The sequence below is a fragment of the Hemiscyllium ocellatum genome, chromosome 7, assembly GCF_020745735.1.
Source record: "Hemiscyllium ocellatum isolate sHemOce1 chromosome 7, sHemOce1.pat.X.cur, whole genome shotgun sequence".
Taxonomy (NCBI): Eukaryota; Metazoa; Chordata; class Chondrichthyes; order Orectolobiformes; family Hemiscylliidae; genus Hemiscyllium; species Hemiscyllium ocellatum.
The window spans coordinates 118232830-118304918 of record NC_083407.1 but is presented as its reverse complement, the minus strand read 5'-3'; the positions used below and the strand labels follow the sequence as shown (position 1 = coordinate 118304918).

General features: G+C 43.0%; 2 non-coding genes across 2 annotated transcripts; both read right to left on the bottom strand.

The window, feature by feature from the left end:
• Positions 1–31904: 31904 nt before the first annotated feature.
• trnar-ucu (transfer RNA arginine (anticodon UCU)) lies at positions 31905–31996 on the bottom strand. Its single transcript is given in 2 exon segments — positions 31905–31940; positions 31960–31996. It is a non-coding gene; the product is annotated as a tRNA-Arg (tRNA).
• Positions 31997–48218: 16222 nt separating this feature from the next.
• Positions 48219–48291, bottom strand: trnar-acg (transfer RNA arginine (anticodon ACG)). Its single transcript has one exon. It is a non-coding gene; the product is annotated as a tRNA-Arg (tRNA).
• Positions 48292–72089: the final 23798 nt, after the last annotated feature.

Below are 72089 nucleotides of genomic sequence, written 5' to 3'. Positions count from 1 at the left end.
GCAGAGAATGGGAGCATTCCAAATAGTGGGATTGTAGGAACTGGAAGTCCTGAGATGGATAAGGAGGAAGAAAAGTACCAATTTAGCACACGCACCCATTGTAATTATAGAGATTTAAGGAAGGAAACTGTGCTGTCATTGATTACAATTATATGGAGAGGTACAGAAGCTGAAGGGACTACAAATTTAAAAAGGGAATGATTTTCGTGATCAGAATTTAAGCAAGATTAAATAAATTTTAGTGTTCTCTAGCACAGATGGGAATGGAGGAGGTGAGATATTGTGAGGAACTATAAGAGTTATAAGTCGGGGAGGATGTCAGATACAAAAGGGAGAGCTGCATTGTCTGTGTGCAGTTACAGACATGAGGAGTGTTGTAGCGCCTGCTGAAGAGGACACACATAACAACAGTTCCAACAGCTGGTGCAGTGGCTCAGGAAGGCAGCTCACTACCACCTTCTCAGGGACAACTCCAAATAAACAATAAATGTTGGCTCAGCCATCAATGCTCATGTTCACGAATGAATGTGTAAAAGATCTACAAGTAGCACTGAGGTCACTCAGGAAGGCACTTTCAACAGCCCTTCACAAACCCGGAACCACTATACACTGGAAGAACAGGAGCTCCCGGTGCACGAGAACACCAGCATTTTCAATGTGCCCTCCAAGACACGCTCCATTCTCCCAGCACTGTGTCTGTCCCTACACGCAAAAGACTGCAGTGGGTCAGGAAGGCAGCTTCCCCAGGGAATTACAGACGGGAGGGTAATGGAAAAACTCTGCTGGTTACAGCCAGACAGAAAAATAAATGCAGCAGTGTGTGTGAAATGAAATTTCCATTTCAGAGCAACATGCTGAACATGGATAGAGGATTTGTCTGATTGGCACAAGACAGAGAGCGTGAAGAAAGGGTTCTTTTTCACGATGGGAAACTGGTGATGAGGGGAGCTCCGCAGGGGTCAGTATTGGGATGACACTCTACATGTTATACATTAAGCGTCTGGACAAAGGATGTGAAGGGGTACGAGAAATGGGTTTCCAAGAAAGATCCCAGGGATGAAATTCGTGTCATATCAGGAGCAGGTGATGTCTCTGGGTCTGCGCTTGATGAAGTTTCAGAGGCGGTGGCAGAATCTCGTTCAAACCTACAGAATACTGAGGGGCCTGGATTGTGTGGACGTGGGCAAGATGTTTCCACGAGCAGGATAGACTAGGGGCCAAGGGCCCAGCTTCAGAGTGAAGGGATGACCGTTTAGAATGGAAATGTGGAGGAATTTATTCAGCCAGAGGGTGATGGATCTGTGGAACTTACTGCCTCGGGGGGATGTGGAGGCGAGTAATTCAGTGCATTTAACTCAGAGATAGACAGGTTCTTGGTGAGTAAGGAGATCAAAGGTTACAGGGAGTAGGCGAGAGAATGAGGTTGAGAGACAATTCAGCAAGAATCGAATGGTGTCGCAGACTCGCTGGACCGAATGGCCTAATTCCACCCTATATATGATGGTGTTATGGACGGTTCTCATTCCATGGGTTTCTAAGCGTGCAGTTATCATTTCTGGCTTATCGTTTACCATACATTCAATCACTTTCATGATTATTACTGTCACCTCTTGGTTTCAGAATGACTGCAGAAAGCTACACCACAGAGTAACTTGGGAATCCATGTGCATAAATCTCATAAAGGTGTTATACAAGGCCAGCAGGACATAGAGAAGGCAAGTGGAATGCTGGGATTGACTCCAAAGGGAATGGAGAATTAAAAAAGGGAAGGTTTGTAACAACTACAGAGGACTCCAGTAAACCCACACTGAGAATACTGTGAACAGGTTTGGTACCCTATCTAGGGGGAAAATGTTTTTGCATTGGAGGCAGCCCTGGTAAGATTTAACATACTGATCCTCAGAATTGAGGGATATTGATGGGAAAAGATTGAGAAGGTTGAACGTGATCTCATTAGCATTTAGAAAATGAGGCAAATTTATTGATAACCGAGATGCCTCTGCTCTTGCAGGTTTGCTTTCTGATATGTTGGTTCCCCTGACCGAGGATCTGTAACCGGAGAGAAAGGGAAATGCAGGCACGAGGTAACCTTAAGGAAAAAACTGGGTTGTAGAGGCTGGAGGATGTTACAGAGTTCGGTGATTCGAAATCACTGTTGGTGGCTAGAGATCAAATAGGTTGTCGGGCTGAAATATGTCACTGAGACGTACAGGAAAATCAGTCCAGAAGGAGTTACATTGATACGGAGGAATGTAGGTTCTAGAGATGACACAGATAAGGGCGGCAGTTGGAGCTAAGCGAGATACAGAAACTGGGAGGGATGTGGGGACAGGAAATTACATAGATTGGGGTGGTAGTTGGATCTGCAGGATTTTGAAGAGAAAGGGAGGATTAGACGGACTAGAGATTACACAGATTGGAGTGGTAGTTGGAGCTACAGGAGTTTATAGAGAGAGGGAGGATTGGAGGGATTGGAGATTACAGAGATTGGAGTGGTAGTTGGAACTGCAAGATATTACAGAGAAGGGAGGATTGCACTGACGGGAGATAACACAGATATGGATGGTAGTTGGAGCTGTAGGATTTACAGAAATGGGGACAGTTGTAGGGACTGGAGAGGACACGGGTAGAGATGGTAGTTGGAGCTGCCAGAGTTTATAGAGATGGCAGGACTGTTGGTACTGGGGACTACATTGACATGGACAGTAGTTGGAGCTGCAGGAGTGAGTGAGATAGGGAGGGCTGAAGGGGCTGGATAAGTTCACACAGCAAGAGAGAATTGTCGCGATTGGAGGGGCCAGAGATGATGATGGTTATAGGGCCGCAGGAGTTAAGAGAACTAGTGAGCACTGTGAAGGTAGGTTTGAAGCATTCCCATCAGTTTCACAGAGATGTTGAGTGCTGTTCAGGAGTTGATTACAGAAATCGAGAGATTTGCAGATACTGGAAGATATGACAAAGACAGTAAGCTGTAGTATTTGAAGAGGTTACAGCATCAGGATGCATTGAGGAGTTGGAGGCTGCTCCAGGTGTTAAACATGCAGCAGGGGATCAATAACCTTATATTGATTAGGATGATTGGAAGCTGTGGAGATAAAGAACGAAAATTGCAGGTACTGAAGAATAACACAGATGAGGAGGAACATATGTACTAGAGGTGTTAGAACATGAGATGCGCTGTATTCAATGGAGGCATGGAAGATACATGGAGATCTGAAGGATAACAGGTGATATAAAGGATAGTAAGGCTCCTCAGTGTCGGATGGGTGCATTTTTCACAGACAGGGAGATTTTTTTTGGGATGGTGTTATTTGCAGAGATTAAGAGTGCTGTATAGAATTGAGGAACGAACAGAGATATAGAAGGCTGTAGTTAATGAAGACATTTGTTGTTGTCGGATGCTGAGATTCTGGAAATTATGTGGACCAGAAAGCTGGACAATCTGCCAGAGTTTACAGAGACAGAAACAGCAATAGAGCCGGAGACACTAACACAGAAAGGGAGTATTGCACACATTGGAGGAGGTTTCCGCTTTAGGGATGGTTGTAGGGGAGTGTAACATTTACACAGATAGGGGTGTAAGAGCTGGAGAATATTATGGAGATGATAAAATGGATCGATAGACTAGAGGAACTTACATTGACAGAATGGGTGATCGCAACAGTAGGATGTTACAGAGATAGTGAGTCTTGTAGGAACTGGATTGGGAGAGTCACAGGCATTGGAGTGGGTTCTGCAGGGAATGCTACAGGGACCTGAGAGGATTACGCAGATAGGGATGATTGAAAGATCTCCACATTATCATCGGCTTTCAGGAGTGGAAGAAGTTACACAGATAAGGAGGGCTATTGGAGCTGTGGGAGTTCCCAGGGAATCGAATGTTTGGAGGGTTTGGGTCTGTTTATAGATAAAGCGATTATTTTTAGGGACACAAATATAGAACACAGAGGGAGAGTTTAGATTAGAGGCCCCACAGCATGGAAACAAGCACTTCGGCCGAACAAGTCCACACAGACCGTCCGGAGAGTAACCCACCCAGACCCATCTCCCTCTGATCAATGCAACTAACACTACGGGCAATTTAGAATGGCCAATTCACCTGACCTGCATATCTTTGGACTGTGGGAGGAAACCGGAGTATCCGGAGGAAACCAACGCAGACATGGAGAGAATGTGCAAACTCCACACAGACAGTCACACAACGCTGGAATCGAACCTGGATCACTGGCACTGTGAGGCATCATTGCTCACCACTGAGCCACCGTGCTGCCCCAAATTGCAGAATTACACAAAGAGAGGATGTTTGAGGTGCTGGGAGAAATGTAGGGAGTGGAGGAGCAAACAGAGATGTGGAGTGCTGTTGCGGCTGGAAAAGTGTCTGGAGGTGTTTATATAGATAAGGAGGTCGGTAGGCATTGGAGATAGTTACTGAGGTTGTGTGGTGGTATAGGCTAGGTGGCAAGAATGTGATCTGCCTGCAGAAGGTTATAGTAATATCATGTTCTCTTGGGACTTGAGGAAGGGACACAGGTGGATATTTTGGTCTAGCCTGGAGGATTTTACAGAGATGGGGTGGATTGTAAGTATTGTGCAAAACTACAGAAATAGGGATCATTGTACTGAGTGCACGATGAGATTATTGAGATTTGGCATGTTGAGACTGGACCAATTTACAAATAGGGAGAGATGTCAACATTGGAGTAGGTTGCAAATATACAGCAGGATTATGGGAGGAGTGGATGATACAGTAATAGGAAATTTTCTGGAATTACAAGCATTAAAAATGCTGGCGTAGATGAGTTGGGTCAAAAGGTATGTTACCTTGCTGTTTGACACTATCATATGACAAGAGACAGTGTGAGAGAGGGAGGAGAGAACAGAAAGATCCCAGTTTTCAATACAAAATCCTTGAGCGAGGCCTGCTTCCCCTCTGTTGTCCTGATGCTCACTATGACAGCACAGGCATGGATGAATAAATGTGAACTCCCGATGCTGTTTCAGGAAGGCTCAGTACAGTAGATCTGAAAGTCATCCTCTCACAAGAGGGTGGGGATTGAGCCTGGGACCATCATGCTCTGTATTCACCCTTCAAAACAGTACCTATGTCATGTTATCTGAACCAAAGTTCCATCCCTTAAATGTTCTCTGCTCTGTTCACTATGAGTGATCCTACCTTGCTGCAGGATTTATTGAAGGCTCCAGATCTCACTCTCCATCGCTCTGGCTGACCAACCATCTTCAATATGCTGATAGACGAGACAGGCGTTGGGAATTCTGCTGAGTCAGGAATATCCTGAGTACCTACATGAGGCAGAGAAATAGACAGAATGGTAAATCAGACTGATGCAGTGAGGGTAACACATGGAGAATGACACTGAGTCCCACAGAGATCTGGAATATCCCAGTTTCCATCCCTGGCCTGTGCTGCTGCTTCTCTCTGGAGTGGAGAATTCTGTTGGCTCAGGATCTGGAGTAGCTGCAAAAGGTGAAGTCACCGGCAGCAATTAGACCCTCACAGTGACAGATACCACTTGGAGAGATACTGAGTGATAGCACCAGAGTGCACGAAGGTATCGGGATCAAACCACGGTCAAGATGAAGGGGTTTGATTCATGCTGCAATGGGATCAATACTCAGGGATGAGTGAGCGATCAGTGGGCCAGGCGATGGTCTAGTTTTACTCTCACTAGCCTGTTCATCCAGAATTTAATGGTGGTGTCAGGGATACCCATCTGACTGCCTAATATCGTATAAAGAAGGAAATCTGTCATAAGCAGACGGTCTGGCCTACATATGAATCCAGACCTAGAGCAATGGGATTGGCTCTCAACTGCCCTCTGAAATGGTCTGGCAAGCCACTCAGCTCTCGGGCAACTGGAAGTGGGCATGAAATGCTGACCAGTCAGAGACAGCAAAATCCTATGAGTGCATTAAAAACAGCACTGCTGAAACCAGTGTCCTGGTTAATCCTGTCGGTAAGTTTATGGACAGGGCTTTAAACTGGCAGAGAGGATGCAGGAACAGGGTTCAGGTGAAATGAGCTTTCCAAATGCAAAGAGAAAATGTTAAGCCTTGGAGCAGCAATGGGAACGTGGCTGAAGACAAGCAGAAAGGTACAGGAAGGGACAGAGTTTAACTAAAACTGTACATCAGCAAATCGGTTTGTGACAGGACATTATGGGAAAGAGTAAATAATAATGTTTTTATTTGGAATTGCCAAAATATCTGCAATAAGGTAATAGACTTGTGACACAGAGATAAATGAGATTTGGTCAGCAGAGAGACGTGATTACAGGGTGAACAAAGGTGGAGCATAAATATTCAACGGTAAACAACCTTACAGGATCTCAGGAAGAATGGAAAAGCAAGATGGGAACCCTGACAGTAATGGCAACAAAGGCATTACAGAGAAAGCATTTGGCATCAGATTATGCAGCTGAATCATCCTGAATGCAAATTCTGGGTACTACTACGTGTCAAAAAAAAATAGGCAGGATAACAGTTTTTATACTGCCGACAGTATTGCTCATCCCTGATTTAAACAGGAATTCTGTTGAATTTGTAACAAAGGTGGTGTGATAATTTTGGGAGACCTCAACCTTTGCATAATCTGGGACAGACACATTGACAAGAGTGATATTATCCGAGATCCGCCTTGAATGTTTTTGTCAGAGTTTCTTTGAATAACATATTGTGCAACTTGCTAGGGATGTAACTATCTCAGATCAAGAGTTGGTTGATGAAATTGAGTGAAGGAAAATATCACATCGAGATTCTCCAGGAAATTATCCTGGAATTCAAAGAGACTATGACATTTTAAAGTGAGCATAAAGCATATCCGAACATCAGTAACAAAGCCAATTACATGATTTTGAGAGAGAACTGACCAAGGTAAACAGGGGAAACAGACTGAAATGCCAGGCTGTAAATGAACAGTGGAAAACATTTAGAGCTAGAGTGTCCTAGAGACATACAGCACAAAAATAGACCCTTCAGTCCAACTCGTCCACGCCGACCAGCTATCCTTTCCTAATCTTGTCCCATCTGCCAGCACTTGGCCTATATCCCACTAAACCCTTTTTATTCATGTACCAATCCAGATGCCTTTTGAAAGCTGCAATTGTACCAGCCTCCACCACTTCCTCTGGCAGTACATTCCATACATACACCACACTGCATGAAAATGTTGCCCTTAGGTCCCTTTTAAATCTTTCATCTCTCACCCTAAACCTATGCCCTCTAGCTTTGGTCTCCACCACCTCAGGGAAAAGACCTTATCTGTTTATCCTGTCCATGCCGCTCATGATTTTATAAACCTCAAGAATGTCACACCTTAGCATCTGACGCTCCAGGGAAAACAGTCCCAGTCCTTTCAGCCTCTCCCTATAGATCATATCCTCCAACCCTGGCAACATCCTTGTAGATCTTTTCTGAACACTTTCAAGTTTCACAACATCTTTCCGATAGGAAGGAGACCAGAATTGCACGCAACATTCCAACAGTGGCCTAAAGAATGACCTGTACAGCTGCAAAATGACCTCCAAACTCTGATACTCAATGATCTGACAAACAAAGGAAAGCATACCTAACACCTTCTTCACTATCCTATCTACCTGTGACTCCACATTCAAGCAGCAACGAACCTACACTCCAAGGTTTCTTTGTTCATCAACATTCCCTCGGACTTTGCCAGTAAGTGTATAAATCCTGCTAAGATTTGCTTTCACAAAATGCAGCACCTCCGCATTTATCTGAATTAAACTCCATTTGTCACTCCTCAGCCCATTCGCCCATCTGATCAATATCCCATTGTACTCTGAGGTAACCTTATTCACTGTCCACTATATCTCAAATTTTAGTGTCATCTGCAAACTTATTAAAAGTACCACCTACGTTCATTTATATAATGATGAAAAGTAGTGGATCCAGCACCGAAATTTGTGGCACACCATCGGCCTCCAATGTGAAAAGCAACCCTCCTCAACCAACTTGTATCTTCTACCTTGGAGCCAGTTCTGTATCCAAATGGCTAGGTCGCCCTGTATTCCATGAGATCTAACCTTGCTAACCGATCTTCCATGAGGAACCTTTTCAACACCTCACTGAAGTCCATGTAGATCACGTCTAATGATCTGCCCTCATCAATCCTTTTTGTTACTTCTTCAAAAAACGCAATCAATTTCTTGAGACATGATTTCCCACACACAAAGCCATGCTGTCTACCCCTAGTCACTCATTGCCTTTCTAAATACATGTAACTCCTATCTCGCAGGATTTCCTTCAACAATTTACCCACTAATGATGTCAGGCTCACAGGTCTATAGTTCCCTAGCTTTCCCTGACAACCTTTCTTAAATGGTTTGCTAACCTCCAAACTTCCAGCACTTCACCTGTGATGATCGATGATACAAATTTCTCAGCAAGGGCCCCATCGATCAGTTCCCTATCTTCTCACAGAGTTCCAATGTACACCTGATCAGATCCTGGGGATTTATCTGCTTTTTATGCGTTTCAAGACATCCAGCAGCTCCTCCTCTTTAATATGGACGTTTTTCAAGATGTCACTGTCTATTTCCCCACATTCTATACCTTCCATTTCCTTCGGGACTGTAAACACTGATGTAAAACAGTCATTTAGTATTGCCCCTACTCCTGCGGCTGCACACAAAGCCTGCCCTGCTAATCTTTGAGGGGCCCTATTTTCTCCCTAGTTACCCTCTTGTCCTTTATGTATTTATAAAAAAAACATTGGATTCTTCTTAACCCTATTTGCCAAAGCTATCTCATGTCCCCTTTTTATCGTCCTGATTTCCCTTTAAGTATACTCCTCCTTGCTTTATAGTCTGAGAATTCACTTGACTTGTCGCGTCTATGCCTGACAAATGCTTCCTTCTCTTTCTTAACCAAAACCTTTGTTCTCTAGTCATCCACAATTCCCTACACCCATCAGCATTTCCTTCCATCCTAACTGGAATATTATATACTGTTTCTGGAAATCCGTTATCTCATTTTTGCAGGCTTCCCATCTTCCAATGATAAAGATTTAATTCCCTCAAAATGCAAACTCCCCAATTTCTGCATCTCACAAAACAGTCTCTTGAAAATAATGAAAAAACAGAGAACATTCTAAACGAAGGCTTCGATGAGGTGAGCTCCGATCTGTCCTGTAGATCTGGAGATCACCACCTGCACGGTGAGTGCTTTCTCCCAGAGCAGCACCAGGTCACTGTCAGGCCCACAGACAGAATGGGCAAATACATTCCCATCTGAACTCACATCTCCCAGCCTGGAAATCCGAAATTGTGCACGGATATTCTGGTAAACATCTCCAAAATTGTTCAATAAGATCGGCCTAATCATCTAATCAAAAACAAATCAGCCACTCACACTAAAACATCCTTCATGTCCCACACCCATTCTCGATCCCATCCTGCAGGTTATACGAATCCCACTACCGCTAACGTCCTGAAGGATCTTCATCTCCTCCTCCATTTGTACCATCCTCCATTTACTGCAGCCCTTCCTACCTCCGTAATATGGCCCAGACTCAACAAGTCTTCCTTCCTATGCAATATTCCCCAGATGGGCACTGGAGAATGGTGGTGTTTACAGAGTTAGGGAGGGATATCAGGACAGGAGGACTTTGCATTTATTAGTAATATTGAATTGACTAAAATTGGCTTCGGTAATTTTCAGTACTCATGCCAATAAAGGAGGTTACAGAGCTAAAGAGGATTGTAGGGATTGGAAGATGTTTCGAAGTTTATGAGTTTTGTGGGGACTGGGGTAAGGTACCAAAATAGGGAGGGTTTAAGATTGAAGGAATCTGCTGAAAACTTCTACTGAGTTAAAGGCAGGATTCTTGATAGTGTGGAGTAACACAAGAATCTTGGGGTCCACGTTCATAGATCCTTCAAAGATGTCAGCCAAGTTGATAGAGTGGGAAGAAGGCGTGTAATGTGTTAGCTTTCCTTAGCAGGGGGATTGACTTGACGACCATTGAGGTTGTGCTGCAGCTCCGCACATCCCTGGCTCGTCCACTCTTGGAATATTGTGTTATGTTCTGGTCACCTCATTATAGGAAAAATATGGAGACCGTGCAGAAAAGATTTATCAGGAAGATTTCTGGATTTGAGGACAGGTCTGATGAAGAAATGTTGGGGAAGCCAGGGCTTCTCTCATTGGAATTGAAAAGGATGAGACCTGACTTGATAGATTTGTACGAGCTGATGAGAGGCATACATAGAGTGGGTGGCCCGAGAATGTTCCTCTTGTGAAAATGGCTATAATGGTGGGGCATAATTTTAAGGTACTTGGAGGAAGGTTTATGGGAGATGTCAGAGGTAGGTACGTTACACGGAGAGTGGTGGGTGTGTGGAATGCACCACCAGCGTTGGTGGTAGAGAGAGTTACATTAGGGACATTTAATTAATTTTTGGAAACGCAGATGGATTATAGGAAAATGAATTTCTCAAAATGGAGACCTGTGACCTGTGGAGTTCCACGAGGATCCGTGCTGGGTGCCCTGTTGTTTGTGATGTACATAAATGATTTGGAGGAAGGTATCAATTGCCTGATTAGCAAGTTTGCAGATGACACGAAAATTGGTGGAGCAGTAGATAGTGATGGGGACAGTCAGAGAATACTGCAGTGTATAGATCGATTGGAGAGATGGGCAGAGAAATGGTAGATGGGGAGTTCACTCCAGGCAAATGCGAGGTGATGCATTTCAGAATATTCAATTCAATAGCAAGCTCAGTGGAAAATTCCTGGGGAAAATTGACATACATAGAGATCTGGGTATTCAGGTCCATTGTTCCTTGAACGTGGCAACCTAGCTCAGTAAAGTGGTTAAGGCTGCATACAGCATGCTTTCCTTAATTGGACGGGCTATAGAATAAAAGAGTTGGTAGGTCATGTTACAGTTGTTACAGATTTTGTTACAGATTTTGATTCGGCCACATTTGGAATGATACATGCAGTTCTGATCACCACATTACCAAAAGGATGTAGATGCTTTGGAGAGTTTCAAGAGGAAGTTCACCCAGACGTTGTCTGGTATGGAAGGGACCAGCTATAAAGAGAGGTTGAATAGATTCGGATTAATTTTTTTAGAAAGACAAAGGTTGACTGAGGACGTGATTGATGTCTACAAATTCATGAGATGTATAGACATGGTGGATAGCAAGAAGTGTTTTTTTCCCCACAGTGTGGAACGCAGTTACTGGGGTAAAAAACTCAAAGTGAGAGGGGAAAGGTTTAGGGCAGATAACCGTTGGACGGTCTTTATGCTGAGGGTGGTAGAGGCCTGGAACATGTGGCCAGCGGAGGTGGTAGAGGCGGAAACAATGAGCTCCTTTAAGATTCATGAATGGGCAGGAAGCAAAAGGATACAAATCCTTAGAAAATAGGCAACAGGTTTAGCCAGAGGATCTGGATCAGCACAGGCGTGGAGGGCCTAAGGGCCTGTTCTTGTGCTGGGATTTTCTTTGTTCTTTTCTCTTTTGAGTTGTCTGCATGTTGGTTTGATCTTAGAGTATGATAAAAGATCAGCACATTATCAAGGGCCGAAGGGCCTGAGCTGTGCTGTACTGTTCTGTGTTCTAAATAGGGAGGGTCACAATGGCAGGATGGTGTTTCGGGTGGCTTGAAAGGATGGGATCTGAATGGTGGATACAACTGGGAAGGTTTGCTAAATGTGCCAGAGGTAACAGAAACACCAATTACCTGATCTGGAGCAGATGACGCAGACTGGGAGGGTAGTGGGGACTGGAGGTGTTTCACAGGGAGTGAGGACCATAGAGCCACGCGGTGTTCCAGAAATGTGGAGAGATGTAGGGCCTACAGGAGTTCATGGAGATGGCGAGGTTGGGAGGGATGGAACAGTATACACAGATAAGAATGTTGGTAGGATAGAGTGGTTTACACAGACAGGAGTGTTTTAGGTGAATGGAGACGTTTAGAGAGAAAGTGGGTTGTGTCGACTGGAGGACCAAACAGATATATGGATGGTAGTCATGGATGATGTTTATAGACAAAGGAAAGTTTAGGTTCTGCAGATTCGTTAGATATGGAGGGTGGGGAGTCTGACAGATTTTCCAGAGGGCAGTAATTTTGGTTGGAGACAGGTTCACAGATAAGGGAGCATTAGTAACCTCCTCCGGAATGGTAAAAGTGGGAAGGGTTGTTGGGGAGGGTGACGTTTACACAGATAGAGTTGTAAGTGCTGGAGAAGGTTATGCAGATGAGTAGTGGATAGAGAGGCTTGAGGGAGATGACATTAATATTGGGGTGCTACTGATGGGAGGATGTTACACAGATAATGAGTCTTATAGCAACTGAAAGTCACATGATTTGGGATTGGTTCTGCAGCTTGGGAGTTCTGCAGGGACCTGAGAGGCCTTTTGGATCTCCCCAGATTGATTGTGTCTTTCGGACTGTAAGAGGCTACATAGATACGGAAATATTAAAGACAATGTGTGCCTTCCTCTTTTTCCTGAACAGAGTGACGACTCCTCTCATCGGCTAGGGATTCCTAAACCTGCCAGCCTTTCCCTTCACCCGAATAGGGACATACTGGATTCTTGAGATCACACTCCCATTTGCCAGTCATTCCTTTTCATTCAAACAGACTGACCAAATCGTGTTTAGTTCTGATTTGGACATGCTAGTATTGGACTGAGGTGGGCAAATTTAATAATCACACAAAACCAGGTTATAGGCCAGCAGGTTTATTTGCAAGCACTAGCTTTCGGAGCAGTGCTTCTTCATCAGGTGGATGTGGAGCACAATCCTAAGGCACCGAATTTATAGCAACAGGACGGCAGTGTCATGCAATGAAATATTAAACAAGCTTAGATTAAGTCTTTCATCTTTTAGAGTGACCACTAGCGCTTCCAAATCTAGCACTTTCAAATACAGAGGGAGCTCCATTATCCAAATATCAATTAGCCTAATATCAGATTATCCAAAGGCGATCTCGAGGTCCCGATAGAAACATTACATCAAAGAGCTGTTTCAAACCTGATTTTTTTTTGTTCACACTGATTAAAATAGACCTCAGCTGACTGAAATGGTGCCGAGAACAGTCCTGGACATCGAGCCCAGACACCATCTCCAAATGAATGACCTCGCATCCTCTCTCCCTCGAGCCACAATTGCCCTGGAGTTCTATGTAGGGGTGAATCCTAAAGCCCCCTTCCACATATATTCTCTAGGACAGTGTCCTGTACAGGGCGGAAATGTTGCAGTAAAAAGTTGTGTGTGGCTGTCTGAGCGTTTGTGTGCATGTGCGTGTGTGCTATTTGAAGACGTACCCCACCAAAGGCAGTAGATATCTCAATATTGGTTTCCACTCCAGCTGCCCAGAAGGGGGGGGGATGAACGGAGGCAGGGGGCCGGGGACACGGGGTGGACATGGATTGGACGGTGGGTGTGGTGGGCAGGGTGTGGTGTTGGACGGGTTTGTGGACAGGCTGAGGATGATGTCGAAGGTGTTTAGGAAGTGGGGGCAGGCGGCGGGTGGAGGGTGGTGTCAGAAGATTTTGGGGGCAGGGGTCACTGTTGGGTGGGTTTGGGGCAGTTGGGTTGGCGACATTAAGGGGCAGGTGAGGGCGGTGTTGGATGTGTTTGGAGGCGAGCGGGTTTGTTTGGGGGTCTGGTAGGGCGTTGAGCCTCGCTCATAGCTTGCTGTTGCCTCGTCACCTGAACAGGGTGCAGACTGGACTGAAAACTCTGAGCCCCAAAAGGAAAGGCATTTAATCGATTAACCGGATAATCAATTATCCGAACAAAACATCGCCCGCCCATCACGTTCAGATAATCGAGGTTCCTCTGTAGACCATCTGAACTAAAACCTGGTGTTGTATGATTTTTACCACCACCCAATCAACCCCTGCTCGTTCTTGCTGGATGGCCCCAATTTGACCCAGTTCCAGTTTAAGACCAAAATCTGTCAACTTGTCTGATCTTTTCCATTAGTATGTTAAAACAAAGGCAGTTGTGGTCACTGGATGCAAGGTGCTCTCCGAATGATACTTAAGTCACTTGCCTGACCTCGGTTCCTGAGGGGACGTCCAGTGTTGCATCCGCCTGAGTAGAACCCTCTACGTCTTAGTTTAGGAAACTTCCTTAGGCATTTTTGACAAATTCCACTCATTACGGGCCTTTTACATTCTAGGTGACCCAATCAATCCAGGGAAGTTAAAATCTCCAACCAATACTACTTTATTATTTTTATAGGTACCTGCAGTCTCACTACACACTTGCCCCTCTCATACCCGTTGGATATTTGACGGTCTATACCACAATCCCAGCAGACTGATCACCCCCGTTTTGTTTCTAACTTTTAAGTATATGGACTCATTGATGACTGCTTAACAGTATTGTCCCGAAGCACTGTTGTTATGCCCTTCCTTATCAAAATGACAACTACCCCTCCTCACTTACTTGTCCTTCTGTCACACCTGTAGCTTCTGTATCCTGGAACACTGAGCTGCCAGTCCTGCCCTTCTCTCAGCCAGGTTTCTGTTATGGCTGTAATATCCCAGTTCCCAGAGCCAATCCATGAACTGAGCTCGTCTGCCTTACCAGTCAGGCCTCGTGTGTTGAAATAAATGCCTTTTAAACCAGAAGTCTGTTCCCTAAATTCTCTGTGCCCCTGGATATCCTGAATAGGTAACCTGATCTTGATGGCTGATGAATTTCCTCTGACTTTCCGATGGTCCCTCTCTTACTGAGAGTCACAATTCCCTGCCAAAGTAATTGAAATCCTCCTGGGTAACACGAGGAAATCTCCTCCTTGGGATACTGGTGCCCCTCTGATTCAAGTGTAAACGATCCCTTTGTACAGGTCATCTCTACACCAGAAGAGACTCCAATGATACAAGACTGAAAATCTTGCCCGCTACACCAGCTCCTCAAGCCACACATCCATCCGGCCTCTCTTTCTATTTCTATCGTTACTGGTATGTGGCAATGGGAATAATCTGGAAATCATTAATGTCAATATCCTGCTTTTTGAACTTCTCACCTAACTCCCTGTACTCCTTTCTCAGGACCCCATCCCTTTGTCTACCCCAGTCATGTGGATTGATATGCACAATGACCTCTTGCTGTTCGTCCTCCCCTTCAGAATGTTCAGTAACCGCTCAGAGATATCCTTGACCTGGCACCCAAGAGGCAGCACACCATCCTGGGGTCCCTTCTGCAGCCACACAACCTCCTGCCTGTCCCCCACACACCTGGGTCTCCCATCAGTGTTGCGATCATTAGAGAGGATCTGGCAAACATATACTTGGAGAACTATCTACGGTTGGGTCCATATTAGGAAAGGGGAGTATTTTAAAGTGATGCACTGAGAATGCAGGAAATGTGTGCTCCTTGAAGAGTGAATAGTAAAGGCATCAAGTCCAACGAATATTCATCAAGTGATATCGTGAGTTTGACAAAGAAAATACAGTGCAATAAAATCAGGTGAAGCCCTTCACAAGTATAGAGAGTGCGACTGGGTTTGCGGAAAATGATGGACAAACAATGGTCAAGAAATATGTTTGGCAGATACGATTGCGGGAAAACCACAGGTATTTTATGAGCATCGTGAGAGTAAGTGGATTCCCAGCAAAAGAGGGAGGCCTGTGAGAAACCTAGGGACAATCTGTGCATGGAGCCAGAGGAAGTAGGTGAGGTCTTCAAATGAATACTTCCCATTGGTATTCACACAGGAGAGAGGCATTGTGGCCGGGGATTTCAGTAGGGACGGTAAGTTTCCAGAACATGTTAAGATCAATAAGGAGGAGGTATTAAATATTTTCACAGGCATAAAGGTGGAGAACTCCCCAGTGCTCAATGAAATGTATCCCAGGCTGCTATGGGAGGTAATGGAGGAGATTGCAGGGGCCCTGATGGATATATTTAATACTTTGCTGGCCACAGGTGAAGTTGCGAATAACTGGAGGATAGCTAATGTGGTTCCTTTGTTCAAGAAAGGCAGTAGGTATAGGCCAGGTAATTACAGAGCAGATAGTCTGACTGCAGTGGGGGGGGGGGGGGGGCGTGGTGTCGAGGAATTGGGAACAATTCTGAGGGACAGGATGGATCGATAAGTGATAGTCTGCATGGATTTGTAAGAGTAAGATAATGTCTGATGAAATCAGCTGAGATTTCTTTGAAATCTCGATTGAGGATATTGATGAGGGCCGCACAGATGTTATGGTTTACATGGAATTCATTAAGGCCTTTGACAAGTTCCCACACGGAAGGCTAGTCCAGAAGGGAAGAGATCATGGTATCAAAGGCTAGTTGGCAAATTTGATCCAAAATTGTGGGAGGGTTAGTTTTGTGATTGAAAGCCTTTGCCCAGTGGGTGTAACAAAGGGATGTGTGCAGAAGCCATTGCTGTTCATTATGGGCATTAATAACTCTGATGTGAAAGCAGAAGGTATCATTATTAGGTTTGCAGATGACATGAAAAGTGAGGGTATTGTCCACAGTGACGGGGATGGTCTCAGGCTACAATCTGAAGGTTGAGGCTGGGACAGAATTTCAACAGAGTAATTTCAATTGATAAACAGGCAAGAGCACAGCAGGCAACGAGGGAATACGCATAAATTAAACTGCATTTACTTTCATGTGAAATGCCTGACAGGTAAGGCAGATGAACAGACGGCATGGATGGGAACATGGGACTGGGAAATCACAGCAATTACAGAAATACAGCTAAGGGAGGGACAGGACTCGCAGATCATTGTTCCAGAGGACAGATTCAACATGAAGGATAGAAGGGGAGGCAAGAGAGTAGGGGGAGTGGAGGTTTTGATTAGGGAAAACATCTCTGAAGCACTGAGAGAGGATATTCCTGGGGATCACCCAGTGAAGCTGTATTAGTAGAACTGAGAATATGAATGAATAATCAGTTTGATGTGACTGTAGTACAGGCCCGCAGTAGTCAGCGGGAAATTGAGCAGCAAATACGTCGGAGATCTCAGATATCTGTAAGAATAATAGGGTTGTAATTGTCGGGGATTTTAACTTTCTAAACCTAGACTAGGACTGCCATAATGTTCACAGCTTGGATGGGAGGGATTTGTTCAGTGTGTCCAAGAAAACTGTCTCAGTCAGTACGTAACTGGTCCGACTGGAGAAAGGGATGAAACCTGACCTCCCTTCGGGAAACAAGGTCGAGAAAGGGGCTGAAGTGTTTATGGGGAGCACTTTGGCAAAGTCACCACAATTCTATTAGTTTGAAAATAGCGATGGAAAAGGACAGGCCTGGTCCACAAGTTAAAGAGCAAAAATGGCCTTGCCCCAGTCCAAAAGGTATTAGGCAAGACTGTCAAAAAGTTGATTCATGGAGGCAATTTTGAAGTAAAGGGACGTCGGGCAAGTGGGATTCTTTCAAAAGAGAGATAAATTAAGATTTCAGGGGCAGCATATTCCTGTTAGTGTGAAGGACAATGCTGACACAAGTGGGAAAAATTGGATGACTGGGGATATTGAGGTTCTGGTCAAGACAAAAGGGGGCTCATTTCATATACAGCCAGCTGGATTATGTCAATCCCTTGAAGAATATTGTGGGTGTAGTAATATTCTTCAGAGGGAAATCATGAGGGCCCAAGGGGAACTGACAGAGCTTTGGCAGATAAGGTTCAGGAAAATCCAAAAAGATTCTACCAGTATATTAACAACAGAAGATTAACTCGAGACAGAATGTGACCCCTTAAAGATCAATGAAGCCGTCCATGTGTAAACCCACAGGAAATGGGTGAGATCCAAAACAAAAATTTCAAGTCAGTACTTACAGTGGAAAAAAACACTGGGGAAGCCGGGAAATAAACAGTGATGTATTCAAAGAGTCCACGTTGGAGAACAGGAGGTGCTGAAGATTTTAAAACGCATTAAAATTAGACAACTCCCTGGGAACTAATCAAGTACATCCCAGGACATTGGGGTAAGGTAGGGAAGAAACTTACAAAGATATTTCTTTCACTAAAAACCACAGGTGGTGAGCTGGGAGCGGGAGGGTGGCTAATGTTGTGCCAGTATTTAGGAAAGGCTGCGAGGTAAAGCCACGGACATAAACACCAATTAGCTTGATGTCAGTAGTGCCAATGTTGTTGGAAGCGATTGGAAAGGCAATGATTGATTAGAGATAGTCAGCACCACTTTGTGCGTACAGAGGAGTGTCTCTCAAACTTGATAGAGTTTGTTGAAGAGGTGACCAAGGAGATGGATGAAGGCAGAGTAGTACACGTTGTCTATACTGACTTCAGCAAGACCTTTGACAGAATTTATCGTGGTGCACTGGTTAGTAAGTTTAGATTACATGTGACCAAGGAGAGCGAGACAAACGAACACAAAATTGGCTTAACAGTAGGAGACAGAGGATGGTGGGAGAGGGTTGTTGTGCAGACTGGGGGCCTCTGAGCAGTGGCGTGCCATAAGGATCAGTGCAGGTCCCACACATGTACATTATTGACGTAAACGAGAATATATGAATTATTGTTTGCAAGTTTGTGGATAGTAAAATACTTGTTATAGTTAGCAGTGACTACAGTTATCAAAGGTGATCTTAATCAAATGAGCCAGTGGGTCAAGAAATGAAAGATGGGAGTTGAATTCAGTTGTTGGATTTTGTTAAGATAAACCAAGGAGGACTAACACAGTTAATGGCAGTGCTCTAGGCAGTGTTGTCGAATGGAGAGAGACCAAGGGGTGCAGTTGCATTGTTCCGTGGAAGTGTCGTCACTGGTAGACAGGGCGGGGATTAGGCACACTTGCCCTCATTGGTCAGAGCATTGAGTACCTGAGTTGGTACATCATGATACGGCTGTACAAGACATTGCTGTGTCTCCAGTTGGAGTATTGTGTAGAATTCTGATCCTCCTGCTTCAGGAAGCATTTGCGAAACTGTAAAAGGAGCAAAGGTTGACAGAGATGTTTCTGACACTGGAGGGTTTGACAGAAACAGAAAGGCTGGAGAAGCTAGAAAGCAAAACTGGGCGATGAGATAGCTTTCTTCAGTGTCTACATCATGCTTTTTCTCTATAGTCTCCTCCACCAATAACTAGAGACAGGGGCATGCAGCATGGAAACGGTTCCATCCGTCCAACTAGTCCATGCTGATCACTGGTCATGAGCGAGTCGTATTTGCATGTGTTTGGTCCACATCCGGTCAAACTTTCTCTTCTCCATGTATCTGCCCAAATGTCTTTTCCATGTTGGAATTTTACTTTTCTCTACCCCTTCCCCAGACACTCATTCTATACGTGCACCATCCTTTGTGTGGAAATGTTCTCCTCTGGTCGCTTTTAAGTATTTCCCCTCTCACCTCATATTTCTGCCCTCTAGTTATGGCTTCCCCTAACCTGAAGTAGAGACCTTCACTATTCGCCCGACGTCTACTCCTCTTGGTTTTATAAACATTTATAAAAGGGGTAGAGAAAAGTAAAATTCCAACATGGAAAAGACATTTGGGCAGATACATGGAGAAGAGAAAGTTTGACGGGATGTGGACCAAACACATGCAAATGCGACTCGCTCATGACCAGTGATCAGCATGGACTAGTTGGACGGATGGAACCGTTTCCATGCTGCATGCCCCTGTCTCTAGTTATTGGTGGAGGAGACTATAGAGAAAAAGCATGATGTAGACACTGAAGAAAGTTAGAGAGATAGGGATAATAGTTTGAAATGCAGTACATTTCAAATATGGGGAGGGACCATAGGGAAATGGAGGTTACAGACACAGGAACTGTTATAGGAGTTACAAATTATTGAAGACACTGGTCCACGAGACATGGTATATGTCCAGTGTTGTTGGGGGGAAGGGGGGGGGAACACATAACAGAAAGATCCCAGGCAGCATTACCACTCACTCATGGGAAGTCTGCTTTCCCCTCTGTTATGCTGATGCTCACTAAGACAGCACAGGCCTGGATTGATAACTGTGACACTCCCGATACTGTCTCAGAACAACACAACTTACAGTAGACGTGGTGATTGAACCTGGTGTGTGTCTGTACACTGCTCCGCCTCCAGCACTGTTAGCTGATGTTTGGAGCCCTCTCGCTGCTCTCTGCTCTCTGTTCTATCATGGTGAGTGATCTTACCTCACTGCAGGATTTATTGAAGGCTCCAGATCTCTCTGCCCTTTGCCTCTCTGGCTGACCAACCATCTTCAATGTGGTGATGGATAAGACACCCAACGGCTGGGAAATCTATTGAGTCAGGAAATTTCTGAGTACCTACAGGAGACAGAGAAATAGACAGAATGGGAATTTAGACTGATGAAGTGAGGGTCACACATGGAGAATAGTACCGTGTCCCACAGAGATCTGGAAAATCCCAGTCTCCATCCCTGGCCTGTGCGTCTCTCTGGAGTGGAGAATTCTGTTGGCTCAGGATCTGGAGTAGCTGCAAGAGTGAGAGAGTCTGACAGGAGCAGCAATTAGACCCATACAGTGAGGCATACCACATGGAGAGAGACTGAGTGATATCATCAGAGTGCAGGAAGTAATCAGGATCAATCATGAAGGAAAAACAGGTTTAGCTTCATGATACATTGGTATCAGTGTTCAGGGATAAATAGCCTGTGAGCAGACAAAGTAATGTCCGAGTGATATTGTTGCAAGAGAATGTATCCCAAACCTCAGCAAATGTTCTGGAGAGGCAGGTTTGAACCACACCGTCTGAAATGGTGGAATTTGAAATAAATTATGTTCAAAATAGTAATTGAAAATCTAGAAATACCATTACTGATGTACAATAAATCCAAGCACTTGTCATTCAGAGAAGGACGTTTGCCCATTCTCACGTGGTCTGCACGACATAGTCACAGCAAAGTGATTGCCTCTCAATTACCCTCTGAAATGGCCGAGCAAGTTACTCAGCGTAAGGGCAGCTAGGGCTGGGCAAGAAAAGCTGGTCAGCCAGAGACACCACATCCCATACCTGATTTTAAAATAAAATTTATTAAGATGGGGTCCCACCGGAACTGAGCTGGGAACAGTGTCCTGGCCAATCATGTCGGTAGGTTTATGGACAGGGCTTGAAACTGACAGAGGGTTCAGATGAAAGGATCTTTCCAAATCCAAATAGAAAAGATGACGCATATGAACAGCATGGGGATGTGGCTGAAGAAAAGAAGATAGGAACAGGAAGGGACAAATTTTAACGAAAACTGTACATCAGCGAATCGATTTGTGACAGGAAATTGTGGGAAAGAGTAAATTTATTTTTTTGGAATGGAAAAACTCTCTGCACAAGGTGGGCTGATTTGTCCCACGGACATAAAAGAGATTTAGACACCAGGTAGACATGATTTCAGGGCGAACAAAAGGCGGATATAAATATTTAATGGTTCACAACCTTGCAGAAACTCAGGCAAAATGGGTAACTCTCACAACAATGGGTATCAAAGGCATAACAGAGAAAGTATTTGGTCTCAGACCATGAAGTCGAGTCAGTCTGAATGTAAATTCTGGCTACTACTTGCCAAGGACACAAGCATCAGAACAGTTTTAGGCCACTTGACAACATTTCATTGCTCATCATTGCATTAAAGAGGAACTCATCAAAATTTTTAATAAAGACTGTAATAATTTAGTGAAACTTCAATGTTCATATAATCTTGACAATCACATCGACAAGAGTGATATTCAAATAGGAGATTGTAGAATTTTTTTCAGTGTTTTTTTGAATAACATATTGTGCAACTGGCAAGGGACGTAACTACCTCAGAGCCACCGTTGTGCCATGAAAGTTAGTGAGTAATGTCACCTGGGGAGATCTTCTGGGAAAATGTGTAAAGTGCAGTTTTAAAGTAATATAAAATTTTAAATTGAATCACAGAAAGGATAATCTACATCTAGAAACTAAAACAGTCAATTACCTGAGTTTGAGAGGAGAACTGACCAAGGTAACAGGCTGAACATGTGTCTGTAAATGAACAGTGGAAAACATTTGAATGAACAGTGTAAAACACTCAACAAAAGGACATTCCATTGAAGCAGACAAAACCTCAACAAGGAATTCCTACCCATCCCTCACTCAGGACAAAATGGATCATATCATATTATGAGGCTTAGACGATTACCACAAAGTACTTAAAATCCTGAAATGAGAGAGAGTTTAAGCAGTCAGTGTTAAAGGGATTGCAATGCGTCTGCTAGCAGGGGGGAGGACAGTGGGAAGAGGAATATTTGTCAGGGTTTTATGACACAATAGGAACAGGGAAAGGTGAAGGTGCTGGAGGTGGTGAGAGTGTTACAGCGAGTGATCCGGGCCTGAACAATGTTCCAAAGCCAAGTACAGATTGCTGTAGCTGGAGTGGTTTGCAGAGGTAGGAAGAGACATATGCATCTTTATTTATTCATTCGTGGGATGAGGGTGACACTGATTGGACAGCATTCTTTGTCCCACTGCTAATTACCCAGAGGGCAGATCAGGGTCAGCCTTATTGCTGTGGATCTGGATTCACATGTAGGCCAGACCAGGTTGGAATGTCAGATGCCCTTCCCTAAAGGATATAAGTGAACAACTGATCAACAATGCTTTTATGGAGGCCGTACCAATGTCTTGTACAGCCACAACATGACATCCCAACTCCTACTGTCAATACTTTGCTCTATGAAGGTAACCATCACAAACAGCTACTTCACCAGTCTGTCTACCAGTGTCGCCACTCGCAAGGAATTGTGTACCTGCATCACTGGGTCACTGACTGACAACACTACCCAGGGCCCGAACATTAACTGCACAAGTCCCACCCTGGTCTGTTTCACCAAAATGGAACACATCACATTTATCTAATTAAACCCCATCTGCTATTCTTCAGCCCACTATCCCAGCAGTACTGTCCATCCTGTTGTTTCATAGATAACCTTCTTCGCTATCCAATTTACCACCAATTTTATGTCACCCAAAAAACTTACTTACCAGGAAACCAATATTCCCATCCAAACCATTTATCCAAATGACAAACAACAGTGGACCCACTACACCGCTGGTCACATGTCTCCAGACAGAAAAACAGCATGTCTCCCATCACCCTCTGTTTCCTACCATCAAGCCAATTTTGTATCCAGTTCCCTCGCTCCTCCTGAATGCCATATCCATTTACAATTATCTAGGTTTATTACCCAGTTTACCGCATGGAACATAGAACACAGAACAAGACCCTTCGGCCATGATGCCATGCCAACCTTTTATCTGCCTGTGAGATCAAATTAACCTACATACTCTTCATTTTACTGACATCCATATGCCTATCCAAGAGTCCATTAAATATCCCTCATGTATCTGTCTCTCCTACCACCGCTGCCAGTGCATTCCAACGACGCAACACTCTTTGTGTAAAGAACCTATCTCTGAAATTTCTCCTTATCCATCCACCAATCACCTTAAAATTATTTATGCCCACTGACAATAGCCATCTATGCCATGGTACAACGAAGTCTCTCACTATTCACTCTATCTATGTCTCACATCATCTTGTTCACCTCTATCAAGTCGCCCATCACCCTTCTTCACTTCAATGACAAAAGACTTACCTCCCTGAACCTTTCATCATAAGACATGCTCTCCAGTACAGACAGCATTCTAGTAAATCTCCAATTTACCCTACCTAAAGCTGCCTCCCTGTAATGAGGGGATCAGAAGTGAACACAATATTCCAAGTGGATTCTAACCATGGCTCTATAGAGCTGAAGCATAACCTCATGGCTTGAAAACCCAATCCCCCAGCAATTGAAACGCAACACAACATATTCCTTCTAAACAAACCTATCAGCTTGGGTGGCAATTTTGAGGGATCGATGGACGTGGAACCCAAGATCTCTCTGTTCCACAACACGACCAAGTATTCTGCCTTTAACCATGTATTCTGCATTCAAGTGCGACCTTCCAAAATGAATCATTTCACACTTTTCCCGATTAAACTCCATCTGCCACTTCTTAGCCCAGCTCTGCATCCTGACAATATCCTGCTGCAACCAACAACAGACCTCTACACTATCCACCACTCCAGCAACCTCCATGTCATTGGAAAAATTACTAACCCATTTTTCCACAACTACAGCCAAGTAGTTATAAAAAAAATCACAAAGAGCAGAGTTCCTGCAATCGATCCCTGCGGAACACCACTGGTCACCGAGCTCCATACTGAATGCTTCCCATCTATCATCACCCTCTGTCTTCTATGAGCCAGGAATTCCATATCCAGACAGATAGGTTTCCTGTATCCTATGCCTCTGTTTCTTTTCTGAATGAACCATAAAGGTGTTTTGTCACATTCTCGAAGTATTCAATAAGATTTGTGAGGCTTGGCCTGTCACTTATACAGCCCAGCTGACTATCTCTAATCAAACTATGCTTTTCTACGGAGGTATAAATCCGCGCTCTCAGCGTCCTCTCCAATAATTTGCATATCACAGATATAAGGAAGTGAGGTCTGTAATTCCCAGGATTATCCCTATTCCCTTTCTTGAAAAATGGAGTGACATTTCCCATTATCCAATCATCTGGTGCGACTCCGGTGGTCTGTGAGGGTGCAAAAGTCATTTCCAAAGGCGCAGCAATCCCTTCCCTCGCTTCCTGTAGTAACTTTGGGCATATCTCGTCTGGTCCAACAGACGTATCTATCTTTATGTTTTACACAATTCTCAGCACATCCTCCTTCTTAACTCCTACCTGTTCACATATATCAGTCCTTTTCACGCTGTCCTCACAAATGACAAGGTCCTTCTCAGTAGTGAATACTAAAGCATAGTATTCATTAAGGACCTCCTCTACCTCCTGTGACTCCACGCACATGTTCCCTCCACTATCCCTGACCGACCCTACCCTCATGCTGACCATCCTCTTGTTCCTCACATAAGTGGAGATTGCCTTATCGTTTCCCATAATCCTTCCTAACAAAGTTTTTCATGTCCCATTCTAGCTGTTCTAACTCCATTCTTCAGTTCCTTCCTGGCTATCTTCAGTGAGTCCCCAGAGTGGGGAAATAGGCCATTTGGCCCAACAACACCATACGGACCCTCTGAATGACATCCTGCCGAAAAACATTCACCTAATCTGCACATGTTTGCACGGTGGTTGGAAACTGGAGCACCTGAGGACCCCACGCAGACATGGGGAGAACGTGTAAACTCCACACAGACTGTCGCCCAGGACTGGAATCGAAATCGGTTCCCCAGTGCTGTAAGGCAGCCGGTCTAACCACTGAGGCATCGTGCCACCCCCATATGACCCTATAGAGGTCTAATGATCCTTACGTAAGCGTCGTTTTTCCACTTAACTAGATGTTCAATAACCCTTGGAACCTTGTCAAATGCTTTGCTGACGTCCATTTGGACAGCGCTGACTGCTCTGCCTTAACCTATCTCTTGGTCACCTCCACGAAGAGTCAATCCAGTTTGTGAAACACAGTTTTCCACTCATAAAGCCATGCTGACCATCTCTAATCAGTCCTTGCCTTTCCAAATATACGTAACTCTTTACTCTCAGAATCTCCTCCAACAACCTCCCCATCAATGGGCTCAAGGGGCTGTAATTTCCTGGCTTTCCCTGCAACCCTTAAGTGCTGGAACAGCATTCGCCAACCTCCAGTCTTCCAACAACTCTCTGTGGCTGTTGATAATATAAGTATCTCTGTAAGGGACACTGCAATCTCTTCCCGAGCTTCCCACAATATTCTCCGATCGACCTAATGAGCTCCTGAGGATTGATCTATCTTTACTTGTTTTAATATTCCACCACTTTCTCTTCTCTGTTGAGGATTTTTTCCAAGACATGGCAATTTATTTCCCAACGTTTCCGAGTTTCCATGTCTTTCTCCAGAGTAAATACTGACAAGACTTTTTTTTTGTTTATGATCTCACCCATCTCCTCTAGTTTCACACATAGGCGACCTTATTGATCTTTAAGGGGCCCTATTCTCTATCAAGTTTTTTTTAGCCCTTATTGAAACTCACACAAAGGCTTCTGAAATAAACCATATCCACCGTACCAACACCCACCCCCACCACACCCTTATCTATTCTGTCATTTATATTCACACATACAAATAAAGTCCAACAGGCTCAAAAACAAATTCTCTTCTATAAAATTTGTTTCTAAGAGTCCAGTTACTTTTTATTGATATGTTGTTTCTCACTCATTGCAACATGCTCCTGACTTTCTGTCAGGCTAACAGTACTTGTTTTTAGACTGGAAACATAAAGGTTTGTGCGAGTTCTTGTTTATCAATCAGAAAAAAAAGTAGCTTACAGGGTCTTCAAGTAATAGAGAAGGCAAATCAACTGCTGCCATTTTTATAGAGTGAATGGAGGCTAAATATAGGGAGGTCTTACTAAAACGATGCAAGGTACAAGTCAGACTACACTTAGAATATTATGAACAGCATGTGTGCCCGAAGGAAAGGTATTGTTGTATCAGAGGCAGGCCAGATAATTTTCACTCGGATGATATTGGTAATGGATGGATTTTATAATAAGAAGTGGAGTAGATTGAGAATGAACCAATTAAAGTTAAGAAAAAATGAGAGAAAAACTGAATGAAACATGCAAGATTCTGAAGTGCTTTGATCGGTTAAATGCGGGGAAGTTAGAAAATAGAACGGTGCAGCATAGCAATAGGCCCTTCGGCCCACCACAATGCTATTCTCAACTCATCCCATCTGAATGTACATGGTCCATATCACTCTATTCCCTGCCTGTTCATGTTTCTGTCTAAATGCCACTTCAAAACTTCACTCACGTTTCTGTTTCAAGACCTCGCTTGGCAACTTCCACTCTCTGAAAAAAAAAATCTTGCCTCACACACATCATTTAAACTTTCTCTTTCTCACCTAAAACCTCTGCGCTCTAGTATTTGAAACTTACACATTGGAAAAGAGATTCTGACTATCGACATTATCTATCCTGACCTCGCGTTATATTCCTGTACCTGGTCGCCTGTCAGCCTCTGATACTCTCACAAAGCAATCCATCTTTGTTTAATTTCCTCTTACACCTAACACACCTTTAAAAACACAATACAGGTAACGTGCTGATAAACCCTTTTTGTACCCTCTCCAAATCCTTCACATCCTCCCTATTTTGAGATGAGAACTGCACACAGTACTCCAAATGTGGCCAAACAGAAGTTTTATACAATTACAACATCAGATGCAAACCACGATACCCAACGTTGTTACCGATGAAGGCCAGTGCTCCATTTGCTTTCTTTCCCATCTGAAACACTTCTGTTGCCATTTTCAGGATGTGACTGGCTAGCACCAAAATCATAATAGAAACGTCAAAGATTTTACTCTGCCGGGAGGTTAAACAAACGTTGATCCCTGTTCCATTATGAGAACTTGGGAAGCTGACAAAGTGTGACATCAAACAAGCGATCAAAGAAATGGGTTTCAAGGCGCATTTTGTCACATAAAACGAAGTTTGTATCACAAACCGATTTGAACGAATTTGTTCTGCTCAAGGTCATCATCTTTTGTCAGACTCAAAACGACTCAGAATTTAGTTCTTCTATAACTCAGTGGTTCGAGGCTGGTTTTGTAAACCAGGGGTTTTAACCTCCATTCTCACGGCAGCCTTGCTGAATTTCCTTACAACTTTGCAACAAGAATCCGAAGGTGCGTTGTATGTGTTGTTAGGACTTATTTTTGAAGGAAAAGCTGAAAGTCATTTTTTACGCAGACCAGGCCTCATCTGTTTCAGTTTGGAAGTCCACATCCGTGTTTTTCCTCTGAGGACAATGTGGATGACAAGCTTCTGAGGAGAAGAATGCCTTCGTTTGGCAGGAAGAAAAACGTGACTCATCAGAAGCAGTAAACTAACGGTGAAACAGTGCGGGACGAAAATTTACAGGGATGCGGCTATGTGCTTTTGTTCCTTATGTAGAGATGGGAATGCGCTGGAATCCAAATTAAACCGGTCAGAGGCTGGAAGAGCACAGCTAGCCAGTCTGCCTCACAGGTGGAGACATCGACGGTTTGCAGATACCAAATATTCACGATTGGGGCAGTCTTCGAAGGACAGCCTCCTGCCAGTTTACCCCTCTGCTTATGTCAACAGAATTGGGTTTTAAATCTAGTAATGAAGAAGGAAGATGTGTCTGTATAGTTCCATCTATGGGTCAAAATGTGGTTCAGTTCTCTCTCAGGTCATGAACAAACGTGACGGTATCTGATTTCAGTCTCTATCGCTGGTTCATTTGAAATTAAAACTTTGCATGGAAAGTCTAATTGAGATGAACACTTCAGACGTCAGGCTAGATTAGATTACTTACAGTGTGGAAACAGGCCCTTTGGCCCAACAAGTCCACACCGACGCACCAAAGTGCAAACCACACATGCCCCTACCTAACACTACGGGCAATTTAGCATGGTCAATTCACCTGACCCGCACATGTTTGGACTGTAGGAGGAAACCGGAACACCTAGAGGAAACCCACGGCGACATGGGGAGAACGTGCAAACTCTACACAATCTGTCGTCTGAGTCAGGAATTGAACCGGGGTCTCAGATACTATGAGGCAACAGTGCTAACCACTGTGCCACCGTGCCGCCCATTACTGTGACTGTGGGCCAAGTAGTGGTAACTGGAAAGGAGAATGGATGGATGTTTGATGACTGGTATTGACATGATGTATTATTCTGTGCTGTAAAAGCACGGTGTCACGAACATTCTTTTTCGATAGAAATGTCTCATCACAGGAAAATAAAGCTATGCTGTTAAGAGAAGACACAATTGCACATGCCGTCCTTCCTGATCGACCAGTGGTTCCGATGCAGCACTTTCACCGCTGTGGTTTGTGTTCATTTCTTGGTCAGGGAATCAGAATTTATTGTTCCTGGTAAGGGCAACAACAAAGTAGAGCATCTTTGACTGGAATCACATGACAAACGCGTCCGCATGTGCCTTGCAATATTGTAAAGGGCCATAAGGTGGCTCACTGGTTATCATTGCTGCCTCACAGCGCCAGAGATATGATTTGCCTACAACTGGGTTGACTGTCAGTAAGGTGCCTACTTCAGGCGCAAATGAAGAGAATAAGGGTAAGGACTTGTTCTGTGAGGGTTAATCCCTGGAGGATTGGTGTGCATTGGTTGCATTGAATAGCCAGTTTCTGAACTGTAGGCATTCTATGTTCCCTTAGTGTGTTGCTTTAGCAAATGTTCAGACCAGGGAGAAAAGTGAGGAAAAACAGTCACTTCCCAGTCAGGGATTGATCCATTACGCGACAACCAACGGATTCCCTTTTGCCTGAACTAGCTCCTATTTTCCCTACATTGGTAATGGCAGTACACAGCATTAGACCGGGTTTTAATGTGTTGCATTGGACCCAGCATCCTTTCCCAACATGGACTATACAGGGATATAAAGAGATAATAAAAGACATGGATGGCGATGACTGGAATGAAAAGACGTCAGGAAGAATGGACAGCGTTTACTTGGAAACAAAAAATGGAAAGGAAGCCATCGATGTAGTGAGGGGTAATGCCATTTGAAATGACAAGGCGAGGTTTCATGGGTTGGTGGAAAAAACGAATAGATCATGTGGCGTGACACCAGGTAAAACTGAGTTGTGTCCGTATGGCAGGTTTCCTGGCGATGAGAATTTGGTGAGAGTAAACAGGAGGGAAATTCCTTCATTCGGATGGATCTATATAAAGACTGTTGAACTTCAAAACCAGCAATGAATGATAAAGAGAAGTTTGGCAAGTTATCCTTTTCCTTCTGCAACATTTGAATTCGAAAATGATAACTTTTTCGCTTGAAAGATTATTGAGAAGCTGATCCTAATATATTTGTGAAGACGCGTGCAGACACGCAAGGAATGAATTTCACCGTGACAGGGAGTCTGGGCGGCCATGATGAGTACACGTTACGTGCACACTCTGTAATTGGTTAAAGTTAATTGGAAAGAAACTTCATAACACCTGCAACTGAGTACGACTAAGTACAGAATGTGCTGATTGTGAGGAAAGGTTCAGCAGCTTGTTCCACGTGAACTTCTATAAATTGCGAAAAAACTGAGCATGAAAGGGAAGCCAGTTAGCTCAGTTCGCTGCATAACTGGTTTATGATATAAAGTGAAGCCAACAGTGTGGGATTAATTCTCGCAATGTCTCAGCTAACCCTTATGATCATGATCTCCCAACTCAGCTAATACTTTAGACGATGGCGATAATCAAAGTGAAACTATACTATCGTGAATGGGAACTGACCTGCCAATGTAATGCACCTTTATCCTTTCATGTGTTGCATTGGAACATTTGGCTGCAATCACAGAGAAGGGAGTGAGTCCATATGCTGCTCACTCATCTCCCCCAAAAACATCCATTAACAAGACACGAAAAATATTCCTACTGCAATTCTGTAATCTTCACAGCAATACTTAAAAACATCGTTATCGTTTCGATTCCAGTTTTTCTGATAACAGTCGAAATGTCCAATGAGATAAATCTAATATTTTGTGGATTGCTTTAATGGCCTGTGCGAGCTTGCAGCAAAATCAGTAATGTGAAAAGAGCTAAACATCCTTTCCCGAATTTAACACAGCGCAGTATCAGCGGTATGAAACACGTAATTTTTTGCAGAAATCACCTCTGTATCTCTATTGAGTGTTGGATATTCACTCAGGGAGTATTTATGGCTGGTCTTAAGTAACTGAGGCATTTCCCAAGGACAGAGCACTCCAAAAAATCATATTTCTTTTAGAATAAATGCTGTTTTACTCAACGTTCTTTTGCAACTTTTAAATATATATGCACAGACATATACATGCATGCGCACATACATTTATATCTGTGTGGATATATAAATATGCGCATATGTGCGCGTGTGTGTGTGAATTCAGGACATTAGTAATGGATAGTCGGCCATTTGAATGTTCTTCCTGTAGAATGTGAGAGCTTAGAGATTACAATAATGTCCCGGAAATGTGGTGAAAATGTGGCATAGAAAAATGTGGCGAAAATCGACTTTATTGAATGCTGCGCACGTTTACTGTGGTGTCCTGCGTTGATCACCAGAAATGTTATGTCGCCACTGGACTGGGGTTTTCCTTCGATTGGCTTCACTTCGTCAGGGAATTCGATTCACTGAAATTTCACCAACTTCCTTTGGCATGTTCATATGACACATCGACCCATACTGCACACAACGACAACAATATCAGCATACTGCACCCACGAGCACGTGGCATGATTTTTATAAACAGTGAAGATTGAATAATGTTATGCAAGGGCAACGTGAATTTCAACATGATTGCTGAAGTCGCAAGAATCCAGAGTAAGATTCAAAATGTCAGAACTTCGTGTTCATTACCTTGGCCAGAATTCCAGCCCAGCAAAGGGGAAATCTGCCCCTGAATCCCCTGAATCCATGCAATTGCTTGCTCCAGGTGTCCACTTGGAAACCCATGCGAAGCAACATTCAGCCTGAAGGAGAACTTGTCAGAACTCTCTGCTGTCTGATCTAAAGCTGAAACAAGAGCTGTCTATTCCAGCTGGAAGGGAAGGGATGTGGAAGTGAGACCAAAATGTTTCGTGGCGTTTAATTCATATTGTTCTTATTGTGATTGTTTAAAAACCTGGTCCAGAAATGGCACAGACACAAAGGAGCCCATTGTTAATACCGATCTCGTCCCGCTCCGTGATTCAATATCATCATGGCTGACACAACAATTTTGTGTCTTTTTCCAGCCTATACACATCATCGTGTTGCCTACTGAGTAACAGATGTTTATTGATCTCTATCATAAACAGACATCGAAAATTTAAACTTGTGAGAGGAAAATGTTCCGTTTCGAGACAGCTGAGTTTCTGCACGAATACTGTTGGTTTTGCAGATGAGCAGCCGAGTCTGCTCTGACCACCTTCCAAACCATAAACCAAAATTCGACTCCGATGGGACTCGAACCCACGACCTTTGAATTGCAACCTGACCAACCACATAGAAGTCCAACGCGCTATCCATTGCACTACAGAGACGCGCCAGAACACCTCCTTTGGCACACAAATTTGCCTTCGACCCATTGCGTTCAGGACAACCATCTCGCGTCTGTCAGTCCTCGTCACACTTTCCAGTGCCTGTACCTGATCCACGTGTGCTCTGGCTCTTCAAGTGTTCGACTACAGACTGCGGGAACGTTCTCATGATACTTAGCTTTACCACATGCTCAGATAATGATTTCCAGATAAGCAACACTCTACTGGTGAAAGCATTCTCCCAAAATCTCCTCAAAATATCTTGTCTCCTGTATTTCATTTATGTCACGCTATTCCTTCCCAACACAGGCTGATCCCTCTCATACATATCTATCCTCTTCATAAAATGTGCACGTTAATCGGTTACTCAAACAGCCTTCTCTGCTCTTCGATAAACACCCCCAACCTAGCTCGTCTACCTTCACAATGGGAATGGTCCAGCCCTTGCCATTCTTCTCATCTCCTCTGAATATCTCACCCTGCAATCAGACGCTTCCAGCAGTCTGGTGGTTATAACGGAGAAGCAAAGTTCCCTGAAGTAAAGCCAAAAGGTGTGATCAAAATCAACAGCTCGTGTCCATATCTCATGAGAAAGGAAAGTTAACATTTCGAGTCCAATGATCTGTCTTCGGAACTGATGGGATGGAAGGGTGGGTGAAGAATTTGGAAGAGGGCGGAAGGGTTCTAAAATGATTGAACTCGATGTTGAGTCCTAACGTTTGCATGGTCTGTCTGTATAAAATGAGTTGCAGGTCTTCCAGCTAGTGTTATTCCTTGAAGGAGCACTGAAGCAAACCAGAGACCGGAATAGTGGCCTGGGAACACAGTGTCTCGATTAGAGTGGGGCTGGAATTGTACAGTAGTTCAGGCAGCATCCGAGGAGCAGTAAAATCGACGTTTTGGGCAAAAGCCCTTCATCAGGAATACAGTCAAAGAGCATGAAGGATGGGAACGCAGTGTAATGTTGAAGAAACAGGAGACTGGAAGATCGGGATAGTTTTTGTTGATTCTGGACAGAACATAAGTGCTCTCAGTTTTGTCACCGACTCTGTTTTCCTCTCTCCATTGCAGAGAGATCACATTCTGAGCAGAAAATACAGTTGCCTCTATTAAATGAAGTGCAGACAAATCTCTGGAAGATGTGAAGTTTCCACAGTGAGGAGAGACATCAGAAACCAGCAGGAAATGTAGCTTACTACATAGAACGTTTAAAGGAAGTGCAGGCACTTCGGCCCTCGCTGTTGTAGCTACCTGTGAAAATAATGTGATGTCCATAGAAATGGAAAATTAGCATTTATTTTGAAACCAATAAAAGCACAGGGAAACAAAGAAGTAAGAAGCTGACTTTGCAGAGGCAAGTTTTGCAGACAGAAAGAAAAAAAAAGTAAAGTTAAACCGAACTGATAGCAGACTTACAAGGCCAGTAAACTACCATATCACCAGACAAGGAATGGGAGAAAAAAAAGAACTCCGTATCTGGAAAGGAACTCGAATGTTTCAGGTCCCTGATATTGAGGTGTTGATAAGAAAAAGCGAATTCTATTGTCAAGGAAAATGTATTATATGTGGAAGATGCACCAGTTACCTTTTTGTTAGATACAAGGGCAACATAATGAAACGTTAAATCTAGGCAGTTGAGAGAGTCGACGCAATGGATGCATCAGGATTCGTGACAGGAGAGAGATTAACCGCACCCCTATTGTGTGAAATCAGTAATAGTGAAACATTCCAATTCTCATTTCATTTCTTGGAAATCTGCCCTTTAAATCTGATGGCTGGCGATCTCATAGTGAGACTGGGCTCAGATTTGCGCAGTACCCCGACAGGCTTGCAGGTAATACAAAAAGAATATTTATGAGCGCAGGCTGTAAAATCCAACTCACGACTCCTGATGCATGGCTATGAGTGATGATTACCCAGAGAGCCATAAGTTCGGTGAACAATTCTCTCGCCCAGGTGGCAAGTAACCGTGTTAATCCCATAAACACCGATTTTCATGCTGGAGATATGAGGAATTGCACAGCACGCATACACTGTCACGGCCCTTGCAAATCATAGGAGAAGGATTGTTTTAGGAGATTGTTTGAACCAGATCAGTTATTATTGTCCAATTTTATTAGAAAGATCACGGATGCAGGCAGTGTAAACTTATCCAAAATATCTGTGACGGCAAGTAGACACTATCTTTTTGATGTGGAATGCTCATTTCCTCAAGTACCATTGGCGAACACATCCAGTGACAGGTGGCAGGATTTGGGACCATGGGCACTACTGGCACAAAAAAAAGAAAGCTTGTGTCTTCAGGGACGATGTGCATATCTGCTTCTATGCAGATATAAGGACATATATGGAGAAACTAAATTGGCTATCTCAGGCAGATAGGGCAGTCCAGGTAACCCTTGCCAAGAGAGTAGCCTGGCGTTGAGCTATGGTCGATGTCTCGGACCAAAGATTGAGAACGGTCCCCACTGAGTGCAAGGCAAAAGGCAAACGGGATGTGGGATTCATACGAAGCTGTGAAACCAAAATAATATTCCCGAAGTCTCAGTATCGTCCTTGCAGGACACAAAACCCATTAAAAACCGAGGCTGTAAAAGGCATTACTCCAATCTTTGAATCCCTCCTGAAGTGTGAAGTGATAATTCCCTGTGGATAATCACCGGTGACAGCCCCCATTTTTTCGGTCAAAAAGGCAAACATTTCAGGTGAATCGGGGAAATGGAGGATGGTACAAGACCTGCAGGTAGTTAATTATGCTGTTGTTCCGCCCGCCCCAAATGTTCTTAATCCTTGTAATATATTAGCTCAAATTCCACCACCGGACAGTGGAATTAGCAAATGCCTTCTTTAGATTAGATTAGACTTACAGTGTGGAAACAGGCCCTTCGGCCCAACAAGTCCACACCGACCCGCCGAAGCGCAACCCACCCATACCCCTACATTTACCCCCCACCTAACAACACGGGCAATTTAGCTTGGCCAATTCACCTGACCCGCACATCTTTGGACTGTGGGAGGAAACCCACGCAGACACGGGGAGAACGTGCAAACTCCACACAGTCAGTCGCCTGAGGCGGGAATTGAACCCGGGTCTACAGGCGCTGTGAGGCAGCAGTGCTAACCACTGTACCACCGTGTACGTACAACCAGAAAGTCAATTCAGGTTCACTTTTCCATTCAAAGGCAAATCGTATATATTCAGTCGAATGGTTTCTTTCCAGTGTGAACTCGCTTGTATTTCTGCAGATTGCCAGAATCAATTAATTATTTCAAATCACAGCGGACGAATGGTCTCTCCTCTGTGTGAACTCACTGGTGCCTCAGCAGACTGAATGACTGAAAGAATCCTTCCCCATTCTTAGAACAGGCGAACGGCCTCTCTCCACTGAGTTCGCAGATGTAAAGTGAGATCAAATGACGGCCTGAATCTATTACCTCTGAGAGAGCACTTGAATGGTTTCTCGTCAGCGTGAACACGATGATGGTACAACAGTTCTTGAGCCCTGTTAATGCATTTTTTCATACTCTAGGTCATAAAATGGTTTCTTGTCCGTGAGAACCCACTGGTGAGTCAATAAGTTAGAGAACTGAGCAACTCCCTTTCCACACTTTCAACAGTTGAATGCCTTTCCTCCGGTGTGGTTGCCCTGCTGAATTTTCAGGGAAGACAAGTAATTAAATCGTCACCACGTTTCCGCGGTTTCTCTCCAGCGTCCCTCCAATTATGTCTCTACATTTCAGATAGCGAATACTTTCACTCCACTGTGAATGTAGCTTTCTGCTTTCATTTTCAAAGGCCGGTCAGTTTCAGGCTACATGGAACAAAGCAACATCCTTCAAATTCTGATGTAATGCTGCGTTTCAGTTTCCCAACAGCAAATCCTCATCTTGAATACCCCTCAAATAAATCCAGAAATATCTCAATAAGAGAGAATCCTCAGAACACCAAAGCATATGATTTTCATTCTTCATCGGATGTGGGTATTCCAGAACAGGTCAGCATTTATTGTTCATTCCTGATTTGACTGGGTAAGGTGATGATGAGCTGTCTACTTGAACCATCGTTTCTGTGTGCTGTCGGCAGATCCAAATTATACGTAAGTGAAATCCACAATTTTGACCCAGTGATTCTGGAGGAACGGCAATATATTTCCAGATCAGGATGGTAAGTGGGTTGTATGTCTTTCCTATCTGTCTTTCCATCATAAATTTATTCCAATCGAGATGATTACAAATCTTATCTCATGGAACTCTTCCAACTTTAAGCACAATTATCGGAAGGGTCAATGGTCTATAATTTCCAGGCTTTTCTCTACTCCCCTTTTTGATTGAGAGTGCAACTTTTACTCTCCTGTAGTGTTCTGGTACTCTAACTTTGGACAATGACAACATGAATATCAAAGTGGAAGGCTTGGAAATCTGATTCTTAGCTTCCCAGAGAATCCTAGGATAAATCCCATCCGGCTCAGGGGAATTTATACATGTTCACATTTCCAGAGCTTGTAACGCCTTGTCTTTGGGAACTTCAGTCCTATCTCATCTCATAGCCTGTTTCTCACTAATGTCCTCGACAACATTTTGTTTTTCCTGTGCGAAACCTGACTAAAGACATTGCTTTCGCGCTTCCCCATCGCTTCTGACTCCACGCACTACGTACCATGACTGTCCTTCATTGGCCACATTTTATTACATTCATTCTTTTCGCCCTCACATACCGATGGAAAGCTTTAGGATTTTCCCTTATCCTATCTGTCAACAATTTCTCAGTTCCCTCCTGGCACGTCTTCAGTCTCTCTTCAGGCCTTTCCTGTTTAACTTTAAATCTCAATCTCCTTAACTGAGTATTCACATCTCATGGGAACACAAGCCTTCTTCATCTCAACAAGAGATTCAACTTCCTCAGTAATCATGGCTCCTGTGCTTGACAATTTCCTCCCTCTCTGACAGGTACCTACTTATCAAAGATACACAGAACCTGCTCCTTGAATAAGCTCCATACTTCAATTCTGGCCATTCCATGTCGTTTCTTTGCCCAACCTATGAATGCGTAATCTTATCTAATCGCATTGCAATTTTCTTTCCCCCAGCAATAGCGCATGCACTCCGGTGTATACCTATCCCTTTGAAAATCTAAAGTAAACCTAACTAAATTTTGGTAACTATCACCAAAGTGCTCACCTATCGCCAAATCTAACATCTTGCCGTGTTCATTACCCAGCACTAAATCTAATTTAACCTCTCTCCTTGCTGGCCTGTTCCATTACACATTATTTAAGGAATCTATCGCAGATACACTCAACACTATCCCCGTCAAGGCTACGCTGACTGAGCTGCTTCGACCAATCGACATGTTGATTAAATTCCCGCATGATAATTGTCGTACCATTTTTTCATTTGTTATTTATGTCTTTGTTTTCTGCCCTCCCCAGTGTCATCTAAAAATTTGGAGGCGGATAGACTCCGACAATCAGTGACATTTTCTTCTTAGAACTTCTAATTTCCTCCCAAATGGATTCAAACTAATTCTCCATAGAACCTATATCATCTGTTGTCATTGGTCTGAGGTTGTCCTTCAATGTTTGAGTTACACCACCTTCCTTACCATCCTTCCAAATTGTCTCATACCAGTGAATATATACCGCCCATTCTTGACTATGCTGTCTCCATGTCTCTGCAACGTGTATTAAATCGTACCCATTTGTGTTGATTTATGCCGTTATATTAGATTACTTACAGTGTGGAAACAGGCCCTTCGGCCCAACAAGTCCACACCGACCCGCCGAAGCGCAACCCACCCATACCCCTACATTTACCCCTTACCTAACACTACGGGCAATTTAGCATGGCCAATTCACCTGACCCGCACATCTTTGGACTGTGGGAGGAAACCGGAGCACCCGGAGGAAACCCACGCAGACACGGGGAGAACGTACAAACTCCACACAGTCAGTCGCCTGAGTTGGGAATTGAACCCAGGTTTCTGGTGCTGTGAGGCAGCAGTGCTAACCACTGTGCCACCGTGCCGCCCTTATCTCCATAAATATCTCCAACCTTCTTCCAAAAAGGGTGAGCATTCAGGTATAGTGCCTTTATGGTCGCATTGTTACTCATTGATTAAAAGCATCAAAAATAATATGTTCTACGTTATCCTTCCTTCTCGCTTCTTGCTTCTCCTCATTTGTCCATTTCTGACCTCCGTGCTTAGTATACAAGTGCTCAAATACACCGTCCAGGTGAAGCAATACTTTCCCTACACTTCACACAATCTAGTCTACTGCTCATATTGTGGTCACCACTACCTTGGGAAACGAAGTGTGTACTGAATGACAGTTTGCAGAATGTCAAGTTCTATCACCAAAAATGTCCCTGATCTTCCAGTTCACTGCTCCTTGAGCACAGAACCATGTTTCCAAGCGAACGTCTCTATCTCAGTCCTACTGCAGTGTTGCACCATAGCTTAGAGCATGCTGAATAAGCAGCAGACCATTTTCTGCTTGAGGACTCCACGACCCTCCAGTTTACTTTCTTTCATTTTAGAGGCCTGAAGTTTCCCATGTGTTGGCCCCCGGCACACTCACTAGGCTTAGTCACACACTACCTTTGGTTAGTCATAAACAGTCACTGTGAACAGTTGTTAATGCTCCAAACAGATCATTATCAATTCTTATCTCCAACTGCTCGTCTCTCTCTTTCGGCTCTCTTCCGTCATCTCGTTTCCTCCTAATTACTGCACCCCCACATATCTTCTGCGTATAGACCAAAGTTTTCCTGGAAACCATCAGTGTCAAGGATGGGGTCACTGGACCGAAAATGTTAACTCCGATTTCTCTTTCCATCATCTATTGGTCTTGGCCCTGAGGAAGCTTGATGCTGTGCTTCTGTAATGATCCCCTGCACATAAGACAGAATTGTTTTAATCCTGAAAATTTCTCTTGATGATGAATCCCATTACAATGTTTGCCACTGGCATCGACTTCGTAGGTCAATGAAAATAGAAATCATGCACTTGGGATTTGTGCCGCAGTTTATCTGGATATGATAAACAACAAGAGAGCAACATCTCCGTCATGTCAGATGTGAACAGATAGGAATGTCCACAAGAGTTGGAATTACCTCAATGTTTTTCGGTTGGAGAAATTTCAAACCATTTCTCACTGTAATAGTCTGTGCCTATCAAAGCAAAATACTTCGTAACCACAAAGGCTTAATACAGCGTTTTCAAGCTAAAATATCTGAATGATCTTTCTCCAGAGTGACAGTACAGTCGTGTCAGGAAATGGAATGACTGACTGAATCACTTTACTTGTTCAGCCAGCGAACAGTCCTCTTGTGGTAAGATATAGGGGCAGTATGCATGTGGAGGGATGGAAAAGTTCTTAAGCAGTTTGACATAGGGACTGAGGAATTTTCGTGGTTCTTCCGGATTGAAGTGGGCATATTCCCAATTCAGGACGAGCTTGTATCTTATGTTCCTCTCTGTGACAAGGGAGGAAATTGCAGGTGTTCCGAGCAATGGGTTACTTGCACCTTTGGGTTTGTAGTGGACTGGACGAACGCAAGATTGGGGGAGATAAACCAGAGAATCACACAGCAGTGAGTCTCACATCAGTTGAAGGGAACCTTATGGTGCAAACCTGAAGGAGAGAGTTAACTGCCACTTCGCCAGGCAAGGTTTCATCAGGGAGAGTCATCACGGTTTTGTTACAGAATGTCATACCTAACAGATTGGATGAAATACATTTTATTGGCAAGTGATCGGGTTTTTTTTAACGAGGATAGTGAAGTTGATGTTGTTTGTGTGGATTTCAACATAGCCTTCAACACGACACCACTCTGAAGATTGGTGAGAGGAGAGAGGTGAAAACGGACATAAGGTCCGCTGGCAGTTGGATCCAAACTTAAATTGTTGGTGGTAAGAGACACGGGATGGTAATAGAAGGCTGTTTCTGTGACTGGAACTGGTATTCAATGGTGTAACACAAGGATGAATGCTGGGTGCCATGTCGTTTGTGAATGTGTGTAAAGAATATAGAACAAGTTTGGAGGAAATGATAAGCAGAGTTGTAGATGATACTAAAATTAGCAAAATGGTTAATAGTGAGGAAGCTCCTTTTACAATGGAGGAGCTCAGAAATGGATTCATCAAATGTCAACTTCAGAGAGGGGATGTTGAAACTAACCATGAAAAACATGGGGTGATGCACATTGGAAGTCACATATCAACGGATTGCTCAATGATTAACAGGACACGAGGAAACCCACACGAACAGAGAGACTTTGTATGTTGGTCGACATATCCGTGAAGGCAGCAGAACATAGTGACAATCACAACTTTATCAGTCAAAGCAAAATTTATAAAAGCAGATAAAGTGGTGCCACAAGGAGACAATGTGGTGAAGAAAGCACTTGGCACACTTTTCGTTATTAGTCAGAAAGTCAATTATCCAAGTTGGAGTGTCATGTTGTGGCGATATGGAGCATTGGTGAGATCACATTTAGAATACTGTTTACAATTATGGTCAACTTCTGCAGGAAGGATTTTGCAAAAATTGAAACTGTGTACAGATGATTTACAAGGATGTTGCGAGGAGCCGAGGGCTTGAGATAAGAATGGAGATGGGGTCGGCAGGGCGTCACGTTCTCACCGTTTATAAAATCATGAGGGGTATGGATCGACAATTGGCCAAAATCATTTGCACAAGATGTTGAAGTTCAAAACTAGAGGGCACAGGTTTTAGGTGACAGGCACTGAGACACACTAAATAACGTATAGAGAGGGACAGAATGATGGTTGATTACCAACAGGCATTGGTTAAGCTCAGTCTTTGTTTTTAAAAATAAGCATTTTCTTCGTGAAAGCAGTTTGATAGATAGGTCGTGAATGGAACATTAGAGGTACTAAAATTGAGTGATGTACCGATGAGTAAGTGAGTGGGTAAAATATTGTCCAATGCACTATGAAATGCCGTATTTATAAGGAATGATCAATAAAGATCTTTTAAATTAAATGTGATGTTGCAGGACAATGACATACTCACCGAAATGGCTGTGCTGGGATATGAGTCACATTGACTCTTCTGCAGAAGCATCAACTGTTTCGGAAGTCAAAATGATATTTTTAGTCTATCCAGCTGTGGCAAAGCCAAAATATATTCCACCATTCCTATCAGAACCTGACAAGGTGAGCATGCATTGCCTGATCGAAACATTCCAGTTAATGAAACTCGTTTTCCTTTGAGAAACAGAATGTAGCAGTTATTAAACTGCAGATTTCCCTTTTCCTTTACCAACTTTATATTCAAACATTCAGTTGCACTGAGAGAATGCTGAATTCTGCAACAGTTTGTTTTCCCTCAGATATTCTGTCTCTGTAGTTTTCTTTTCTTTAGTGATCTGAATCACCTGATATTTATGGGGAAAAGAATGTTGCAGTTTGTCTCGCATGTGATAGAAGAACCAACTGAGTGGTGATAGGTACATCTTAATTTTCTAAAGAAGTTGAGTAGAGGTGGTGTCGAGTTAAAGTATGGATCTCGAAAAGGCATCATCCGTGGAGTAGGAAAATCGATGTTTCGAGCATAAGTTCTTCGCCAGGTATGTTCCAAACATTAACATTCCTACTCCTCAGATGTTGCCTAACCACTGTGCTTTCTAGCGTTATCCTTCCTGACTACAATCTCTCACATCTGCAATCCTCCCCTTCTACTTAGATGGGGGTAGTGTCAGATACTGTTCCTAAAATGTAACAACATGTTCATAATGATAGTTTGGGTATGCAGTTGGAAGTTGATCTTTGATATAAATCATTCTCTACCGCCCAATCTGCCAAGCACATGCAGGTCCTGCGCCTCCTTCGTTGACATTCGCTAAACACATGAGGCCTGAAAGAAGAAGGCCTCATGTTCCGCTTGGGGCCTTGATGCCACATGGGATCACCAGTTTTCTCATTCGCCTTTCGCTCACAAAATTCTACATTCATGACTCCAACTCAGCATTGCCCTTATGACCTGCACATCAACTTTCCAAACTATCGGCTCCACCTCCTGTCAGAACTCGTATCTTATTTTCCACGTTTATGTACTCATCACATTCTCAGCTTTCACGCCCCCAAATCCCCAAACCGCCCATTTATCTCTCAGACCCCACGGCCACAAACCTCATTCCTGATGATATGTTTGTGCCTGAAACATGAATTCTCCCACTCCTCACATGCTGCCTGAACAACTGTGCTTTCCATCGCCACACTATCGACTCTGAGGACTGGCATCTGCAGTTCTCACTTTCTTCACTGCGCAGTATTGTATAAAAGTTACATTATTGAAAAAGTGCAGTTTCTGTGCATTTCTAAGTTGTTAAGTTCATTTGCTCAATCGGCTGTAGATGGAATATTGAGTGTCTTTCTGCAATTACCATTATAGAAGGGATGTGACAGCACTGGAAACTGTGCAGACCAGATTTACCAGGATATTGTCTGTTCGAAGAATTTCAGTTATGAAGATTGTATGGACGAACTGCGCTGTCGCAAAGATGTTCGCTTTAAAAAAAAAATACGAGCTGTACTTTTTCTCAAGGATAATGTGTCTTGACATTTTTTTTAGTGAAAGGCATTGTAAATCAGTTCAGGCTCCGAATCAGATGAAGTGTAACAGTGACGTAATTCTTCGCTGTGAGGTCTTTCGTTTCCCCATCAACAGCTGAGGCTTGAGGCCAAACACTTTATGTTTTAGAAATTAACTGTGTAATGGTAAAAGAGAGGTCATTCTGCAATGGTGAATTCCGGTTTTTAGATCCTGCAGGAGTGGTGCACTAATTAATAACTTCTCTTCTTCTGCCGTTCTAGTTTTTACCCGTAAGCTTCTGTTTCATTTTACTGTGTAAAAGGTGCTTGTTTTTTTTAGGAATGTTGTGTACTTTCAGAACAGCATAATTCAGTCTACTTTGGATAGACTAAGTCCTGTGGGTATTCTATATTCTGTGTTTTTCTTTTTCAATCCGTTATTTTGTGAATATTTTTTGTAAGTAGCTAATTGGGTAATTTTCACTGTACACTTCACGAAAAAGAATATAATGTTACGATCTGGGTTGTCTGCTTAATAATGTTTTGAATGGTCTAGCCTCGCCCATAACAAATTGGAAGATAGTTGATGGATTAAAAGAGCAACCGATATGTGCTTGCGTCTTTTTTTCGGGTGTTGGTTTGGATTGTCGTAGACAGTTCTTGGGAAAGCAATGTCTCATTTAGGTACAAAGAGTTGTCTGGCTAGGGACAACGTAAAGCTGGCAGTATTACTAAAAACTGACTCAGGCCAGGCTTCTGGAATAAGCAGAACTGCTGGGTTTGTATTTGCCTCTTCCTGTGAGGAAAGGAGAGGTCATTCCCCGCAGTAGCTCAGCATTTAACTCAGCTGGAAAATTCATGAGAATCTGCAGAGATTTTTTTTTAGATTAGATTACTTTTAGTGTGGAAACAGGCCCTTGGGCCCAACAAGTCCACACCAACCCGCCGAAGCGCAACCCACCCATACCCCTACATTTATCCCTTACCTAACACTACGGGCAATTTAGCATGGCCAATTCACCTGACCCGCACATCTTTGGAATGTGGGAGAACGCGCAAACTCCACACAGTCAGTCGCCTTAGTCGGGAAATGAACCTGGGTCTCAGGCGCAGTAAGGCAGCAGTGCTAGCCACTGTGCCACCGTGCACGTTTAAACCTTAATTGAATATGAAGCAGCTTGGGTTAGACATGAGAGATAAGGACAAAACACCAGATTTCAAACAGTTTCTGGTACGATTCGAAGAAGAGAGAGCAGCAGAGCAGAAAGAAAGGGAGACAGAGTTTGAACTTCAGAAATTGTGAATTATTAAAGGAATTCACATTAAAACGTTGGAGAAAAAAGCTGAAGATAAGATTACTCTGGAAGAGCATATTGTTAAAACGACAAGGATAGCAGCTGAAATGGCTGATTGTAATGAACTGGTCCATAAAACAAGGATGGGCTTCCAGAAGCACTTTAAGCCTGAGGGATAGAAATTGGGAAAAGAGAAATCCTCACGTGGAAAGGGAAAGTTAAATCTCTGTGAAGATCATGAGGATAACTTATCACAGGGTAAATAGGAAAACCTTGAAGGGAACAAGATCTGAGGTTTTCATTGCAATAAAGTAGGCCACATGAAATCAATCTTGGAGATTTATGGAAAGCACTCTAAAGTCAAATGCAGGAAAAAATAACAAGCCTGGATGCTTTGTTGGCATGATAATAGAAAGCTCACTGGTGGCTGGAAAGCTGCATCAGAGTACACAAACCGATCAGAGGTTGGTGAGGGAGAAGTGCCAGATCTGCTTGAAAAATATACCTGCAAAGTTAAAGTGTATTTACCTTGGCCAGGAATAGCAGATTGAGAGGTAATAATATTAAGGGACACAGGATCGTCTCAGTCTGTGATGCAGAAGGATGGGGAAATATGTACTCCTGAAGAACTATGTGTACAGGAATTCATGGTGGGACGAAACATTGCTCAGTTATGTACAGTGAGGTGAGAGTGGGCAGAAAAGAGTGGGGAGTTTGTGGTGGGAGTTCTGGATAAACTCTCAGCTCCAAGAATACAATTTGTGCTTGCAAATGATATAGCTCAATCACTGGTAAGCCTGCTGAATAGTCCAGTTGAAAAGCCAGCCGAGATGCCGACAAGTGCAGAAATGCAAAACGTTGATAAAGGAATTTTCCCAGATTGTGTCTTTACGCAATTACAGAGTCACAATCTGAAGCTGGAGAAATCAAAAGGCACGGATTAGGAGGCTGAAATATGATTACATCCATTTAAGTTAATTAGTACTTATTCCCATCTTTTATTGGATGTAGGGAACCTACACAATGCATCAAGATGACAATTTATTTATTGTCAAATAAGTGGGACACAGCAGAGGACAAACGTTCAAAACGCAAGTATATTCAGCTCAGCTATGCTACTGAGTTACAGCAGAAAGATGAAAAATTAATGCAGTTGGATCAGAAGACATACATTTAGAAGGAGAGTGAAAGCATCCCTGTGTGATATAACTGAGCAAATGATATGTTAAGGAGGAAATGGATACCAACATATATTCAAGCCCGTGAGAAATGGGCAAAATGTTTTTTTTTCCCAGTAGGGTACAGAAAAGTGGTGCTGCGAGTGCCGCATGTGCCACAAATTGAATGTCACTTAGGCGTGAGGAAAACGGTGGCTAAAATACAAAGACATTTTTACTGGCCTGGATTGCAGATGAATGTAGTTGAATTTTGCCAGACGTGTCATACGTTTAAACTAAACAGAAAGCCATGGGAAATAATAAAGCCTGCACCTTTAATATCTGCTGCAGCGTTCACGGAATCTGTCATAATTGTCTTGATGCATTGTGTAGCTTCCCTACATCCAATAAAAGATGGGAATAAGTATTAATTAACATAAATGGATGTATTGACGAGATTTCCAAATGCTGTTCAATTCTGCAAGATGACAGCTAAATGGATTGAGGAAAAATTACGATTTTTACAAAAACTAAATAAAGACTACCGTCAGAGATACAATTAGGTCAAGGGTCAAACTTCACATCCAACTTTCCAGGGAGTATATAGATAGCTGAGGATTAAACTGAATCAAATCTACTGTTTACCATCCAGAATCACAGTGTGCACTGAAAAGGCGGCGTCAATTATTAAAGACTGTGTTGAGGTTTTATGGCTCGGAGTAGCCAGATTATTTCCATAAGGGAGTTGTGTTAGTGCTGTTTGTGATCTGAGATATATCAAAAGAATCCACAAAACTAAAACATCTGAGACCAATTTTGGGCATAAAGAAAGAGGGCCATTACAATTTAATAAGGAACTAATAAGTCAGATTACAGAGACCACGCATTTGGACGATGTGTCAAATTTTAGAGTTGGACTAAATAATGTTGGAAAGTTGTCGAGACAGCACTTAAAAGTATCGCAGCAAATGGTAAATCAGGAAGTGTATGAGAAACAAAAAAATCAGAATTTTGCCACTGGGAACAATGTATTTATTTAAATTTCATTAATTATTGAAACTTTAAAGCAAAATTTAGAAGACCTTATCAAGTTGAGAGAAAATTGAGTGAGGTTAGCTACTTGATAGGAATTCCTGGCATGAAGGAATCTCACAGAACGTGTGATGGGAATATGCGCTAATGGTATTTTGGCAGAGAACGAACGCAAGGGGAGAATGTGTTGTTGACTATAACACACTGGGAAGAACCAATTGCAGGGAATTCTGCATTGGACGTTTCTGAAATAAAATTGGACAATGCAAAAGTTGTCCAATATTGGTAAAGTTATTCAGTTCTCTTCCAGAAGAAAATCGTAAGAGTTATTACTCTTGTATGGGGAGATCTGCTGAAATAAACTGGGAATTAATAACCTAATTGGAGATGATGTAAATATAGGAGATGCTGTTCTGATTTTGTAACATCCTTGCAGGCATAACCCTATAAAGTTGGTGCAAGTTCATAAGGAGATGTAAGGTATGCTCCAAGATGGCGTAACCGAAGTGAGTTTCAATCAATAGAGTTCACCCATCATCATGGTGCCAAAGCCAGGTAAGATCCAAAAGTTATGTGTGGACTATCACAAAGTCGATGTTGTTAGAAAAACTGGTGCATATACGCATTTGCAGTTGGAGGACTGTGTGGAAGAGATTGGAAGAGCAACTTACGTTTCCAAGTTGGACTTCCTCAAATGTTACTGGCAGTCAACTTTGTCGGAAAGATCAAAGGCAATTTGGTAACGGCAACTGGAGTGCAGAAATTTAAAGTAATGCCGTTTGTACGGAAATCACTTTTCTCGTATTTCAGAGGTTAATGGACAAGATAATTGCCAGATTGACAACTGTTTGGTGTGTGCTGTGCCTGGTGACATTCAGTCTCTCATGGATTGAACATTTACAGCATTTATCAGGCTTGTTTGATCGAATTCGGAAGTGAAACTGGTTTGTAAACCTAGCTGAAAGTGAATCTGCCAAAGCCAAAGACACCTTCCTGGGCTATGTCGTTGAACATGGACAAAGAGCCCCACGGGATGAGAAAACGAAAGTTACGGGGGATTTTTATACATTGTTGACGAAAAGAGCAATATGACGGTTTACTGGATTGAGTGACTTCTACTGAAAATTTGTGCTGACTGTTAGAAGTGGGACTGCTCCACTCACCGAATTGCTAAAAGCAGGCAAGAAATTTCAGCGAACGCAAGAATTTCAAAAGGTATTTGACAGCCTAAATACTTTGTTAACTATTGCCAAAGTATCAAACACACCTAATTACACGAAGGTTTTCAATGTGCCTAGCGATGCCAGTGATGTGCATGTTTCTCTTCTTCTGCCCCTCTAATATCGACCTGTAAACCAGCTTCATTTGTATTCTGTGTTTATGGGACTTTATTATCAGACTTGTGTATTTTTTGAAAAGCATAATTAAGTCTACTTGAGATAGCTAAGTTCAGTGGGTATTCTATATTCTGTTCATTGCGTTTCATTCCTTAGTTTTGTGAATAATTTTCTCTCTGTTTTAAAAACTGGAAGTCAACCTAGCTAAAGTAGTCTAAGTAAATCTTACTATACACTCGCCAAAACAAAAAGCGACGTTACGCTCTGAATTTCCTGCATAAGAATGTTTTGAGTGGTCTGGCCTAGGCAAAACGGGAGTTATTTTTCTCAGAGCAGAGCTGATTATGAAGAGAAATGATTGACGTGTCCGAAATAATGAGGAGCATGGAATTTCAGATTGATGGAAACATTTGTTCTTGATCGATCACCAGGATTTGTAGATTTCAGACAAGATGCAGAAAGCTTTGAATAGATCTGTAGGAAAACTTTTTCAGTCTGCAGGTGGTAGACTCTGGAACTCACTCTCTATAAAGATTAGTTGGACATTGAACTCTTCATTCTTCTCTGATTCCATTGGCCAAGGAGTTTTTTTAAAAATGCTCACAGCCGAGAATTCCCGCGAGCAACAGTGATGCGATCAGCGGCTTTGTAAAGTGGAAAGGTGCCCATGACCAACGTGTGCGACTATTTGGCTTCCCTCCTGTGATGACGCTGAAACATTGGCTCTCATGTTATCGTGGACATTTAATGAAGGCATTCTCGTTCCTGCAGATTAGGAACTCATGCCTTTTCTTCGGCCGCAGAAAAAACAATTTTTAAATGCGTTATCAAAGTGCACACTACCCTCGAGCCAGATAGGAATCGAACCTACAGTCTCCTGATCCGTAGTCAGGCGCGTTATCCATTGCGCCACTGGCCCGTTCTGCAGACTGATGCTTAAGAGTCGTGATGTTAGCACGGAAATGATTAATAGCAGTGATGTTCACTAATTGAAAAAGCAATAAAGATAATCACTGTCACTGCTTCAGTCCAATCTTCATCACCTTTCAAAGCAGGTTTTTTTCCCAAAAAAAAATGTATGCCCTTTATTTCCGTCTCTAAAACATTTATAGCAAGGTAAGGGACAGAGATGTTCATGGGGTATACTTTCCCATCAATCACAGTCACGATTACACAGCCAAACGTCTCTCAACAATACCACATCCTTCTGGACCACAACAATGATTTCAAACAATCTCATTCATTTTCATCTCTATTCACACTAAAGATAGATGAACCAACAGTGACCTGATAAATTAAAAAAAGATAAAACTGAACCAGAAAAAGCGGCTGCTGACTTGGGTCTGTTTCTGGGAAGAAGACTCAGACTCTCTTTGGCTTAATTCGCGACCCCAGATACCCTATGTTTGGGTCCAGAATTATATAATGACCAAACACGAAACCTCTAACTGGGCTCTAGCACCTGGCGCCTCACTCGCCGACTATCGATTGGAGACGACAACATTTCGTTCCAATGATCACTCGCTACAAGCATGCTCACCAATCATGTTAATCCTATGCATGCTGCAGGACCCATCCCAATTGTTGACGTATAATGTCCACAGCGAGGAAGAGGCGGTCCTACCATGACAAAGCTGGAGGCATTGGTCCTCCAACCAATCAGAGAAACTCATGGGCGCGCTGGAGGCTCTGATCAATCATAGAATGCTGTTGGGCTAAACTAATCTATCCAGAACTTCCATATCCCAACGCTCAATCAAACTTCGCTTGAAAAATTCTTCCAGTTCAAAACACATTTGTTAATGATGACTCTGTTCCCTTTCCCGCAGGTGAAAGTGAGGACTGCAGATGCTGGAGATCAGAGTCAGCATGTGAGTGGTGCTCAAAAAGCACAGCAGGTCACGCAGCATCCGAGGAGCATGAAAATCTAAGCCTCAGGCAAACACCCTCCATCAGTAACATTTCACGCAGCCAATTTATGATCAATATTGCTACTATCCATTATATTCCTTCATTCCCAGATTTCAGGCACAGTGGTGTCATAGAACTTTTGTCTTTTGTTTTTCCAATCTACATTTATCTGATCATTCTGGATTAGCTTCATGAAGACTTATTCTTACCTCATCAAAAAAATCAGCAGACAGTTCACCACAATTTTTTATGAACAATTCGATTTTATCTTTCCTGAATGGAAAACATATACTTTCACGTGGCACCTCATTTTGTCTGGTATGACCGTTTGCTTTAAACGGTAATCCTGTCAGTACTGAATTAATTGACAAAACGTTTCTCATGGCAAACTGCAAGTGTGCATATCTTTTAAAGATGAGGAAATATGTCTGAATGAGTTGTAACTTGGACATGCTTACTGGTGACAGGAAACGGTGGAAGGTATACATTCTTTTCCACTTTCACCAATATTCAATCCCACTGAACTCCACCACTTGCCAGCACAATGCAGGAAATTTTCTGTCGTGATCCTCTGGTCCAGTATTCCTTGCATCCCAACAACTGCCCAGACCATTCCATACAATCACAGAAGTTGCGGCTTTACCACCTTGTAGGGCACCACCAAGTATTGCATGCAGCTCTGGTCACTGAATTTTGGAAAAATGTGAAATCTCTGGAAAGGGTTCAAAGGAGGTTTACTAGGATGGTGGCTGGTGTGGATCAAAGTTCTTTCGAGCAAAATATGAGGAGACTGACGTTGTTTTCGTCGGAGAGAAGAAGGTGGACAGGTGACTTAATCAAGATTTATATGATTATCAGAAGGTGAGATAGAGTGGGGAGTGAGAGCAGCTTTCCTCAGATGGCGAAGGCCAACACGAGCAGCTATAGCATTAAATTGAATGCCGATTGATTTAGAACAGATAACTGTGTTAATTTCTTTACCCAGAGAGTAGTACGAGTGTGGATCAGCCTGCCTGCAACAGTCGTAGACTCGCTGAATATAAGGGTATTTCAACGTGCATTGGACATATATATGGATAATAATGTAACGGTGAAGGTTAGATGGGCATCACATTTCTTTCACAGGTCAGTGCAAGATCGAGGACCGAAAGGCCTGCACTGCGCTGTAACGTTCTAATGTCTAAGCTAGAAGACCTGCTGGGTTACCATACCTCTCCTCACTGTGTAACTTTCCAGACACATCTTTCAGTGATTTGTCAGCACTTCATTCAATCCAGGCAATTGTATTTCCTCTGAATTTTTTCACTCCACAATGGGGAGAGAAAAACAGAGTCAGTAACAAAGCTGAGATCACAGACGTTCTGTATGGAATCAACAAAAGATATCTTGATCTTCCAGTCTCCAGTGACATCTATATTACACTGTGTTCCCAAGGCACCGTTTCAGACTCCGGTCTGCTGCAGTGCTCCTTCACGGCACAGCACAAGCTGAAAGAACGGCACCTCATTTTCTACTGACTGACTATGCAGCCTTCAGGACCCAGCATCGAGTTCAATCATTTCAGACCCGCCTTCTACCGCATTCTTTTCCCACCAGCACGTCCCATTAGTTCCAAAAACGGATGGTTTGACTCGAAACATTAACTCTCCTTTCTCTCCATAGATGTAGAAGAGCTGATGAGTTTTGTTGAGACATTTTGTCTTTTCTTCAGAGAAAGTTTTTCCATTGAAGGCTGCAGGAAGCGTCTGATTCCAGGAGAAGATGTTCAGAGGAGATGATAAGAATGACAAAGGGCTGAACCATTCCCTCTGTGAACGTAGACGAGCCAGCCTGGGGCTGTTTATCCAAATGCAGAGAAGGTTGTGGGAGAAACTGATTAACTTGCACACATTATGAAGAGGAGAGATATGTGTGACAGAAATAAGCATGTTTTGGGAAGTAATAATACGCAGTAGCATAGATTAAAAGCAAGAGACAAGCGGTTAAGCAGAGATTTAGAATGAATATTTTCACTCAGACAGTGGTGTTTGTCTGGAAATCACTATCTGAAAGTGTCGTATTGCTACGTGTCATTATAATATTTCAGCAGTATGTCGCCAAACACTTGAATAGCCAGAGCACACTTGGATAAGCACCTGGTACTGGAAAATGTGACGAAGGCAGACATACATGAGATGGGATTCCTAAGGCAAAGGCAACCCTGTGTGCTTAAAAATGCCTGCTTGCGCGGCTCTGTGGCGCAAGAGAAAGCCCGTTGGATTTCCACGTGATTGCTGAAGTTGTTATTCCAAGATCATCGATTTGCGTCTCACCAGAGTTGTGGTTTAGTTCATGGTTTGATATGTGATCAGACCAGACTTGGCTGCTCCTCTGCAAAACCTGCAATATTGGTGCAGAAACCCAATTGTCTTGAAACGGACATTGTTTTATCTCACAAATGAACAGTTTCGATGTCTATTGAAGATAGAGCTCGATTATTATATCTGTTAGCCAGTAGGAAACACGATGAGGTTGATAGGCTGAAAAAAGACATTAATATACTGGCTCAGCCATGATGATATCGAATGGCAGGGCGGGGCAGGAGCGGTGTGAAGAATGGCCCTGACTGGGCTGTTTCTGGCCCCGGTCTTTAAACACTAACATAATGAGGGCAATGTGAATCTACATCAAGAAATATTAAGTCCGCATGTGTGCCTCGCTGCCCTCTCAGCTGGATGAGAAAAATCCTGTCGCTGCTTGAGATCAGAAAGTGGAGATTTCTCACAATTGCTCTGTTAGGCTGAACATAGGCTTCCAGGTGGGCCAATAGAACAGGCGTCCGCATGGATTCTGGTGATTCAGAGGCAGACTCGCCCTTTGCAAGGCTGGAATTCTGGCCAAGATAATGAATGTGAATATCTGACATTTTGAATATTATGCTGGATTCTTGCTACTTTGCACTGTGCCTCACGGGTGGCATAGTGGTTCATTGATTAGCATTGCTGCCACACAATCTTGCGCAACTGACTGTGTGAATTTTGCACGTTCTCCTTCTGACTGCGTGGGTTTGCTCTGGGTACTCCGGTTTCCTCCCTCACTACAAGATATACAGGTCAGGTTAATTTGTCATGCAAAATTTCCCGTAGTGTTCGATGCATCTGTAAAGGGAAATGAGTTTGGGTGGGTTACTCTTGGGAGGTGTGGACTGAATGGGCCGAAAGGCCTGCTTCCACACAGCAGGGAAAGTAATCTCATCTAAACTGGAATTAAATTAGCTCTTGCATATCATTGTTCTTTGTCTCCTATTTAAGCAAACCATGCCACGTGCTCTTGGATGTTGTAATGCTGAAGATTGTTGACGTTGTGTGCAATGTGGGTCATTGTGTCGTATGACCTTTGCAAAGGAACTTGGTGCAGTGTCAGTGAATCGAATTCTGTGACGAATTGAAACTGATGGAAGGAAAATCCCGGTACAGTCGTGACCAAAAATTGCCCGTGATCAACGCAGGAAGCCACGGTAAACTTATATTCAGTAACCCCTACCCCAATCAACTATTGTACTCTATGCTACTTTCTCCCCAGTCCCACCGTCCTCCCGCTTATCTCGCCGCGCTTCAGGCTCTCTGCCTTTATTTCTGATGAAGCGCTTCTGCCCGACACGTCGATTTCGCTACTCCTTGGATGCTGCCTGAACTGCTGTGCTCTTCCAGCACCACTAATCCAGAATTATATTCAATAGCATCTTTTTTAAACACGTTTTTCTCTGTCCTTTTCCTGAACCTGATGCGACATAATGGATGAACCATGATCAGTACAACCACCTCCGAAGTGGGTTTCAATTCAGATCCACAGCAAAAAAATGAGTAATTGGATTTCTGGCCTCAGTGGCAAGAACAGGAGCTGTTGGACGTTCTCTGATGCAAGCTCCATTGGGGCAATTGATCAGGTTGCCGTGCTTCTATAGCAGACTAAAAGTGTGAGAGCTACCGAAGTTGAGAGGATGATCCACGCCAGGCGCTCATTTCACTGATATTGGCCAGGATGATAGCAACATCAGGCTGAGAACAGCTCGAGGACCGAATATTACTGTGCAATAAAGGCTCTTTGGCCCTTGATGTTGCACCCAATGCGATCCTAATCAGAAGTCCAGCTTAACGACATTTTATCATTATGACTCAAAAGATTATCCCTTGATCATTTAAAGCTCTAAAAGTTGGTGCATCTCCGACTGTTGAATGGTCGGCTTTCTGCACCTTTTCTACTCACTGAGAATAGAACATACCTCGGCATCTATCAGCCTCAATTTAAAGTTGTGTGCTCTTGTGACGACCATCACCATTTGTAAAAAGGTCCTTCACTGTCCACCTTAAGAAAGCATCTGATCATGTTGTATGTCTCCATTAAATCATCTCTCAAACTTCTTCTCTCCGTCATAAACAGCCCCAGTTCCCTCAGTCTTTCCTCGTAAGATTTTCCCTCCAAAAAAGGCAGCATCGTAGTTAATCTCCTCTGCAACCTTGCCAATGATTGCACATCCGTCCGATGATGTGGCGACCAGAACTGTATGCAATTCCGCAATTGCGGCCACCACATAATTTCTGGAGTGTGACATGACCTCATGGCTCTTAAACTCAATCCCTCTCCCAATAAATCAAACATTCTGTGCTCCTTCCAACAAACCTGTCAACACGGGTGGTAACTTTCAGAGTTTTTTGCACAGTAGCACCGAGGTCTCTCTGCTCAGCTTAACTTCCAAGAATATTACTTTGAGCCCAGAACTCTTTCTTCTTGTTGCTCCTTCCAAAGTGAATGACCTCACATTTTCCGACATTAATTTCCATTTGACACCTCTGAGTTCAGCTATGCAGGTCGTTCAGGTCCCACTGCAACCTGCAGAAACATTCGGCACTGTTGACAACTCCATTGAGCTTCGTGTCATCGGGAAATTTACTGACCCAACATTTCATGCCCTAATCCAGGTTATTTATAAAAATGACAAACAACAGTGGACCGAAAAAAAAACCTTCTGCTATACCACTAGTTTCTGAAATCCAGGACGAACATTGCCCATCAAGTTCCCATTCTGTCTTCTTTCAGTTAGCCACTTTCTGATCCAAACCAATAAAAAAATCCTTCAATCATATGCCTATGTATTTTATGCAATAGCCTACCGTGGGGAATATTATCAATGTGTTACTGAAAACTACATCCACCATTTTAATCGCTTCACCCTCATCCATCTAATAGCTAAAATTCTCAAAGAGCTCAATCAGGTTCGTGTAGCACAACTACTCTTCACAAAATCGAATTGAGTATACCGAAACAATGTTTTCCTTATTATATGATCATAAATCCTATCTCTCATAACTTTTTCCAAAACTTTATCTACAACGAACGTAAGACTCATTGTTGTGCAATTATCAAAGTTTTCTCTCCTCCTCATCTTGGAGAAGGGGTCAATATTCACTAATTTTGAGTCTTCTTGCACTAATCATATAGACGCCAATGGCACAAAGTTCACAGTTAAAAGTCTCCACCCACGATTGTCAGAGAATCCAAGAATACATCCCATCGAACCCAACCGTCAGATCTTTTTTCACACTTTCAGGAATTGCCAACACAAACTCCTTACGAACATTAATTTCGTGTATTCCAATAAGTTGTATCACAATATTCTCCTCGGCAGCATTGCCTTTTTTCAATTGTGACAGAGATGAATAGGTACAACCTATTCCTATCACCAAAGTGCTCACTTCCCTCCACATCGAACAGATGGCTTGGTTCATTGCCATGTACCAATTCCAATGTGGCTTTGCTTCTTGTTGGCCTGACTATATGCTATGTCAGGAAACCCTCCTGCACACATTGGACAAAAACTGACCGATCAGATTTACTCAAACTATAAACTTTCCAATCATTATTGGTAAAGTTAAACTTCCCCATAACAACTACCCGTTATTTTCGCTCCTATTCAGAATCATCTTTGCAATCTTTTCCTCTACATCTCTGGAATGTTTCAGTGGGCTATTAAAAACTTCATTCACTGTGATCTCTCCTTTCCTGAGTCTAATATCAGACCTTTCTAGCTCAGTAGATTCCGGTCCCATAATACTGTCCTTGGCTAATCATGCCACACCTCGCCCTCCTTAACCACCTTCCTTGTTCTTACTGAAAAATTGAAACTGCGGCACTCGGAATTCCCAGTCCTTTCACTGCTCCATTCATGTCTCTGAAATGGCCACAACTTCGAACTCCCAGTTAACAACTCATGCTCTAAGTTCATCTATCTTATTCCAGATGCTCCTGGCGATGAAGTAAACACCCTTCGAACCATCTTCATCCTTGCCAGTACACTCTTGCAAACCTGAAAACCTATTTATGTCCTCACTATTCAAAACCTCCTCTAAACTTGAGCTGCAATTCATGTTCCCATTGCGCTGCTGAGTTTGCGTAAACCCTCCTGAAGTGCATTTACAAATTATCCCCCCTCGCCTCACCACCCCTAGACTATTGGTTCTCCTGTGGTTCAGGTGAAAACCATCCTGTTTGTAGAGGTACCATTACTTCAGAAAAAGACCTAATTGTCCAGGTATCCAAATCCTGTATCATCCCGGTAGAGTTATGTTCGAAAGCACTATCCCTGTTCTTCACGACGTGTCATGGGTAACAAATCAGAGAGAACAACTCCATTTGATCTTGATCGAAGATGTCACTCTGGCGCACTGAACTTCAGCCTTATATACCTTTTCCTCACAATGTTGTTGTTGCATATGTGGACCATGACTTGGGACTACTCCCCCTCTCCCTTAAGAATCGCACAAACACGATGCGAGACATTACAAACCCTGGGAGCTGGGAGGCAACATACCAAGCATAAGTATGTCCCCACCTATTGAATCTGCCGTCTATTTCTCTCACTATGAAGTCTCCAAAAATAATGCTCTCTTCCTGTCTCCCCATCTCTTTTGAGCAAAAGTAACAAACAATGTGCCAGAGACCTGTGCCCCATGTTTTACCCCTCCTAAGTCATTCCCTCTCAAAATTATCAATAACGGTATGCTATGCTTGTAACCGAGGAGCACTACCACAGTGGATGCATGCACTGTCTGCCAGTTCCTTCTTCGTTTACTGACCGAAACCCATCGATCTTTTTCTTGTACCTGAGATATTATGGCCTGCCAAAAACTCCTCTCAATTATCTCCTCAGTCTCCCGAATGATCCAACGTCCAGCTCCAGTTTCCTTAGACACTTACCAAGAAACTAGAGTTGGATGCACTTCCCACAGATGCAGATACCTGTGACATTACGAGCGACTCTTGCCTCCCACATTCTACAGGAAGAACATGCACTTGGCTGATCATCAAATCCCAACATTCTGAATTCTTACCCACACACAGACACACACACACACACACACACAGACACACACACACACACACACACACACACACACACGTTGCAATAGAACGTTGAATAAAGCAGCATTCACTCTAAAGATCTAACTTCTGATTTTGTGGAGTGCTCTGTCGTTTGGAAATGCCTCCGTTACTTACGATCACAAAGAAATATTCCCTAGCAGAATATCCAACTCTCAATAGAGATACAGGGGTGACGTTTGAGATGGATTCGATTTCTTAAAACGCTCATCATACACTGTGTTAAATTGTGGAAAGGACGCTTATATCGTTTCATGTTATTGCAATTGCTGCAAACTCATACAGGTTATTAAAACAATACAAAAAGAATGATATTTATCTCATTGGACATTTTCAATGTTGTTGGAAAAACTCGAATCGAAATGATATTTTTTTATTACTGCTGTGAAGCTTAGAGAATTCAAACAGGAATATGTTTCGAGACTTGTCACTGGATATTTTTGGGGGAGATATGTGATCAGCAAATTCACTCAATACCTCCTCTGTGATTGCAGCCAAATTTCCAACGCAACAGATGAAAAAAAAGGTGCGTTTCTCAACAGGTCAGTTCCAACTCACTATGGCATAATTTCCCTTTGACTTTCGCTATTGTCTAATAGATTAGCTGAGTGGGGATATCAGGATCATAATGGTAAACAGAGTCGTTGCGAGAATTAATCCCACACTGTTGGTAACACTTTGTATCATAAAACAGTTATGCAGCAGACTGAGCTAACCAGCTTCCCTTTAATGCTGAGCTAATACAAACAGCTCAGTTCTTTTAAAACTTATAGAAATTCACTTAGATAGAGTTGCTAAACCGTTCACAATAATTTTCACACTTAGTTGTATTCAATTGTATGTGTTATACAATTTCTTTCCAATTAACGTTAACCAATTAGAGACTGTGGAGTTAACGCAATCCCATCCCTACAGAGTAGACCATCTGACCCCGTTAAATTCATTCATTGTGTGTCTGTACGCGCCTGAAATTACTTTGATCTGAAAAAATAAATAATTCCCAATTGCAAAAAATTAGAATGAAAAAAACAAGCCGTGCTCCAAATCTTTCTTTATCATTCATCACTGGTTTCGAAGTTCTAAACTCCAGTTGTAGGGCCATCTGTATGAGGAAATTTTCTTCCTGTTTACTCTCACCAAATTCACAACATCTGGAAAATGTCCGTTTGGGCACAAATCACTTATTCCTGGCTTCAGGACACGCGATCTATTTGTCTGCTCCACTGCCCCATGAAACCTCGCCTTGTCTTTTCTAATGGCTTTCTCCCACAGGATCTCAGTGGATTCCTTTGCACTATTTTTATTTCCAAGTAAATGATGTTCATTCTTCCTGACGTCTTCTGATTCCAGGCATATCCCTCCATGTGTTTTGCCAGGTCTCTATATCCCAGTAAAGTCCGTCTTCAGAAAGAATGTTGTGTCCAGTTCAACACAGGCAAACCCACTCTAATGGTGTATAATGCCATTACCAGTGTAGGGAGGATGGAGCTATTTCAGTCACAGGTGATTCGGTTGGTCGTCACATAATGGATCAATCCCTCACGGGGAAGTGACTGTTATTCCTCACTTTTCTCCCTTCTCTGAAAATTATGAGTGGCATGCATAGGGTAAACAGGCAAAGTCTTCTCCCTGGGGTGGGGGAGTCCAGAACTAGAGGGCATAGGTTGAGGGTGCGAGGGGTCGGATATAAAAAAGGCCTAAGGGGCAACCTTTTCACACAGAGTGCTGTAGATTATGGAAAGAGCAGCCAGAGGAAGGGGTGGAAGCTGGTGTAATTGCATCATTTAACAGGCATCTGAATGGATATATAAATAGGAAGGATTTGGAGGGGTATAGGCCAGGTGCTGGCAGGTGGGACAAGATTGGTTTGGGATATCTGGTCGGCATGGACGGGTTGGACCGAAGGGTCTGTTTCCATGCGGCACAAGTTCAGAAATAGGCCATTTAGTGCAACAAATCCACACTGACCCTCCAGGAAATATCGCTCCAAAAACATTTACCCAGCTCGTGACTCTCCATTCGCTCCTGAAATAGTCACCTTACCTAACCCAGTTGGAGTCAAAGTAGGCCTCTGGCGCTGTAAGGCAGTAGTGCTAACCAGTCAGCAACTGTGCGGTCCTGCAGCAAAATTGCAAGTCACATGCAAACGCGGGTAAAATGCAATTCCTATCAGAGATGCTCTGCTTCTGTTGTTTTCCCTGACAGAAACAATAAATCCTGATTCCCTAACTAGGAAATGAACCCAAACCACAATGGTGGAAGCGCTGAATCAAAAAATGCTAATCGACCAGGTTGCACAGCTGGTGCAAGTGCATCTTCTGTTAACACAATAGCTTTCTTTATCTGCGATGAGAAGTTTCTTCCAAAAAAAAGATGTTCGTGGCACACGTGGTTTTACAGCATAGAATAATGCACGATGTCAGTTCCACTCATCAAACATCCACACATTCTCATTTCCAGTTTGCAGTGTTTGGCCCACAGTCTGGCATCTGAAGTGTTCATCTCAATGAGACTTTCCCTGTAAACCATTAACCTCAAATGAAACAACGTATGGGAGTGAAGTCAGATTCGGTTAGATTTGTTCATGACATGAAAGAGAACTGAACCTCATTTTCACCTATAAAGGTAAATATAGAGACACACCTGGCGAGAGTGACAAATGTCTCAGAAGAGACCGACTTCATGAGGAATTTCACCTTTTGGCTTCTTCTTCCTTCACTTTAGACTTTAAAACCAGAGCCTGTTTACGTAAGCAAAGGGGTAATCAGGCAGTTGGCTGCCATTCGAGGACAGGCCCAGACATGAAGAATTGATACATGCTGAAAGTAAACCTCCTGAGGCAGCTTGGCTTCCTGTGACCTTGCAGCCTCCTGCCTGTTCACTTCGTAGTTGTTTAGTCGCTACATAAGGAACAGAATCATTAATCCGCTTACCCGTACGTTTCCTCTGCCATCGTTTCCACGTTGCTCTACGGCTTCTACAGTCTCACGTTCTTTCTGCCAAACTGGAGCACTCTTCGCGTCAGCTGTGTGTTATTCTCATGTTCATCGAAGTGGAACTGCAAACTCAAACAGGTTAGCTCTGGAGAAAATGGCTTCACTTTTTTTTTCATCAGAAAGAATTCCGAACAACAGTGAGAAAGCATGTTCGGATGATTGCTGCAGTATATGTGCAAAAAAGCAGCAAAGTCCCAGTGGGACTCGAGCTCATGGCCACTGGCAAACAAGATTAGAGCTCTAATCACGGAGCTGCAGAGCCATGAGCGAAAGTGGTGCTTTTATACTGACATAACAATGATGACCTCTCGCAGAACAAACTCCATCACCCGAGTTTTGTGATGCAAACTGAGATTTGTAGTGTAAAAAAGTATTTGAAACCTACTTGTTTGATAATTTGTTTGATATAACATTTTGTCAGCTTAGCAACAACTTGTTATATGACTGCGATCAAGATGTGCTTAAATTTTGAAGTTTCAATTCGATGAAAGGAACGATGCAGTATTAATACAATGTTACTGCCGTTGATTTGAACACGCATCAGTTTTTCTTCATCACTTGGTGAGTAACTGCTTTCCTAACGGCATTCCTAACGGAGACAGTGAAAAGATTTGAATAAACTGACGAAAACTTTCATAATTAGCTGAGCCGTGATGGATGAACAACCCCTGTTGTGAATTCTCCCTCGAGCATCATGTTTGTTCTCAAACCGGAGAATTGCATCATTGGGTGAACAGTCCGCAACTTCATCCCTTCCACCACGTGGGAGCTCGTGTGGAAAGGTAAAGCTGCGAAGGCAGCAGCACACGTTTTTAAAAATAGACGGTGCTAAAAACGTCATTCAGATAAGTCACAATGAAACACTCCATAGCGATTAAGTACAGGGATGCATAGAGGAGAGGGCGTCAGACCAGAGTAGAGTGGGAATATGAGTGGATGGATGGAAGTGCATTAGGATAGTTTAGACCAAAGTAATGGAAGACAGTTTGAGCTGCAGAAGAGCAAGTCGTCGAAGAGCCGTATGATGTTAATATGGTGCAAGTGTGCAGACTTTAGGAGGTATCTCACCATGGTCATGACGTGACTCGTTCAGACTCAGACAATTGTCAAGGAGAAATTGAGTCAGTGGTGAGGCAATTTCTACACCAACGAGGCCAATGCTTTCTTCCAGAGCATCTCATCCACTTCCAGCAACTCCGCACTCAAGACCCACCTCTCCAACTATGACAAAGGTAGAATCCCCCTGGTCATTACCTTCCACCCCACCAATCTCCGTTGACATCATATCATCCTCCACCATTTCCAGCACGTGCAAACGGACTCCACTAGCAGATATTTATTTCGTTCCCCACCACCAGCCGTTTTCTATGAAGATAATTCCCTCCGTGACTCCCTTGTCAGCTCCATGCCACCCACCAACGACCCTCCCCTCCAGGCACCTTCTCATTCCATCATAGGATTTGCCAAATCCACCCACACCTTCGCTTTAACTCTGTACAAATACTCAAATGATTCTTCCACATCCATCAGAGTTTTATTGCAAATCCACACATGACATTTAATCTAGCCGTTGCTCACAATGAAGTCTCCTTTACATTGGAGAGACAGGATGCCTAATTGGAGAGCGCTTCAGAGAACATCTCCGGGACACCCACACCAAGCGACATCACTGCCTGTGGCCGAGCACTTTAACTCTCACTCCCACTCAGCCAAGTACATGCAGGTCCTGGGCATCCACCATCGCTATACATTTACCACCCGACGCCAGGAGGAAGAAGGCTTCATCTTTCACATTGGGGCCGTTCAACCACATGGCATCAATGTGGACTTCAATATATTCCTCATTTCAACTTCGACATCTTATCCCAGTTCGATCATTTCATGTTGGCACAGCTCTCATGAACTTTCCTATCTGTCCATCTTCCTTCTCGCCGATCCACTCCACTCTGCTCTCTGACCTAACACCATTACTCCCACCTCAACCCACCTATTACACTCTCAGATGCATTGCCTCCTCCTATTTGTCTTTCTACCGCCTCGGCTCACAGGCCTCTTTCCAAATAAAATGCTCTTGCCTGAAATGTCGATTCTCCTGCTCCTCGGATGCTGCCTGTCCTGCTGTGCTTTTCCAAGACCACACTCTCTACTCAGTTGCGAGGCAGTGGATTTGTGTTGGATAATGAAGAAAGAGGGCTCAGTTTTGCAAGATTCAATTGTAGGAAATGTCTGCTTCAACAGGTTAATAATTCAAACCTTATTTCGGCTTTGGAACAATGCGATAGGTTAGCAGGCATGTGACTTTGAAGCCTGCCAATCTTGCTCCTGAACCAAGTGGAAAGCTTAACTGCCATCTCTGCACCGTCATCAAGCGCATTATCCAATTTGACATTGTGCTCGTGCGTGCTTAAGTTTAGCATTCTGCAGAATTGTGATCTAAAGACGGACATGACCAATCGTACTCATGTTCCAAGTTGAACAACCAGGAAAGATAACCACCTTTGCTGCTTCATTCCAATGATCCACTCTTTCTGCAACTGCAAGTTTTGTAATGAAAAAGCATTCATCCTCATGAAACTTCCATTCACTTTATGTCTACTCAGCCATTCAATAGGATCTCCGTTCATCTGATATAGTTCAAATTCACTTTACTGATTGTGCTCCATTACAGGTGGTAAACTAATGCCTAATCACAACATCGTATTCCCGCTAATTTTCGAAATGTGAGAGTATTTTAACGATCTGTGCGAGTTTACAAGAAATTGAATAAAATGAAATGAGAAAAAAAAAATCCCTTGCTGTCCAGAGCAGCTTTAGTCAAATGAGAAAGTTCAGAGAGGGAAAAAAAAAACCTCCGTTTCTCTCTGTGTAGATGCAAATAGAATCTGCTCCAGGAAAAGTTGGAACTTCCAGCTTGATGTCCCAATGCTCACTGCTTCCTATCAGTGGAAGCTGCTGCAGTCGAGTTTGGAGCTCCCAGCCTCATGCGACGTATACTACCTCAACAATAGCTGTTCCATGCAACGTTGGAACTCCCAGTCCCTGGCATTTCAAGTGACTCTATACTTTCAGAGAAATACTTCACACTGACTGATGTCGCTACTGAACCCATATCCACTAGCTTATCCCCATCCACATTTCCAGTTTAGTTTTCTCTGCTGCACCGCACAGTTTCTTGTACCACGCCTGAAAACTGGAACGAGACGATATTCCACAGCAGTGGTCACTTCCTTGCATGAGGAAATTGGTAAAGTAGCCGATGGTAAACTGCATTTCTTTTGCAGAAATACATTCCAGCAATTCCCTGCGCTATTCTCTGACGCTTTCATTTTCTGGAGAAGTATATCTATCTTCGCTTTCAACAAACTAAGTGATGAAATATCCATCGGCTCTGGAGATATTGAAGTTAACCATTCAGCCCACCATGAGCTTGCATGTCTCTCTGTCAAGTATTCCTACTGTTCATGTGGTCCTATTCCTAACATATCCTTTGCCATTATCTTTACTGTTTTTTGCCTCATGCCATTCCATGTGGTGCCGGTATCGTGCAGTGGTTAGCGTTTTGCGTTGCGTCGCGTCAGCAGAAAGATCATCTCCAATTTGACTTCCAGTATTGTCATTTGTTACCGTTTTATGCAGAGTAATACATGCTTAACAAATGCAGGATGGAATCAATTTTTTCTGACATGAAAATATTCGTCGAGGTGATGAGGCCCTTTCACATCTCTGCTTTCTATGTATCAAGATTCAAACCCACCCATTCTCGGAGATTTCTCCCCATCCCACGATCAGTAACCCTGCTTTAGGTCCATCCTCCAATTTCACTGAGGCATTTGGGAATCAACCACTTGCATTGACGTTGTTCTGTCTGTCCAGCTGCAGTCAATGTTCTTGTACGAACGTGACCCAATCTCACAATTAGGATCTTACAATCAGTCAATCCATTTATACCCTGCTGTTGTGAGATTGGTGCTCAGTTCGGAACTTTTAATGACATGTACCAGAGATCACTGGAACATCAGGCTCAGAAAAAGGACACAATGCAGTATTCAGCAAACGACTTTTTTTTTAAACGATCAGTTTCCCTATTTTAATCGCAATGGAGAAGCGAAGATTGTGAGGAAACATGATTGAAATGTGCAAAACAGTGAGAGTTATAGCAAGTTCGGCTGAAGGAAATGTTTCTTCTCGGTCAAAAACAAGGGGTGGAGACAAAATGTATGATGCAGAAAGTTTTCAGTAGATAAGCAGCAAATAATTTATCCACCATTGTGGTGGATAAATCTGCAACTCATAGCAAAGAAATAAGCACAACCCTCAGAGGCATTCAGTCTGTATTTGTGTTGCTAAGGCATACAAGGCAAAAGGATGGAAAAAGGAATGAGGACAGTCAAGCAGTTGCTTCTTCCAAGAACGCGTCCAACGCGTTTGAGAGCTGCCACTCTACGTGCGTCTGACCGCTGTACACGTTCCTGTTCGTGTCGTGGTTCTGAATTGCCAATTTTACCAATGCAGCCCGGGTTCAATTGCCATTAAGGGCAGTTTTGTTTAGCATCAACAACAAGGGCATCTGTGATAGGATTACTTTCAATGATTCAAATCAAACAATGTATCTACGAATGTCAGAGTCAACGTCCCAGCCTCTTAAAGAAGGAGAAGGTGCCTCGGCACTCCATGAACCAACATGAGACTGAGATATTTATTTTGTTTCCCCACCATTTCGAGAAGCCACAGCGATTGGTTCGTTTGCTCTGTGAAATTGAAAAGTGCCGATTCGTAGTGTGTGGGAATATTTGGTCTTTCTCACTTCTGACGACACTGCGATATTGTAACGTTCTCCGGGACGTGTACTGAAAGAGGTTCTCGTGTCTGGAGATCAGGCGTTCAAACTTCATCTCGGCTTCAGAACAATGAGGAAGATTAGGTTGTGAGTATAACGAATACCTGCTTTAACGTCGAGCTAGAGAGGAGTGAAGTACCCACATTCTCAATCCTGTGCCTTGCCTGAGGCACAACGACTCTCAGGTTAAAGCACCATCAGTCAACTCACCTGATCTCTCTCTCTCTTCTCTCTCTCTTATCTCTCTCTCTCTCTCTCTCTCTCTCTCTCTCTTTCGAATTAGACAGCAGGCCTGGGAATATGTGAACTTTGATTTCAAAGCTTAATTTTAAATATGAAAAGGAATAATTGACCATCTATCTGTAAGCAGACCCTCATGGAAGAGTGCAGAAGTCTGTGAGAGAAGTCTGCATTAATGTGGAGAGTGATAGAGCTGACTGAGATTATGAGCCGAAATCTAAATAGAAGAAATGACACTGATATGAAGGGTGAGCAGAGTACAACGAAATAGGATAGGGAACAGAAATTAAAGGGATGACAAGTACTTAAAAAACATTTGCAGGAACTGCAACTGCTTCTCACTCCTGGCAGACACAAAGAAAACTGGGAATGTGGCCATGTCATGGCTAACTAGGGATATGAGGGCATAGCACTGCACTCAAGAAGGAGGCTGACGAGGTGGCTGAAAATAGCAATAGAGATGGTGTTTTGGAAATTGATGAGATTAAAAGAAAATAAATTCCACCAACTGCGAATCAAACGCCAGTGTACTTAAATTCACCCTAAATGCAGCGAATGCGTTCTGTAACTAGAGTGTGGAGTCTAAATAGAGTAAATTCATTGTCATATTTCAATATTCTATCGACTCTGAAACAATATCTATGGCTTGGAGGTCAGTTATTGTGACCCCACTATTTATAAAAGGGAGTAACGAGAAAACATGGAATGACGGAAAAGTTAGCCTAACAATGGAAAACTGTAACTGAATTGATCAGAGCCAGCATAAATTTGCGACACTAAAATAGGAAAGGGAATATTGTCTTCTTGTACACAAATCGCTGAACGTAAGCATGCAGGCGCAGCAGCAGCTAAGGAAGGCAAATGGTGTGTTAGCCTTTGTACTTAGAGGATTTCAACACAGGAGAATGGAAGACTTGCTAAGATTGTGCAGGGTCTTGTTGTCACCACAACGGAGAGTGTTGTGTGCAGTTTTGGAATCCTTATCTGGTAAAGGATGTTCTCCATACGGAGACTGCATAACAAAGGTTGAACAGACTGATCCATGGCATGGCAGGACTGACGTATGAGGACAGAATGGATTCCTTAGGATGAAAATCATTCAAATTTAGAATGATGAAGGAGGATATCACAGAAAGGAATAAAATTCTGATGGGTACACATAAGGTAAATGCAGGAAGGATGTTTTCAAAAATGAGGGCGTCCAAACCACAGAATGTGGGGAGGTGGCGTCACTTCTAAGAATATTGGGTCGTCCATTTAAGACTGAGATGAGAATTTTATTTTTTAATGAAACACTGGTTACTCAGTGAGATTTGCTGTCACAGAACGTAATTAAAGCCAGAACGTGCAATGTTGACAAGATGAAGATATCAGTAGTGTTGAGGGCAAGAGGTATCAAAAGATGTAGGCTGAAAGAGGTCACAGGTTACTGTGCGGAAGGATCAGCCAAGATCATATGAATTAGGGAGAAGGATCAAATATCACAACAAGCCAGTCCTGTTCTAATTTTTCATATTTCCATTCTGATAAAGGTGGGATATAAAGACCAATTGTTTTTAACTGACACGGGTATCAGTGACACATTATCTAGATATAAAAAAAATCCTGTAAATATTTACCAAACAGCAATCAGGGAGTAATTTTAGCAGACGAACGTCAGCAATTTGAGGAGGTGCAAAGTAATGTTTGAGGTTCGTACACTGGCTGTTGTGTATCTCAATTTCAATCCAATTCTCAAATTACTGAATGTTCTGATAAAAGCGGCATAGTATGTATAAAATCAGTAAACGTCTTTAAAACGTTGCTGGTACTGAGTGGAGGGAGTGTTAGGAAAGGGTGGGGAAGGGGAGCAGTGAGAAAACAATGAGTCGGGTTTTTGTTGAGGGATTGGCAACGAATGACCCCAAATTCCAAAACTTCTGAGACACGCTATCCTGCTCAGGCGTTCTGTCCCTCCACTTCCTGCTTCGTTATTTCCGTCTATGAAACATTTACAGCAAGGTAAGAGACAGAGGTGTTCATGGGGTACACTTTCCCATCAATCACAGTCACGATTACACAGCCAAACGTCTCCCAACAACACCACATCCTCATGAACCACAGCAATTATTTCAAACAATGTCGTTTATTTTCTGCTCTATTCACACGAAAGATAGATAACCCAACAGTGACCTGATAAATTAAAAAAAAAGATAAAACTGAACCAGGAATAGCGGCCGCTGACTGGGGTCTGTTTCTGGGAAGAAGACTCAGACTCTCTTTGGCTTCATTGCCGACTCCAGATACACTGTGTTTGGGTCCAGATTCATATAATGACCAAACATTGAAACCTCTAACTGGGCTATAGCACCTGGTGCTTCCCTCCCCTTTAGCCCTTATTCACCGAATATCTATTGGAGACAACAACATTTCGTTCCAATGAACACTCGCCGAAAGCATGCTCGTCAATCATGTTAATCCTATGCATGCTGCAGGACCCATCCCTACTAATGACGTATAATGTCCAACAGCGACTGTCCTCCACACAGTCAGAGAAACTCATGGGCGCGCTGGGGGCACTGATCAATCATAGAATGCTGTTGGGCTAAACTAATCTAACCAGAATTTCCACATCCCAACGCTCAATCAAACTTCGCTTGAAAAATTCTTCCAGTTCAAAACACAATTGATAATGATGACTCTGTTCCCTTTCCCGCAGGTGAAAGGGAGGACTGCAGATACTGGAGATCAGGGTCAGCATGACAGCAGTGCTCAAAAAGCACAGCAGGTCACGCAGCATCCGAGGAACATGAAAATCGAAGTCTCAGGCAGGCGCCCTTTATCAGTAACATTTCACGCAGCCAATTTATGATCAATATTGCGATTATCCCTTATATTCCTTCATCCCCAGATTTCAGGCACAATGGTCTCACAGAACTTTTGTCTTTTGTTTTGCCAATCTATATTTATCTGGTCGTTCTGGATTAGCTTCATGAAGACTTCTTCTTACCTCATCAAAAAAAATCAGCAGAAAGTTCACCACAATTTTCTATGAACAATTCTATTTTCGCTTTACTGAATGAAACACGCATTTTTTGACGTGGCACCTCATTTTGTCTGGTATGACCGTTTGTAACGTCTTTCACACAACTTTAAACGGCAATCCTGTCAGTATTGAATTAATTGACAAACCGTTTCTCATGGCAAACTGACAGCGTGCATACCTTTTCAAGATGAGGAAATATATCTGAATGAGTTGTGACTTGGACATTAGTTATCGTGAATACAAAGGAAATACAATCAGATTGTAATGGTGTTGAGCTCTACCACTCTTTCAGAAGCTGCGAGACAAACTGAATACTTCCAGCGTTTTCTGTTTTTCTTTAAATATGTATCCGTTTGCCATTTTATTGCTTCTTCACAAGTTCTTTGGACGAAAGGTATGAAAAGTTGTGGGTCGAAAGCAGAGCAGTCGCCTCTTTCCGTCATGCAACTCCCAGCTCTTCCTCTGCTTTTGTAGTTTTGTGAGAGCACTAACTGGCTTTAATATTGGATTTTAATGATAATCTAAGTGTTTACATGTTATTCTTGCTGCCCAAATATGGAATAAAACAATACATCAATTTTGATCAATTTCACGATTTATATTTGCATATCCAGGTCATAATTCTACTTTTAAGGAGAAGGCAGCATTACATATTGGTAGCAATAAACGCTAACGATTTGCAGGCCATGGCTGTCAGAGCACGTAATCCAAATTACGAGACTTCCAGGGACGGTCTCTGTTTCTTTCACCCTGGAAACTGTCTGATTCGGCATTACAGTCTCCCATTCTTCGGTACATGATGCCTTCAGTTCCGTCTTGATTTTGTTACGACTGTATTCTAATACATGGGCTATCCAATCATCTATTATGTTGCAGTTTCAAAAGAATGAGAATCCTTCTCTCACAGCACATTGCCTCTGTTAAGTCAATGCATAGATCGGGGAGGAACATGGACAAATGAAAGGCTGAATACTTCATTTCTTTGCTGTAACCAGACTCTGGTGTTGAAATCTGAAATGAGACAAAATAAGCCAATTGAGTGCAATCCTACTTTCTGGCTGATATCTCCTGAGGCCACAGTCACTTCGCCAGAACGTGTCTGTGCGTTTGCCTCTGTAAGTGAAATGGGGTTCAGATCTCCGAGGGAGTGTAAGCACAGGTTATCCATCTTAAACCGCAGTCGCTTACATTGTAAAACGTGACTGGATAATAGCATTGCAACGAGTGCTTGCAACATTTAGGAACACAAGGGGACATACCAAGAGTTGAACACTCGGATGACGGACCTCTTTCCGTTCTGTAAACAGTCGAAGACTTGCTCAAACTGATGACCTGATAAATATAACGCCATATGCATTGCCATTACGAAGCAGTCCAACAGCTTGGGAGGCAGCACTGGTGGTGTATTGTTTAAGAGTGGGTGTTTTCCTCATCGCGGCCAGAGTTGGGTGCCTGGTCAGGGAATCAGGTTTTATTGTTCCTGACAGATAACAGCGAGAGTAGAGCATCTGTGATGGGAATGCTTTCAATGTCTCAGATTAGTTAATGCCTCGAGAACATCAGAGTTCATGTCCCTGCTCCTGCAAGAAGGGGAAGGTACCTTGACAGTTTCTACTCAGTCGGTCAGTCCACCCTTCATTCCCCTCTCACATAGTTTCTAAAGATTCCCAGAGTTGAAACGGTGCTCTGTTTAATTGTTTCCTTTACACTCCCACTGGTTGCACGTATTGGGTTGTTTGACATTGACAATTTGCTCAAGAGCAGCGTGCGAGACGATTCTATCTTCCCCTCCTCTGACAGTACTGTGAGGTTGACTCTGATGTTCTCAGTTGCATTCATCGATTGGAGACTTTAACTGGTATATTAAAAAATGCCACAAATAATTAAAAACAGAATGAAATTTTTTCAAGTGTTCTGCCTGCAAAGTATTCAGAAATTGCTCATTTTTGAGAGGTATTTAGGAAAACCATGTTTAAGAAGATAAACAACTTGCTTTGCAAGATGCTTTTAATGAAGACCTCAAATCTTTTGAACCATTTGGTGGAATTGTGTTGATCATTTTAGTACTTTACATTACCACACCGACCCCTTGTTTAAAAACGAATCTGTTAAACACAGAATTGCGGTATAATCGACAATACTAATAAGTGGACAATAGATTGAAGGTGGGCATGCATTCATCTCAATAGTTCAGACATCCCAGAATTTCAAAGATTCTTCGTCCTGCAGATCAGGAATTCAAAGCACATTTCGGATTCGGGGCAATGAGTTTGTAAGTGTAATAAAGATCGGCAGTGTTTTTGAGACAGTGAATAGTCGAATGAACAACTCCCAGATTTGCAAATAAGCAAATCATTAAGCCACTGATTCAAGTACGCTTGCTGCAGTTCTGTGATGGTATCAGGGCCAGGAGAAACAATTGCAACCGTTCACAGGGTGAACAACTAGTAAATATAATCAAATTCATCACTTCACTCCAATAGATCCCACATTGTGAAGCGGACAATTTCGCATAGGAAACACACTTGTTCTCATGAAGCTTTCATTCACCCTGTGCTTGTGCAGCCATTCTGCGGGATTACCGCTGATCTGATAAAACTTAACTCCAGTTTCGTGCTTTTACTCGATATTTCGAGGTAAACTTGTGCTGAAAAAGAAGTTGTGTATTCTCATTAATTTGGGAGTTTCGCGGGCATACCACTCAGTTTCTCTGAATGATAACTGGGAATATGTGATAGTTGTCAGCAGTGGTTACTTCCATATGTGAGGTAACTGGTGAAGTAAATGATGTTAAACTTCCTTATTACTGAAACATGCATTTCAACAACATCCTAGGCGATCCTATCACCCTTTGAACAATCTCAGAACACTGGAAACCCACTAACGTGACACCCCTCTTAAACGAGGGAATAAGGATAAAGACAAAAGGTCCACAATGAATAGGTTAAACTCGGTCGTGGGTAAGATCCTGAAATCCATTGTGAAGGACGAGATTTCTGAATACTTGGAACTGTTTGGAAAAATAGGACAATGTCACTATGGTTTCATCAAGGGGAGGTCATGCTTGAAAAATCTGTTGGAATTCTTTGAAGTGAAATTGAGCGGGCTTGACCAAGCACTGCCAATGGATATTGTCCACCTGGACTTCAAGAAGGCCTTTGACAATGTGTCACACAGGAGATGACTGAGTACGATAAGAACCCCTGGTGTTAGAGGCAAGGTAGTGGCATTAGTAGAAGCTTGGCTGTCTGGCAGAAAGGAGAAAGTGAGGACAGCAGATGCTGGAGATCAGAGCTGAAAAATGTATTGCTGGAAAAGCGCAGCAGGTCAGGCAGCAGGAGAATCGACGTTTCGGGCATAAGCCCTTCTTCAAGAATGAGGAGGGTGTGCCAAGTAGGCTAAGCATCTTAGGCTATGTCCGAAACGTCGATTCTCCTGCTCCTTTCATGCTGCCTGACCTGTCTGACAGAAAGCAGAGAGTGGGAATGAATTGATCCTTGTCAGAATGGCAGCCGGTGACAAGTTGTGTTCCACAAGGCTCGTGTTGGAATCGTAGCTTTTTACTCGTTACGTTAACAATCTAGATGAGGGAATGGAAGGCACTCTGACTAAATTTGCAGGCCATAAAAAGGTAGAAAAATGGACAGGTCGTATTGAGGAGGTGGAGAGGCTGAAGAAGGATTTCGACATGTAAAGAGATTGGCAGATGCATTCCAATGTGGGAAAATGTGAAGTCATGAACTTTGGCACGAAGAATAGAGGCATGGTCTATTTTTAGAATGGGGAGAAAATTCAGAAATCAAGAAGGACTTGAGAAGTCTGGTGTAGGGTTGTCTCAAGGTAAGTTTGCAGGTTGAGGCAGTGGTTAGGGGTGCAATTGCATTTATTATTGATGGCATTTATTACGAGAGGAATTGAATATAAAACAGGTTGTATACATTTCAGGTCAGGCCACATTTGGAGTGCGTAAATTTGAGCGCCATATCTCAGGAACGATGTACTGGCCCTGTAGCGTGTCCACAAGATCTTCACGAGAATGCTCAGAGGGATGAAAATCTTATCATATGAGGCACGTTTGAGGGCTCTGGGTCTATACTCGATAAAGTTTAGATGAATGAGAGGGATTGAAATGGAATCATGCAAAATACTGAATGACCTGGACAGCATGGATGTTGGTAAGATGTTTCCATTGTACGAGGACCCGAGGGCACAGCCTTAGATGAAAGGGAACACCTTTTAGAACAGTGATAAGGAGAAATGTCTTTTACCAGAGATTAGAGAATCTTTTAAAA